Here is a 72,089-nt window from a genome sequence, read left to right as displayed (position 1 = left end):
TTTGTAATCTATGATTTTACAGAAGGAAAACTGTTTTCCTCCTTCCTTCCTTCTTGCTTTCTCTTTCTTTTCCTCTTCTTACTTTCTTTATTTCTTGTAGTTACTAAGCATTGGGTTTATGGGACATTTTCTAAAGTTGTAGGTAACACACTCATTACATACATAGTAACAGGGCTCAAAATAGCTTCTTACAAATTTTATTGTGATATCCTTGACTGGTACTATTCACTGATTTAAGGGAATTTGTCATATATTTAATGTAGAAATGGCATGAAAGTATTCAGGCTGCTTAAATAAAAATTGCCTAAGTGAAACAAGATGTAAATATTTGTGTTAATTTTAAGCTAATTTCTATATATGTTTTGTTAAATAAAAGTGTCACATTGGAGAAAATTTATCTTCCAATAAAAGAAATAATAATATATTTGTTTTAATAGATTCACGAGGATCATTGTGTATGGGGATAATCCAACTGTTATTTAATGGATGCAAGAAATTTTGGCAAGGGGTTGGTTTGCCTTTCTTATTCTATGTGGCTCCCTTGAGGAGTTCCTTCCACATCTTTAACACATCTCCTCTGCCCACCCCCCCATCAAGATTTTATTGAGAATAGCCATAATTGACCATTATCGAGTACAGTATGCCACATACTAAACAAAATGATTCAAATTCGTTGGCACATTTTTTTGATTGAGGGGAAAAATGCCAATAGTTAAAGACACAGTAAAGATTTGAACAATTTAGTGGGTTCTGATAAGTGTATACACATATTTCCACCCAATCAAGTTATTGAACACTTCCACCCTAGAAAGGGGACCTTCCAGACAAAGTTTCATTCTAGCAAAGGCACACCACACTATTTGCAGACACTATTCTGGTTCCCATCACTTTACTTTCTCTGAATTCATATAAACATGATTATATAGTGTGCATCATCTTTTATGAAAAGCGTTTCTTGCACTTCACTTTTGTTATACAATTTGTCACTTGTTTGATTTTTAGTTGATGCAAAATATTTTGTTATGTTATCATCTATTTAACAATTCCTTTTTTTAAAAAAACATGTTTTTACTGTTTTAAGCTAGCATAAACAAACTCGCAGAAGCACAATATGTCAATTCTTTCTGTGAGCATATAGTTTTATATAGTTTTACTTTGTAGGATAAATATTTAGGAGTCCAAATGGAAGGTCTTTTGGTAAAGTGTATTTCACTTTAAAAGAACTGCCTGACTTAAGAAGTCTACTTATTCCATTTCATCAATAATACTTGATACTGTCTTTAATCTTAGCTACTCTGGTAGGTATAAAATTGTATCTCATTGTGATCAATGTTCCCTTGATGAGTAATGATCTGGGTCCTGTTATTTAATCATATGAACCTCATTTTGCTTACCTGTACAATGTGCTTATTGTATCAGGTTTCACAATGCTGTGAAAATTAAGTGAGATCTGTGTATATAAACAACGTGCAATATCAAGCAAGAGCTTAATAAATGTAGGTTAAAGAATACCTCTTCAGACCGTGCCACAACTGTCACTCTTCTTCTATTTCCCTTTCATTTATGTTATTCCTCCAAGCTCAGCCAATCCAACAAACAGTTGATTATTTCTTAGCCATTTTTAGGTTCAAAGCATGGTTTTATGTTCTGTGTCAGATCAGTTTCTCTACTTCATTCTCATTTGACATTTACTTTTGGAATCTTAGTAACATTGGGACAGTTTACTTGGACAGTGGTATCAAGTTTTTGTTACAAGTATTTTTTTTTATCAAGCAATTTGTATTCTAATATTTCTAGAGAAAAGTAATACAGTATCCGTTTGTCCCAAGTGCACTTCAATCTGTTTCTTCTGTTATTAAGCATCTTGAGATATGCTGACTTTTACTGCCCTTGTATTTCATGTAACCATGTATCTTTGAAGCACTATTTCATATTTTGGGGGCTTTGTGTTACACATTCAGAAATGAATAGCTCTCTCCTCCAGTGGCAATGGAAGTACCTGTGAATCTTTCATCAGCAGAAGGTTTTCTTTTATTGCTGTAACTAGAAATTCTCAGCAGATGAAGAGGGGAGTGACTAGAAGAGAGCGGAAGCAAAAGGATGAAGAAAGCCAGAAAGGTGACATTTGTGTAAATGGGCCAAGTACAGATGACTTGGAAGAGCAGAGGAAAAGCTTTCTCATTGCCCAAACAGGTCCAAGAAAAGGGGCAGAGAATTGTTTAGAGAGAATATGCAGAAAGGACTTGAAAAAATTTTAGTGATATTTTGGAATATTCCTCTAATGATATATACACCACCATTTGGAGCAGAATTCAGGCCAGAGCAGGACCATCCTGCATTGATGGGAGATGAGAGAGGGAGACTCTAGTACATGCAACACAATCTAGAACTGCAGTTACAAGTTCACCCTGAAGTCACTGCACCCTCTTCAGTTGTCTTGTATGTGAACGTAAGGAACACCTTCAAAAGATTTCCTCACTGAATATTGAAAAAAAAAATGTTTTTACTGCCATAGGGTTGTTCTTCTAAATAGTGGAGATGTGCATGTGAATCGAATCGCTTAGCACAAGGTTTTGAACATAGTAGAGGTATGATAAATTCTGGCCCCTGAAATTAATAGGGTTAAGGACCTATTCTACTCTCTATATTATGCTAGGATATTTAGGGTATAATTTTATTTATTTCACAAAGTCAGAGAGTAGATATTACTACTCCTATCTTGCAGATGAGGAAACTTTGGTTCAAGGAAATCAAGACATTTGTCTAATTCCAAAGATTGTTCTGTATATTTCTGTTACCATTTTAGGTTACACCAAATATGAAGTAAGTCTCTATGGAAAATTTTGTAACTATAATCCTGCCTATTTTATAGACAGCATCCTCTCATTAGGCTAGTTGAGAAATTTTAAGAAGAATGATGAGGGAAGGTGCTGTGAAGGTTCAATATAATTTAATATCTATTTATTGGTCAATTTGTCTATGTGCCTATTGATCTAGACACCTAAATGGGATAGTCTACAGGTCCATTAAACACCATAGTAATCACAGGAAAAAGGGCTGCAAACTGTCTTATTGATAAAGCATTCAATATCTATTTCTTACTCAATTCTCCTTACCCCTAATATAAATAAGAAATAAAATGGAGAGATGATCTATTTTACCTATTCATTTTGATATATGCTCATTTGAGGCATTCAAAAGGTTGACTTTCTCTGCCTGTGAACATCTCTAGTGATGAAAACATAACAAAACTGTAAATGTAGTTTCCAATTTCTTCACTTGTACAAAGTCACAGAGTTTTAACAATGCAAACATACAACATAAACTTAAAAATGTAGACTTAAAGCAATAAAACTAAATGAAAGAGATTCCAAAACAAGATAAACTCTTTTTAGAAAGAAGAACTATGGCTACTTTCATTCCTGGGGGCATAGTAGAAGCATATCCTGAGGAGAATCTATCCAAATATTTAATGTGATTATATAGTTCCTGGCCTTTAAACTTTGTAATTTTTAAAAATATTGGAAGAATTTTAGATTTGCTTAGTATGTGAAAATATCAGACAAAGTTTTCTTATAAACCTTACCATGTTTCCCTGATTGGTACCATTTTACTTTTTATGATACATGTTTCATTACTAATTCATGAACTTTTAAAATTCTTTTCTATGGTTTTTCTGTTTGATTTTTTTGTCTAGAATACCATATTCTATTTAATTTTTATATATCTTTAGCCTCCTCTTGGCCTCCTTGTTTTCAATGACTTTGTCAGTTTTCTGGAGTACTGGCTGAGTAACGTGGAGCATGCCCCTAAATTTGAGTTTATCTGAATTTTCTTCTTATGTTTGGCTCAGGAGAAGATCACGGAAGCAGAATTGCTATCCTTATCACATCATTTCAAGGACATATGTTATCAACATGACTTATTACTAACGATGCTGGTCTCAATCACCTCGCTGAGGCAGTGTCTGCCAGGTTACTGAAACTCATCCTTCCCCTTTCGATATTCTTTAGAAGCAAATTACCAAGTGTAGTGCTCATTGGAGATAGGAGTTGGGGTGAAGAATTAAGTTCCACATGCAGGAGAGGAAAGAGTCTACATAAACTACTAGAAATTCTTCTGTACAGGATATTTGCCCCCTCTTCTCCATTTATTTCCTTATTTAACCATTTATTTGTGTCCTAATTGTTTTATGGATATTTAATTACTTTGAGCTCTGATTTAGTAATACACAATTTAGTTTAGTTGTTCATATTGTTTCAGCAGTACCCATGTCTTCTGTGTCCGTAGTATGCTATTTCATGTTGTCCCCTGCGGTCTTTGCCATGACCACATTCTGTGTTTCCTGGTCAACTTCATTACTTTCTGGTACTTTATTTTGAAATAGTGTTAGAGTCATGGAAGAGTTGGCAAGACAGGATAAAGTTCCTTTGTACCCTCCACCCGCTTTCCCTTTTGTTAACAATATCATGGCTATGTTAGACGTTATCAAAAATAAGACATTGACTTGGTACAGCACTAAGATGCAAACTCTATTCAGTTTCCTCAGCTTTTCCACTGTTCTCCTGTTTCAGAGTCTAAAATAGTACAACCCTTTGTACGCAGCCCTCATGTCTCCTTAGTCTCCTTTTATTGTCTTTCATGATTTTGACAGTATCAAATACCAGTAGTTTACATATGTGATAATGTCCCTCAAATCTGCTCTGTTTAGCATTTTTTCATCATTAATATGAGGTTATAATTTGGAGAAAAAAAATACCACTTGTCTTTTTAAATTGAGGTATGGTGGAAGTTCTGAATAACCTTAACTTCTGGGGACAATTACTGAATATCTGTGTGCAAATTGGCATTTGGGTATATAATTACAAAGTTTCTTCTGAATGGGAGTGGCTGGGGATGGCCTTTGTGGTAGGGGATGTGCTTAGCATGGGCAAGTACTTGGGTTTAAGCTGCAGCTCCCAAAAAGAAAAGGAAAAACAGACTGAAAAAGAAAAGACAATGCGATGCATGCCATGGGGTGGGCTTTCTCGTATTTGTCAAATCAGTCACCAATGGAGTATTTCACCATCACATACCAACTTCTCTCGCTTTATAAATAAGTTCTGTTTGTGGTCCACATTTTAGAGAAGTTTGTCGTCTGAAGTAAATAATACATGGAGAAAGAATCTACTTAATTGAATCAGACAATTTTCTCCAAAGTTGTACCATAATTGAGTGCCTCCTGCTGGGATTCCCTTTCACATTTCTCCTTGCATTGAAGCTTGCTGATTCTGCTCCTGTGGCCCAGGACTGTTTATAACTTAAATCATAAGCAACTTTATGTGGCAGTGTCTTAGAGAAAATCTCTGGCCACAGATGACTTTCTAATATTTTATGTAAGGTGGTCTGTTAAGGCTTTATTATACTTCTTGCCACCAAAATGAATACCTGATAGAAAAATATAATCACCATAAAGGTTCATGATGAAAAGACTTTGAAAAAAAAGAAGAAAACCATTTGGAATTAATATTAAGGTTTGCATCAGTGTATCAGTACTGTCCTGTATAAAGGTCACATTTTAATTCATTTCAAGTCCGATGTTTGGTGGTAAAATATCGCAGGTTCTACTTTATGATACAATTTTATGCCAAGCAAATAAGAGCTAATAGATTATTGATGTGTTCAACATTTAATGGCTAGTTGCAGATTATTCTTTTTTTTAAAATAAACTCTGCTCTTAAATATTCGCCTGTTTTGGAAACCCAGCCAATGAAAGCTACTTATTTGACACCATCTGATTTTTTTGTGTAGCACTAAAACCTTAGTGGACTGAACTCTGCTTATCAGAGCAGTCGCTAGAGGGTATTGATATCCCTTTCCTTTGTGAATATTCTCTTTTCAGAGGCTTCTTTTTCTCTGTCCCTTCTAAGATTATAAATTCTTTCCAGTGTGAAATGGCCTGGGTTTGCAAGCAAGAAGATAAGGGTGGTATCCAATTGTACCATCACCTGTTAATGCCTGTTATGCTTGGCTAAGCTTCCAATTATGTGCCTCCATTCAATACAGTGATGAGGGACCTGTAATGACATGGTGTTAGTGATCTCGCCTGCTTCAAGGAAAAAGTTCTAATCTTTGAATAAATAACAAAAGGAACCTTTTGATAACATTTAGGCACTGAAGTCTCTGATTTTAAAGGCTAAGATAGTGGACTTTTGAAAAACTCCGGCTCCAAACCTCAATTACATGCACTGAATCGTTAAGAACTTAACTTTCATGTGCGAAAGTGAGTTTTTTTTTTTTTAAATCTTCCAAGCTTTCAAGAAACTGAGGGCATGAATTGGATTTTGATTCATAAAATGAAAGTTCAAAAACTCTTTTAGTAAATGCAATAAAGTGGTATAATGAGATGTTTTAATGGCTTTACATTTTTCTTTTTTCCCCTCAACACCACTATTCTTAGCCAGAAACTGGCTGCTCTTTTCCACAGGCGAGGTACATTTGAGAGGCAGTATGCCACAGAGGGTTATGTATAGATTCCAGAGCCAGTTAGCCCAGGCTCAATTTGGTTATTCTCCCTATACATAAGTCTCTTTATTATCCAAGTAGGGATAATGATGGTTGTATGGAGATTAAATGAGTTAATAGTGGCAAGACTTAGAACAGGACCTGGCACAAATAGCTTTATATGTGTCATATAATATTCACTATCATTCCTTTTTCAGTAATGGACACCTGATATTTTGTTGGCACATTATCATTTCATCTATTGCTAGCAAGTTTTTAGCATTTCCTTTGAGTAACAGCTCTCTGCCACTCCGTGTGTCATGGTTAGACTGTCTTGGAGGCACCACTCCCTCCCTGAACCAAGGGATTTGAACAAATGACCATCAGAGGACTCCTGTCTCTCCCCAAGGAATATAAATTTTGGGCAGGGTGACACAGAAATCGAGTTATGCATACCAACCACAGTGTCTTAAAGTGCCTGTTTTGTTGCCCCTCTTACCTCTGTCTCCATAATTTTCCTGTCTCTCTCCTGTTTTTTCTTTTCCAGACCCCTGATCTCTCCTACAGGGAGAGGTAGTTGGAGGAACATGTCCTGTTACTGGAGAGTGCCTGCTGGGAGCCTCAAGTTCTATTTATCTACGTGGTTCTTCCAGCCACATATAATATCTCCTTTTCTCTTATGATATTTCAAAAGACATTCTAGCATCCCTAGGAAATGTTATATTTAGGCATATTTGGAACCTCCCTGACTTTTTCTTAGTATTCACACATATTTCCATTAATTCCAATTGCATTATTTTTGTTAAAGATTTTTATATCCCTGTTCATAAAAGATAATGGTGTATAGAATCTTCATTCCCTGCATATCTTTATCTGATCTTGGTATCAGAATAATACTCACCTCTTAGAATGAGTTTAAAACTGCTTCTAGTTTTTTTTTTCTTTTTTAATCTGGAAGAATTGAGAAGGATTGGTATAATATGATTTTAATAAAAGATTTAGTAGAATTCACTAGTGCAACTGCAGGGCCTGCCCATTTTATTTTGCAGTCATTTTTTAAATGGTAAAATATTTCTTTATCTATTATAGGTTTGTTCAGATGTTGAATTTCTACTTGATTCTGTTATAATAGTTTAGGTCTGTTGTGGAATTCTCTATTTCATTCAGGTTATCAATTTGTTGGGAAAAAATGTTTCTAGTTTTCTACATATGATATGTGGGCTTATTCCTGGACTTTAATTCCCATCCATTGATCAATATCAGCACTCCACTGTATTTATGCATTTTACCGATTTACTTATTTATTTTGAGGGAGGGTCTCAATAGTTTATAAGACTGTCCTAGAGCTTGTGATTCTCCTGCCTTAGCTTCTCAAGCTGGAATTAGGGTGTGTGCCACCTTGCCCAATTAAACCCAGGTATTTTTTTAAGATCAGTATTGATATCCTGCCTTTCAATTATGATTTTTAGTAATTTGAGTTTTTTAAAATTTCCTGGACAAAGTAGCACAAATAATTTTTATATTTATAATTTCTCCATTGTTTTAGTCTATATATTTTTTTTATTTCTACCATACTCCTTATTACTTTTTTTTCCTGTTTGCTTTGAATTGTTCTTCTTTTTTTATTTTATTTAAGTGGAGACTTAGGTTATTTGTTTGAGACCTATCTTATTTTAAAACATTGGTATTTATAGCTATACATTTTCCTCTTCTGCTTTAGCTACACATGTTCAAAAAATTAATTTAAAAGTATTCTCTACTTTTTCTTTTGTTTATCATTTGACCCATTGTTTATTTAAGAATTTGTTATTTACTTCCTTTACATGTAATCCCAATTTTTTCTGTTACTAATTTCTACTTTTATTCTATCCACGTTGGAGTACATACCTTGTGCCTTTTTGCTCCTTTAAAATTCATTGATTTGTTAATGACTTGGCTCATATTATACTCTGAAGAATGTTTCCTGTGTACTTGAAGATATATACATATATATATTTTCTGTTGCTGGGTGGGATCCTATATAGCTGTCTGTTTGATTTAGTTCATTATTGTATTAGTTTTCTATTGTTTTTGTACCAAAGACCACAAAACTCAATAGATTAAAACAACACAGATATATTACATTTCTATAGGTCAGAGTTCTAATGAGTAAAATCAAAGTCTTGACAGTGCTGCATAGTTTCATGGAGTGTCTAGGGAAGACTGTTTTCTTGCTGTTTTTCAGCTTTTATAGGTTTCCCACTAGTGGTCCTCTTCCTCTATCTCAAATTGGAGTCCTCATTTCACATCACCCTGATCTGTTCTCCTGCCACTCTCTGCCAATTTTAAGATCATTTGTGATTATCTGTGCTCTGTTTGGATAACCTGGATAATTTGTCTATTTTAAGTTCGACTCAACAGCAACATTCCATATTTCACCTTAATTTCCATTTGCTATGAAACATAACAGAAACAGATGCCCTGGTGTTTAGGGTAAACATACTTAATATGTCATTATTCAGTTTGCCAGAGGTAATTTGTTGTTTATATATTCTATTTCCTTATGGATCATGCCTCTACCTTTTTAACTCATTTTTTGAAAGTACGGTAAGAAAGTTTTTATTATTTTCTGATCATTTATTTCTCTCTTCAATTCTGCAGATATTTGATTCGAGTGTGTTGGTGTATTGTTGTTTGGGAAAGTATGATTCTAATACATGTGTGTTCTATATTGTTTGACTCGTCATTATAAGAAGTCTTTCATTTTCTTGATATCATTTTTTGCATCTTAGTATTTTGATGTTAGCATAGACTCTTTGGTACTCTTTAGGTTGCTCTGTGCATGGGATATCTTATTTTAATCTCATTATCAATCTATTTGTGTTTGTAAACAAAAGGTAATTGAAACATGTTTCCAAAAATTGCTATGTTAATATTTCCTTTTAAATGGAGTGCCTAGTCAATTTTAATTCAAATATTACATTTGTCATTTTGCTCTTTGTTTTCTATATGTCTTCTGCTATTTTTCCTGTATTTCTCTATTACTGCTTTCTAAATATTCTCTGTATTAATTTATATGGCTCGTATAAAACATAGTTCTTGAATACTTGAGAATACTTGAGATTGTGTAGTTTATAAACATCAAAAATTTCTTATCTACAGTATATAATGCTTCCCTTTTCTCACAGTCTTACCAATACTTTTTATCTTTTTTTTCTTTTTTGCCGGAAGTCATCCTAAGAGATGTGAGGTGATCATATTGTGGTTTCAATTCTCATGTTTCCTGATGCTTAGTGATACTGGACATTTTCTGATATATTTCTTGGCCTGTGACAATGTCTTCATTTGAAAAAGTCTATTTAGGTTCCTTTGTCCATTTTTAATTGAATTGTTTTCTTGCCGAGTTATATGTATTTTGGAAGTTACTCCTTTATCAAATACATAGTTTCCAAATACTTTCTCCCATTCTGTAGATTGTCTCTTTACTCTGTTGACTGTTTCTTCTGCTCTGCACGAGCTCTTCAATTTAATGCAATCTCTTTTGTCTATTTTTGCCTTTGCTTGTTGTGCCTTTGTTGTCATTTCCAAAAAATACCCTTGTCATGTATAATGATAAGAGCTTTCCCCTATGCTTTTCTCTAGTAGTCCCCCCACTCCCAGTTCTGTTGAAGTTTAGATGAGTAGGGTTTTTTTTGTCATTATTTTCATACACACACAAAAAACCCTTTGCTTCTTTTATTTTACAGCTTTCTGTAGATATTCTAAGAATACTTCCCTAAGTCTTGAAGATGTGATCTCCTTTATTTTTCACTAAAGGTTTTATGTTTTTTTTTTGCTTTATTTGTAGGTCTATGGTCCATCCCAAGTGAATTTTTATATGGTGTAAGTTATGGGTCAAATTGCACTTCTTTTCTCAATGTGACTATCCAGTGATTCAAGCATCTTCATAAAAATAACTTCTTTTCTCAGCTGATGACCTTCATAAACATTTTGATATCAGGTAATGTCAGACCTCCAAAACTGGTCTTATATTTTCCAGTTTACTTTAAAAATAATGCTCATCTAGTTGCTTCTGTGTTTTTATGAACATTTTCGGGTCAGCCTCTCAATTTCTACAAATATATACCTTGTGACTATGATTGAATTTGTTTTTGAAATTTTCATTGAACTCTCAGAAACAAAGACTTCTTAGTATGATTTTGCCTGGCTTTTCTGCACAGAATTATTGTGAAAATTTTTCCGTGGTATTATGTTTTTACTCCTCCATCTCTGACTCCTCATTCTGATTCATTTTCCCCATTCTTGCTTTAAAACGTGTGTGTGTGTGTGTGTGTGTGTATGCCAACTAACTCTTCTTTCCAATGGTGCATTTCTAATTGTATATGAGCCCCTGATTGAAAATGACCCACTAACACTGTAAATTTTCAATCCTGGGGTTCCTGTAGTAAATTTGTATGGATGTTACCTTCACTGTTTCCTCTCTTTTATTTTTGTACTTTCATTCCCAGGTAACTCTTGCAAAATGCACAATCTTGCACGTTTAATTCCTTCCTCCTCTTTGACACTGTGGCCTTGCTGCCTGGCCCATTTCCTTGAAGCAGCACTCTCGCCATCTCACTCCTGAGAGTGACCACCATTGGATGGCTCCCTTTACAGATTTCGAGTTTCAAATTGTAAATACACAAAGCATATATCTTCTCATTTAATCATCATAGTGACTGTAATATTATTCTAAATTTAAAGGTGTAGGACTCAAGATATAGAAAATCTAGGCAATTTCCCACCAGAATTAGTAAGTGGAAGATATTCTCACCCTAATAACGACATCATTATACTCCTGTGTTTTAAGGCAAGAGTCATTTACAGGCTGAGGTTCACAATGGAAAAATACATAAATATATGACTTGAAAAGTTGAGGTTTCTGTCCATAGTTGTACTGTGTATTGTAACAGTAATTAGTAGGTAAAGGCATATTTTTTTCTTATTTATATGGGATTATGAAAAGAATCTTGAAATTCAAATCTATTATCATTTGCTAGTCTCCATTGTTTTAACAAAGACAAAAGTAGCTAGTTCAAACTGACAATGTGAGAATAAGGAGAGGAAAGGTAACATACAGATACATATAGCTCATGAATAATCAATAAGCTCATTGTTCCCATGACTGCTCTTCCTATTACCTTTTTTTAAAAATAATTCATTGCACTTAAAGATATTTACAAAGTGTCGAGCAGTATCTTTTTCCCAAGAATATATATTCTGCAGTCAAAGTGGAAAGATTTAAACTTACCTCCCATAGTTCTTAGTTCATCCTAACTGGGAATATCCAGACCTGGAAGAAGCAGGGAGTCTTTAAAAAATATAACAGGCTGGTATATTTAGATAAACCTACACTGTGTAATAAGATAGCCTTGGAGCTGAGCTCCAAAGATGCAAAACGCACTCCCTCCAGTAGGCCACTTTCAGTAAGTCAGGGGTTCCTTTTGTTATGTATAACAAGAGAAATGAAAATGAATAAAGAAAGCCTAAAGGGAAAAAAAAATGAGACAGTAACAATGTGGCTTTTGAAAATGGATCTATTCTTTGTGAGCAGGAACAATAAAAAAAAATCAGGCAGGAAAAAGAATCAAGAAAAGAAATGAGATGCTGCTTGTTAGAGGATCAAGGAGACCTGTGTTCTCTCAGACTGTGGTATTTTCTTCTTGTAACAAAGAGAAAGGTCATTTTTCAGACATGAAGATGTAGGGATAACTGTGCAATATGTATGCCTGATGAAAATGGGAATCAGCCAGGTGTCAATGCAAGGCATGAGACAGTACTTAATTGTACTTAATTCTGAGCACTGGTCATTGGGTGGGTGGATTTGGAGTGGCTTAGAACTGAGGACCTGAAGAGAAAGGGAAGGAGTTTTTAGCATCACTCACAAATGACTTGGTGTAACCCATAAAGAAGGCTATGAGAATGTATTGTGGCATTAAGGATATTTACAAAGTGTCAAGCAGTATCACCATCACAATGGTGAAATAAGAGGGTTAAAAGGGAGAAAAGATCATCTTAAAGAATAGTTCATAATACATAAGACAATATTGACTTTCTTCCAGAGGTTTCCTTGGATCAGTAATTTACAAATTCCTGGGAGAACAATTTCTTCCCTCCTGTGGTCATGCATCTGGATGGGTCTCCTCTGCTATTTCTGTGAATGACTGTTATAATTTGTTCGTAGGGTTTATAGAAAAAAAAAGTAGTTTGTTGTGGCAACCCAGACTTGAAGATCTAAGCAGTGGCAGAGTTTTCTGTTCTTTTCTCTCTGATGTTATGATGGACATTGTTATATTGCCCAGTGGACAGTTTCTAAAATGGCAATAGTAGTAGAATTTGCTCCAAGCTTAAGTTGCTTTAAAACATCTCTGATAATTCAATGGCTGACTTTGTCTTTGAATGTTTTCACATACAGAAAACTCAATACCTCTTGGAGTTATATATTCATCTTTCATCTTGAGAATTTTCATATCAATCTAAAAATCCGTCTCCCTCTGACTCCTTATCATTGACTTAGCTCTAGCCCATGAATTAAAACTTTGTAAGTCCCTTGACACATTAGTTTATAGGAGCTACTATGTCCTTTCCCTAATTCTTGACTAATTTTCCAATATATAGTCAAAAAATATCAACTTTCTTTAATAACATTCTTAGTTACTCTACCATGTTTGTCTTCATGATCTGAATCTACTCTGAGATGTCTATTTTTCTTATAGCATGGCAGATGTGTCTCATACCTTGTGCCATTTTTAGTTTCATAACTTTCATGTAATTTCTTAAGACTATTCTATTTTTGTTACAAATTTTCTTTCTTCCAAACATATATAATATAGTTCTCGTGATTTATAGATATGAAGACTAATTAATGCTGCTTTCTGTAAACTATAGCTAAAGTAAATATGCTTCAGCAGCTATAGACAATAGTAATTTGATCTTTACTCATTTTCATCCCATGTGGAAGTTACTGGTTGGGTGTTTCTTCTGGGAATTATCTATCCATTCAGTAACTGAAGATCTGAGGTTCCTTCTATGCTGAGTGACTGCTATCCTCACAGCTAAGCTGCTATTGCTATGATAGAAGGGTAACAGAACAAGGAGACATGGGAAAATGTTTACTAGCCAAGTTTGAAAATAGTGTATTTTATTTCTTTCTCCATCCCAATGATCAAAATTAGTCATATTACCTTTTGTAGTGACAAAGGGATAGAAGGCAATATTTGTGTTTATCCAGAAGTTAAAATAGAGGATACGGTGTATATTGAGCATTGTCTATACCCCTCATTGCCCCTTCTTTTCAAATACACATGATTCAGTTTGAAAAGGCAAGAGTTTCCTTAAGGAAGTAGAATTTGAATTGGACATGGAAGGTTTTCATAGATAGTGGGAAATCAGGAGAGGGTCCATGTGGTTGACTCCCAGAGACAGGTATGCACAAAACTGAGCATTTAGGACACTTCTTTGTTGAGTGGTTGAGAATTTCTGGGACTGCTTCTACTTGATACAAAAGATCTGGTCCCAAGGTAATACATGATTATCCTCAGTTGATAGCAATTAGCATATTTATTACTACTTTCTCAGATGCCCATTTAAAATGGAATTCAGTGAATTGATGCTGGATTCTGGGAATTACATTTATTATAACTACTTGACATTTTAACATTCTCTTTTCATAAAAATGTTGGTATCTTCACATGCATTAACTTTAGATGAGATGAATGTTTTTACCCAGCTTAGTAGAATTTCAGTTTCAATGATTTTTGGTACCCTTTTCTGATTTCTGATTACTTCATAGCTTAACACCACCGTCTCATGTATTTTTTTACACGCTGAAAACAGATATCTGGATGCCCTAATACCCTCAGCATGTTGGAAGAAAGTTAATAATTGTTACAACAACTTACTAGTGGTTCAAAGAAGATTATATGGTTCCCTGATTCATTCATTCATTCCTTTCTTTCTTTCTTTCTTTCTTTCTTTCTTTCTTTCTTTTTTTTGTTTTTTACTGAGATTTTATACACAAAGAAGAATGAAACCCCAAATTGGCCTATAAATCTTCTCATATTTTTAATCTTTACTTTTATAAAATGAAGGAACAAATAGTTAAATTGAAAGGATTAGAACTGTGGTTTACCTCTGTTCCCTGTAATTCATCTTTTGAGAAATGGTGCAGAACTAAAGGTCAGGAAATGGTTAACACATCCCATTCTGGCTTTTTCCTACTACATTAGTAACTCACCGCTAAATATTTTACACTCTTATACTTTATTTATACATTGCCCCACCACATTTCTTATCCTCGATTGTCTTCAACTTCTGTAACATTCTTTTAAGACCCAAACATTGACGGAAATGTGACTGCTAACCAGGGATCCACGTGCCATGCCTGGAGCTTCAATAAGCAAAAAGAGGGCAAATGAATACACATCAAAGCCAATCCATGTCCATTTGTGTCCCCTCTGGGAGAATATTTTAATTAAGAATTATAAATCTATTTTAAATTGCAGCTTAAAGAAAACAAGAAGAATGGATAAGTCTAAATTAGGAAATAATGATTTCTACTAGCTCACCTGAAATGTGATCTGTCTGATATTCAGAATGGCTTACTTGTTTCTCTTTGATCTTCATGGAGTTGTATCATTAAGTGTCTTGAGAAAGTAGAAAAAGTAAACCGGGTATGGTGGTACATGCCTGTAATCCCATTGACTTGGGAGGCTGAGACAGGAGGATGGTGAGTTCAAAGCCAGCTTCAGCAAAAAGCATGGTGCCAAGCAATTCAGAGAGACCCTGTCTCTAAATAAATAAAAAACACAGAATAGGGCTGGAGATGTGGCTCAGTGGTCACGTGCCCCTGAGTTTAATTCCTGGTACCCCCACAAAAAAAAAAAAGAAAGTGGAAAAAGTGCCAGAGTGTTTTCTTAGATGGAGTCATAGACATATTGCACTGGGAGATGCTCACTGCATTGACTTTTATGGTCAGACCCTGAGTTGTGTGGAGCTAGGTTGTATCTATCCCTCACTGAATCTAATGAAGAGCAAGGGCAATAGCCCCAAGAAAGAGGTAAATAAAGTGGTCAAAAGGACAGCATTGAAAATCCAAAGAACAACTATTGTTTTAGGCAGATGGAAATACTGAGAAGGCTTTGAAATTGGGAGTCCTTGTGGGAAGTAAAGAGTTCAATAATAAATTAAGCTCTCTTCAGAAAACAAAATTTTGCTGACTGCTAGAAGACTTTTTTGGAAGACTTAACTTGAAACCTTCCCAAAGCTTAACTTGCTGTTATTTATTTATATAATTCACATAGAAAAGATAGAAAAATTCTGGCTAAGACACATAGAATCATATTTTTTTTTTCAGTGCTGCGATCAAACCCAGACCCTTCCACATGCTAAGCAAATGCTCTACCACTGAGCTACTGAAAGCACATCTTGAATTCTCAGCATCATCTTATGTTTCTTTCTTCTCTGGCTTGCATTCGGCAGCTGTGTTATTCAGACAGTCAACTGAAGCTCTTCAGAAGGGTCTGAGCATCATAGCCGTGTTGCAGGCATGAGTCTTGTGTCTCTGTTTCAGGTTGGAAGTCACTCCTGGGAACCGGCAATATGCTTATTAATATTAGGATACAGATAACAGGTGGAATCCATTATTTTCAGAATTAAAGTCTTACTTACCTCTGAAAAGAATTCACCCTTAAGAAGTTAAAATATTCTCCTGTAAGGTCATATTTGGCTTGGCAATGAAATGACTGTCTCCAATGTCAAAGTCAGGAAAAAGAAAATCATCATAAATAGAAGCAGTAGGAAGAAGGAGAAAAACACAAAGATAGTTGGGGAGTGATAAACCAGGTAGAGAAGCACATCATTTTAAGACCTGAAGGAACTATAACATCCTGAAATTCTCAAAAATTAAAGATATCACAACGTCTAATTCATAAAACATTCTATCTAATGCAATGTAAGTGCTAGTGTTCATCCTAATGGTGATGATTATAATAATAATATTGATAAAATGGTTAATCCAAGGAAGACATACATGCATTACATATATGTATTTACATACATGCATTAATTTAATTATCATAATATATTTGTGAAAAGGTTGCTATTAGCATATCTTTTTTACAAATTAGAAAACAGAGTCTCGAGAAGGTACAGTAACTTTCTCAAGATTATCCAAGTGGCAAAGAAGCCATTGGAGCTGAGATTTGAATTCAAGGTGGGATAATTGAATGCAATATATGTAGAAACCAAAGAACCACCCAGTTTAACTTGTAAGGGAAAGTGGGAAACCTTAGAAGTTGAAACAAAACAAAACTAATACAGCTCCTAAGACAAATTATAGAAATACAGTAGGATCTGCATATGTCTTGGTCTGCATCAGTTTTATTTTCTGCCCTTATCTCAGAGATGGAAGTTAGAATACAATTCAGGGAAGAAAAACCATGTATTTTAAATCTGTCTTTGAAGACAGTAACAGCTTGGATCTTGTTATCTGTACATGTTACTTTCACGCGGATATTTCTCATATCTACTTTCTTCCTCTAACTTTTCTTATTTTATTCATATGTGAAACTCATGTAGTCCACAGATTGTTCTATCTCTAATTCAATCTTTCTCATTAGCTGAGTTTTATTTTCTTTCTGCTCATATCTGTAAAAATGATTCTAGATGTGCAATACTGCTTCTTCCTTAGGAAAAATTTTAACCTTTTTTCTCCCTTGATTAATGCTCTCATGTCAGATTCTATTACTTTTAGTTAAAGCATATTCTGACACATATATAACAGAAAAAAATACTTGCATCAAAGTTAGATATGTTGAATATTTTAAAATAAGAACATATGCAAATGTTCACCAAAAAAATTCAAAAGGGAATTAAAACACGAAACATCACATGTTGATTTAAATTTCATGCCTAAAATAAATCTAGCACCTTTTAAGTAATCATTTCCTAAAAAGGAAATACAATATTTTATTCACTTATCTACGTAGGATAATATATAACTCATCTTTTTGAAAAATCAATCTTGCATGAATACCATTTTGAAATATTACACAAATGGTCTGTTATACAGCTGGGAACACAGGGCAGAAAAAGAAATCAAGGGGTAAAGCACTATGTTCGGAAGGCCCATGTTGAGATGAACTGGACTCTCAGGGTTAGATGGACTATTCTGCTTCGTTAATAAAGGAGGACCAAGATGCATCAGTAATCAAGTTAACAGAGACAAAAATTTTAAGGGATCATGGTCATAGTTTTATCAGCTGTCATCTGCTGGATACTATATGAAAATCACCTACATGGTTTTAAAAATCAGAATCCACAGTCCCCTTCCCAGACCAATTCATTTTTATGACTGGATAAGAACAATGAAAAAAAATAATAATCCTTTCCTTCATAAATAAAATAAAGATCCCATCCTTTAGAAATTCCTTGAAAGGGCATTGGAAATCCCAGAATCTCTTTTAGATATACCTCTAACTTAATCATATATCACGAGAGACAGATGACTGTCAACAGTTTGGAGAATGGGCCTGGGGAGGAGGAGAGATGGGAAAACTGCAGTTACTATAACAACCAAACAATGAATGAAGCCAGTCTGGATGAATAAGTGGATGTGAGAAGAGAGAGAACCACCCAGGGAAGAGACATTTCCATGAGAGAGTTTTTGCGTGCTACTGTAGCTGATTAATTGGACTTGGGTATAGCAAGAGATGGTACATTTCTTAATCTGTAGATGGAGGGTTTAAGTTTGGCACAACTTAATTCATTGGTTTAAACTGGCATCAGACTTTTGCACCTGTCTCTAAGCTCTGCTTTGCAGTGGTTGGTTTTCCTTAGACTAATCATTCTGGTGCCATTGTTTATACCCAGTCATACACTAAAATTGTTTGTGTCCATTATGACCATCCTCCAAAAGGATTCTAATGTCTTTTTTTTTTTTTTTTACAGAATTCTGTGTTGAGGGTGGGGGTGGTTAGATTGCCCCCTTCACCAGCCTTGTTCTATCATATGCTCTCATTTATGGTAAAGTAAGGGAGGCCATGTGATTCACACTCCCATCCAAATTACCAGGAATAGGAGAAAGTCTCTTCACTAAAGAGACAGTAAATTCCAAAGCAAATGCATCCTAAACAAACTACTTTTTTTACTTGAATAATTGTCTTCATTTACTTTCACAATTGCCTGCTAGAACTGGAGAACAGGAGGATTAAGAGAATGGAGCTATTTTGCCAAGAAAACAACAAAAGCACAGGGATATAATCAAGGATGCTTAATAAAATTTGGAAGCCCCAAAGGGATATTGAATTTGGTATCATGGCAGTCTTCTAAATGTGTATCTAATTATATTAAAGTGAGGCTTTTCAAGGAAGATGCAAATAAATGAAATTCAATAACGGAGGAGGAGGTATTTAAAAGTAGCTAGAAAAATGGGGTATAAAAGAAAGCCATTTTACCAGGAAAAGTGGGTGTAAGCGCCCTCAAGAATGCATCGCGTCAAAAAGATCATAGAGATCCAGGAAATACTTCACAGTGTCATTGAAAATATAGCTTGCTTGCATGGCCATCCTTCGCATTTTTAAATGAGTTTATTTACTGACAGAGTTTTTGGTTGAGTGTTTGATTGCATTTAAAATTGAATGCTAATGTGACTCAGTTTTCACATCAAGCCATCTTAACTGTGCCTGGCTTCCCCAAAATCCAACCTGTGCATGATGCCCTTCAGTTCATGCTCCTGGCCCTGGTTCAATAGTCAGCAGATAAAAGGTCAGGCTGGGCTTCAGCTGAGGAAATCTGCAGCATGTGTACCACATTCCTTTAACCATTTCCATGTTGAAGAAGGTTTGGGCTTTTCTCTTTCTCTATTTATCCAGCCTTTGGCTATTACCAGTAAAATGGATGTGTTATAAAAACTCACAACTCTAGCTGATGAGTGGAGAATGGATTCCAGGGAAATAGAAGGAAGTAGAGAGAACAGGAGGGAACCATCCCAGATGACTATTGGGCCACTCCCAGCCTCCTCAGTGGGGTTTTCTGCCTCCCATGGCACAGTCTATGTGGGATGGAAATTCCTCCCAGCCTATAGTAATTTGTCACTTCATAATTTTCTTTGTGAAATTATTCCTTTTGAAGAGAAAAACAGAAGCTGAGGCCTTTAATGTTCCCGCTTTTAAGCGGACAAAGACTCGGAAATCAAAACGACTTATGTTTAATGGTCAAAATTAATGGGAATAACAACAAAATTTTTAGTAATAAAAAAAACTGCCCAAATCAAAGGCATGACGATGTCAGCTGGCTCTCATAAATGCATTTTGGGTCATGTATATCATGCTAAAAATGCAAATGGATGGGATCTTTCCCACAGAAGGCTGGAGTAATTATTAGTCAGAGAGAGTTATTTTCTCTCTCTAGCTCTTGGCAACCATCACTATAAACTGTTCTACTCTCTCCTACATTACATGTGAGAAGTGTTAGTCAGGTCAATGTTTTAGTGAAATTAATTTTAGAAAAGGCTATCTCCCCAGTGTGATGCATGTTTTTTGTTGAAATATTATGCTGGAATAGTTTAATAGCAGTTATTATGGAGATAACACTGCGCCTCCTTTTTGGTTGCTAGAAAATTGGTGCCTGATGTGTTTGGAAAATTATTTCCTGAAAGAATTTTTCCTCATCCCTAGTAAACGGGTTTTAAATTGTGTGTGTGTGTGTGTGTGTGTGTGTGTGTATTTTTTTTCTTCAAAAGTAAATTTGCAGCTGCACCCGTCAGGACATATGCAAAATCTAAATTTTAGAGTAATTCGATACTCCTACATTTCTCACATTTTTATATTAAGCTTTCAGTTCAATTTTATATGTGAAATAAACTTCTAAAAAATCTTAAACAGCTTCTAAGATTACATTCAGTATTTTGATGGAGAAAAATATTTCTCCCATATTTTAAGCAGGAACATTAATTAATTAAATATTGAAACTTTACAATACACTGAGCATGGTGCTCTGCTCTAGACAGTGGTGAACAAAACAGACTTCTTTGAAATATATGCACCTTATATTTATTCTATATTGAATATTATTATATTATATATTATTCTATATTCTATATTGAAATGTTTTCTTTTTTTTTCCTTTTATTTATTGGTTGTTCACAACATTACAAAGCTCTTGACATATCATATTTCATACATTAGAATCAAGTGGGATATGAACTCCCATTTTTACCCCAAATACAGATTGCAAAATCACATCGGTTACACATCCACATTTTTACATACTGCCATATTAGTGACTGTTGTATTCTGCTACCTTTCCTCTCCTCTACTATCCCCCCACCCCTCTCCTCCCATCTTCTCTCTCTACCCCATCTACTGTAATTCATTTCCCTCCTTGTTTATTATCCCATTCCCCTCACAACCTCTTATATATAATTTTGTATAACAATGAGGGTCTCCCTCCATTTCCATGCAATTTAACTTTTTTCTCCCTTTCCCTCCCACCTCATGTCTCTGTTTAATGTTAATCTTTTCTTGCTGCTCTTCCTCCCTGCTCTGTTCTTAGTTGCTCTCATTATATCAAAGAAGACATTTGGTATTTGTTTTTTAGGGATTGGCTAGCTTCACTAAGCATAATCTACTCTAGTGCCATCCATTTCCCTGCAAATTCCATGATTTTGTCATTTTTTAGTGCTGCATAATACTCCATGGTGTATAAATGTCACATTTTTTTTTATCCATTCATCTATTGAAGGGCATCTGGGTTGATTCCACAGTCTAGCAAATGGGAATTGTGCTGCTAAGAACATCGATGTGGCAGTATCCCTGTAGCGCACTCTTTTAAAGTCTTCAGGGAATAGTCTGAGAAGGGGAATAGCTGGGTCAAATGGTGGTTCCATTCCCAGCTTTCCCAGGAATCTCCATACTGCTTTCCAAATTGGCCACACCCATTTGCAGTCCCACCAGCAATGTACAAGAGTACCCTTTTCCCCACATCCTCGCCAGCACTTGTTGTTTTTTGACTTCATAATGGCTGCCAATCTTACTGAGGTGAGATGGTATCTTAGGGTGGTTTTGATTTCCATTTCCTTGACTGCTAGAGATGGTGAGCATTTTTTCACATACTTGTTGATTGATTGTATGTCCTCCTCTTGAAGTGTTTGTTCATGTCCTTGGCCCATTTGTTGATTGGGTTATTTATTTTCTTATTGTCTAATTTTTTGAGTTCTTTGTATACTCTGGATATTAGGGCTCTATCTGAAGTGTGAGGAGTAAAAATTTGTTCCCATTATGTAGGCTCCCTATTTACATCTCTTATTGTTTCTCTTGCTGAGAAAAAACTTTTCAGTTTAAGAAAGTCCCATTTGTTTATTCTTGTTATTAACTCTTGTGCTGTGGGTGTCCTATTAAGGAATTCGGAGCCCGACCCCACAATATGTAGATCGGAGCCAACTTTTTCTTCTATCAGGCGCAGAGTCTCTGATTTGGTATCTAGCTCCTTGATCCACTTTGAGTTAATTTTTGTGCATGGCGAGAGGAGGGGATTCAGATTCATTTTGTTGCATATGGATTTCCAGTTTTCCCAGCACCATTTGTTGAAGATGCTATCCTTCCTCCATTGCATGCTTTTAGCCCCTTTATCAAATATAAGATAGTTGTAGCTTTGTGGATTGGTCTCTGTGTCCTCTATTCTGTACCATTGGTCCACCCGCCTGTTTTGGTACCAGTACCATGCTGTTTTTGTTACTATTGCTCTGTAATATAGTTTGAAATCTGGTATCGCTATACCGCCTGATTCACACTTCCTGCTTAGAATTGCTTTTGCTATTCTGGGTTTTTTTTATTTTTCCATATGAATTTCATGATTGCTTTATCTATTTCTACAAGAAATGCCATTAGGATTTTGATTGGCATTGCATTAAACCTATAGAGAACTTTTGGTAATACCGCCATTTTGATGATGTTAGTTCTGCCTATCAATGAACAGTGTATATTTTTCCATCTTCTAAGATCTTCTTCTACTTCTCTCTTTAGGGTTCTGTAGTTTTCATTGTATAAATCTTTCACCTCTTTTGTTAGGTTGATTCCCAAGTATTTTATTTTTTTTGAGGATATTGTGAATGGAGTGTTTTTCCTCATTTCCGTTTCAGAAGTTTTGTCGCTGATATACAGAAATGCCTTTGATTTATGTGTGTTGATTTCATATTCTGCCACTTTACTGAATTCATTTATTAGTTCTAGTAGTTTCTTTGTAGACCCTTTTGGATCTTCTAGGTATAGAATCGTGTCAACTGCAAATAGTGATAATTTAAGTTCTTATTTTCCTATTTTTATGCCTTTAATTTCTTTCGTCTGTCTAATTGCACTGGCCAGTGTTTCGAGAACTATATTGAATAGAAGTGGTGATAGAGGGCATCCCTGTCTTGTTCCAGATTTTAAGGGGATTGCCTTCAATTTTTCTCCATTCAGAATGATGCTAGCCTGAGGCTTAGCATAGATAGCTTTTACAATGTCGAGGTAAGTTCCTGTTATCCCTAGTTTTTGTAGTGTTTTGAACATAAAGGGATGCTGTACTTTGTCGGATGCTTTTTCTGCGTCTATTGAGATGATCATATGGTTCTTATCTTTAAGTCTATTGATGTGGTGAATAACATTTATTGGTTTCCATATATTAAAACATCCTTGCATGCCAGGGATGAATCCTACTTGATCATGGTGCACAATTTTTTTGATGTGCCTTTGTGTTCGATTCGCCAGAATTTTATTGAGGATTTTTGCATCTAGGTTCATCAGAGATATTGGTCTGTAGTTTTCTTTCTTTGAGCTGTCTGTCTGGTTTCAGAATCAGGGTGATGTTGGCCTCATAGAATGAATTTGACAGAGCTCCCTCTTTTTCTATTTCCTGAAATAACTTGAAAAATATTGGTATTAATTCTTCTTTAAAGGTTTTGTAAAACTCTGCTATGTACCCATCCGGTCCTGGGCTTTTCTTGGTTGGAAGTCTTTTGATTGCTTCTTCTATTTCATCTATTGATATTGGTCTGTTTAAGTTGTGAGTATCCTCCTGACTCAGTCTAGGCAAATCATATGACTTAAGGAATTTATCAATGTCTTCACTGTCTTCTATTTTATTGGAATATAGGTTTTCAAAATAATTTCTAATTGTCTTCTGTATTTCTGTAGCATCTGTTGTGATATTGCCTTTTTCATCCCGTATGTTAGTAATTTGAGTTCGCTCTCTTCTTCTCTTCGTTAGCATGGCTAAGGGTCTGTCGATCTTATTTATATTTTCAAAGAACCAACTTTTAGTTTTGTTAATTTTTTCAATAGTTTCTTTTGTTTCAATTTCGTTGATTTCTGCTCTGATTTTAATTACTTCTTGCCTTCTGCTACATTTGCTGTTGTTTTGCTCTTCCTTTTCTAGGGCTTTGAGATGAAGTGTGAGCTCATTTATTTGTTGGTTTTTTCTTTTTTTGAGGAATGACCTCCAGGCGATGAATTTCCCTCTTAAAACTGCTTTCATTGTGTCCCATAGATTCCGATACGCTGCGTCTGTATTTTCATTTATCTCTAAGAATTTTTTGATTTCCTCCTTTATGTCTTCTGTAACCCATTGATCATTCAGTAACATATTGTTCATTTTCCATGTGATGTAAGATTTTTCCTTCCTTCTTTTATCATTGATTTCAAGTTTCATTCCATTATGATCAGATAAAATGCATGGTATTATCACCACCCCTGTATATTTACTGAGGGTTGCCCTATGGCATAATATATGGTCTATTTTTGAGAAGGATCCATGTGCTGCTGAGAAAAAAGTATATCCACTTGATGTTGGTTGATATATTCTATATGTCAGTTAAGTCTAGGTTGTTGATTGTGATATTGAGTTCTATAGTTTCTTTATCCAACTTCTGTTTGGAGGATCTGTCCAATGGTGAGAGAGGTGTGTTGAAGTCACCCATAATTATTGTGTTGTGGTCTATTTGATTCTTGAACTTGAGGAGAATATATTTTATGAATATCGCAGCACCATTATTTGGTTCATAAATATTGATAATTTGCCGCAGTCTGTCTGGGCACAATTCAGGAGCCACTCGTCAAAAGAAACTAACTTTATTTTTAGAACTACAAATGCCAAACAAAACAGCTCCTGAGGAAAAAAACCCTCAGAGCCCAACTGCCACCACCAGCTTCCACAAGGCTCTCACCCACACAAACCTCACCACCTCCCACAATCCTCCTGCTCTTGAGGCCGATTGGCTGGGTCGCGTGAGCGGAGCCAAAGAAGTCCCCCAATGAGCAGCTCCGTGGACTGAAAGGGCAGGGAAATAGCCCAATGAGCAGCTCTGTGGAGGAGTCAATCAGCTAGATGTTGCTGGGGCCGCTGTGAGCCAATCATCAGCTGGCAGTCTGAAGGGCAGGGAAACAGCCCAATGAACATCACCACAGACGAGCCAATCAGCTAGAAGTTGCTGGGGCCACTGTGAGCCAATCATCAGCTGGCAGCTGGAAGTTTGCTGGCAGCTGGAAGTTTGCTGGGGCCCCTGTGGCTGTGTCTCTCAACATCTCCCCCTCTCTGTTTAAACAACAAGCATGTGGCTTAGGGAATGTGCCTGCCTTAGGTTGTCCAATACTACATATGGTCCTTACCCGTCTTCGGATGAGCTGACCTCAGGGCGTCAGCCTCCTGTCTTAGGTTGGTACCATTGTAATTGGATCTTACCCGTCATTGACTACGGGTCCAGTATACAGCCACACCTGTGGAGAGGTACCAGCGGGGTGGTGAGGTTCTTTGCCTCACCTCTGTTGGCCCCCAAATTTTAGCTGAACGATCATGACAAGCAGAAGGGAGGAAGATATACCAAGCCAATTGACGGCTCCTTTTGGGAAAATTGTACCACCGATGACATCATCAACAAAAATATCCCAACACTACCACAAGTCGCTGCATCAACAGATAGTTCAGAATGCATACAAGTGAGTTCACAATGCATACAAGTGACACATAGTTTAGGCAAGTTCTGTAAGCGGTTCAATGATGGCTATTGCAGAAACTGTAGATTAGTTTTATCTTTGTCTTCACCGGCACAGGGATGAAGATAGGAATTCTAGCAATAATGGCTAAAGAAAAAAATTATGTAACATTCCAGAAGGAACTAAAAGAAAACAATTTTCTTAACAATTTACATTGTCTTCACTGGCACTGGGATGAAGATAGGAATTCTGGCAATAATGGTTAATATTAATAATTGTGTAACATTCCAGAAGGCACTAAAAGAAAACAATTTTCTTAACAATTTACATTTTCTTGAAGAGAATTATTAAATATAATGAAAAGGATAGGTGAAAGTAAACAAACAGATATGTTAACGTCCTTTTTTGTTTACATATTAAAACAATTCTTAACAGTTATTTACCCAATTTAAATTAAACCATTTAAATCACGTGAATAAAAAAAATATATTTGGATCCATTTTTTCATGAGCGCTCATCATATATGATATATGGACATACGTACATTCAAACATGTAACACAAAACACAAGTGTGCACGCATAATATAATACATACAACACATAACATAATAATAAAGGCCTTATAACTTTTTACAGGTGAAATCTCCATTGCAATGTTTAAAAACTCTATAGTCAAAAAAAAAAAATAGAACTGATCAGCAAAACATTAACCTAGGTCTGTATGAGCTCAAAAAACAAAATAGAACTTCATGATATGGGAAAGGGCAATAATAAAACAGATATTGAAAAAAGCATCCTGGTTCTGTCGCAGATGTAAGGATAGCCAAATTGGAGTTTTGGATATCAGCTGTTATTGATTTAAGCCAAATCATCTTCTTTTTGGTCTGTAGAATTCGCTTTAGTTAATCTCTCTGGAATCCAAATTGGCTGCTGTTCTCCCTGTGGAAACACACAAACAGACCCCCGACTCCAGACAATCACTTGGTCAGGATTTTAGTTAATCTCTCTGGAATCCAAATTAGCTGCTGTTCTTCCTGTGGAAACATACAAACAGGCCCCCGACTCCAGACAATCACTGGGTCAGGACCTTGGTTAATCTCTCTGGAATCCAAATCGGCTGCTGTTCTTCCTGTGGAAACACACAAACAGACCCCCGACTCCAGACAATTACTGGGTCAGGACCTTTCCATTGTCCTGTTAAAATATCTTTCCAAAGTACCTTGGGCTTATGTACATTTTTTGGACACATATGCCTTTCTGCAGCACTAAGTCCTGATGAACCCAAATTTAAAAAGTTTAGAGTAAAAAGGGTTATTTTAAGTTTATCTTTGGGGAATATATACCCCTTCCCAATTCCATCTTTTTGCTTTAATAAGTACATTTTAATAGTTTGATGAGCTCTTTCAACTATACCTTGTCCCTGTGGATTGTATGGGATTCCTGTTATATGAGTAATGCCAAATGATGAGCAAAATTGTTTAAAAGACGTAGACATATAACCAGGGGCATTATCTGTTTTTAACTGTTTTGGAATGTCCACAGTGGCAAAATTTTGTAAGCAATGAGCTATAACATCTTTAGTTTTTTCTCCGGCATGAAGGGAGCCCATCAAAAATCCAGAAGAAGTATCAACTGTAACATGCAAATATTTTAATTTTCCAAATTCTGGCAAGTGTGTGACGTCCATCTGCCAAATATGGTTAGGTATGAATCCTCTAGGATTGACTCCAAGATTAACTTGTGGTAAAAAGGTCACACAATTTTGACATTGTTTTATTATTTGTCTAGCTTGTTCCTTAGTTATTTTAAAACGCTTTTGTAAAGTATTAGCATTGACATGGAACCTTTTATGAAAATTTATAGCTTCTTCTAGTATAGAGAAAATATGTATGTCATGTGTAGTTTTATCTGCTAAATCATTGCCCAAACTAAGGGCTACAGGCAATCCTGTATGTGCCCTGATATGTCCTATAAAGAATGGATCTTTTCTGTCCCAGATTAAACTTTGTATAGTGGAAAACAAAGAGAAAACAGTAGAAGAAGGGGAAATCCTACCAGCATCTTCAAGGGGTACTATAGCATTAACTATATACTGACTATCAGAAAATAAATTAAATACAGAATCTTTAAACATCACAAAAGTTTGTAATACTGCATTAAGCTCTACCTTTTGAGCTGATTGTTTGGGTACTAAAAATGTAAAAGTTCGATCGGGTGTAACTATTGCTATTGTACCATTATTTGACCCATCAGTGAATATATTTGGAGAATTCATGATAGGTGTTTTTCTTGTCATTTTTGGAACAATTACAGGATGCAATGACCAAAAAGACAATAAAGGATTAGATGGTAAGTGGTTATCAAATGAAACATTAGATTTGCACATGATTATTGCCCAAGTATTTAACTCATTAGCTAATTCATCAATTTGATTCATAGTATATGGAGTAATAATCTTATTAGGAGAAATTCCAAACACTGCCTTTGCTGTTTTTATTCCTTTGAGTATTAATTGTCCTACAGCCTCAGGATACCTAGTAAGAATAGTGTTAGGAGAATAAGATAAATGTATCCATAATAATGGACCTTCTTGCCAAAATACTCCTGTAGGAATATTTTTTGTTGGTAGTACAATAAATAATAAAGGCAAACTTATATCAATTCTATCCAAATGCATATTTTCCATATATGTTTCAATGATTTTTAATGCCTTTCTTGCTTCAGGCGTTAACATTCGGGGTGAATTTGGATCTGATGCACCTTTTAGGATATCAAATAAAGGTCCCAATTCTCCTGTTGGAATACCTAGATAAGGCCTTCTCCAATTTATGTCTCCTAATAACTTTTGAAAGTCATTAAGTGACTTGAATTGATCTACTCGTATTTGAATTTTTGGTGGACGGACCATGGTTGAGGATAATAGAACTCCCAAATAATTAATTGGAAAATTTAATTGTACTTTATCTATTGCTATCTCTAGGTTATAATTTTTTAATAAGTTTGTAAGTGTGGCATAACATTCTAGCAATGTGTTTTTAGCTTTGTGTGCTAATAATATATCATCCATATAGTGAAATATTTGTAGCTCAGGATTTTGATTTCTAAGTGGCTGGATTACTTTGTTAACATAAATTTGACACATAGTTGGGCTGTTAGCCATCCCTTGAGGGAGTACTTTCCATTCATATCTCTGATCAGGACCTTCATGATTTAGTGCAGGGATAGTAAATGCAAAACGTGGACTATCCTCAGGATGAATTGGAATTGAAAAAAAAAATCTTTAATATCTATAACTAAAACATACCAAGTTTTTGGCAAAGCAGACAATTGAGGAATCCCCGATTGAGCAGGTCCCATAATGACCATTTCATTATTAATGGCTCTTAAATCTTGCAATAATCTCCATTTACCAGATTTCTTTTTGATGACAAAAATGGGAGTATTATGGGGAGATACAGAAGGTTGTATATGTCCTTCCGCTAATTGTTGTTTGACCAGATCATGGGCTACTTGTATCTTTTCTTTAGTCAAGGGCCACTGAGTAACCCATACTGGTCTTTCTGATTTCCATGTAATTTTTATTGTCTCAGTGGCCCTTTGTGAAAATCCAACCCATGTCTGTCTGTTCCTTGATTTATTTGTATTGGTGCTGCTATACCTTGTTCTTGTTTTTCTAATCTTTTTCCTTTCCTAAAACCTTGTCTAGCCATAATAGTGGGTACATTTTGATTGATATTATTTGTTAATGTCAAACCTAATTGATCTAGGACATCTTGTCCCCATAAATTTACGGGAAGATGATCCAATACATATGGCTGTATAGTTCCTTCACATCCTTCAGGATCCTTCCAATCTAATACATTGCACTTCTATCGGGATTAGTCGGCACTCCTAGGCCTCGAAGCGTTTGAGTGGCTTGTTGTAATGGCCAATGTTTTGGCCATTCTTGACGAGAGATGATGCTAAGCTCTGCACCTGTATCCAGTAGCCCATTAAATTCATGTCCTTGAATATTTAGTGTTAGCATGGGGCGAGAATCTAAATTTAAAGAAAGCATAGCCCAATCTACACCTGTGGAGCCTAATCCCTTGGAACCTCTTTCTACAGCATGACTGGAAAATTTATCATGTAGGCTTGGTATTAGTAACTGTGCTATTCTATCTCCTGGTGAAATGACTGATATACCCTTTGGAGAACTGGCTATAATTTTTATTTCACCTTCATAATCGGGATCAATAACCCCAGGACTTATCAAAAGTCCTTTTAGAGTAGAAGAGTTGTGTCCCAATAATAAGCCTACTGTTCCTTTCGGAAGAGGTCCTCTTACCCCTGTGGGAATGATTTGAACTCCCATCTCTGGAGTTAGTACTGATCTGGCAGAGGTGCAGATGTCCAACCCTGCGCTCTCGCTGGTTTGTCTGATGAGGGATCTGATGTCCTGGGCACTACCCTGATGGGGTTTCTGGGGTTGCTGGGTTCCTCCAGTGCTCTGTATATTTGTGGTTTGGGGCCCCGGAGCATTGGGGCCCCCTGTCCATTTTTTGGCAACGGAGCCCGATGCCTTTGTCCACGATATTGTGGATAAAAACCTTATCCTTGTTCGTTTTTTTATAATGGAGTACCCTCTATGGTGGTTTGAGAATGGCATTCATTAGCCCAATGTAATGGAGTACCCTCTATGGTGGTTTGAGAACGGCATTCATTAGCCCAGTGTCTCCTTCTATGGCATCGTGGGCAAATACCCGGTATTCTACTCCTTTGATACCTAGTTTTGTTAAACCCTCCTCCTATGGGGCAGTTCCTTTTAAAATGTCCTGCTTGTTGACAATTGTAGCATGTTCTTGGCCTGGAATCTAAAGCCTGTTTTACTGCAGCTGCCACAATTTGCCCTTGTTCATTAATGTCTCTGGCATCTAAAGCCTATTTTACTGCAGCTGCCATGACTTGCTCTTGTTCATTAATGTCTCTACATAATTTAATATATGTGTTTAAATCTTCCTGTTTCCATGGTCTAATGATATCTCTGCACCAACGATTCGCTTGGTCATAAGCCAGTTGTTTTATTAATGGCATTGCTTGTTCTGTATTCCCCAAAACTCTGGTAGCTGTTTGAATAAGCCTATCTACAAATTCATTAGCTCCTTGTATTATCTTAGATAATTGACCTTGTAAACCTCCATGTCCTTGTAAAGTCTTTCATGCCTTAACTGCATCTACAGCAATTTGTAAATATACACCAGGATCATATGCAATTTGTTGCTGCCGATCCTCATAAGGTCCCTTTCCTAACAACATATCTAGATTTCTCTGAGGATAACCAGCTGCTGCATTTCGCCTAGCCGTCTCCTTGCAAAATTCCTCATTGGCAACCTTCCATAACAGGTATTGTCCTCCAGTTAGCACAGCTTTACACATATTAGCCCAATCTGCTGGCGTCATGTTTAAGTTGGTAATGGATTTGACCAAGCTTACAGTGAAGGGTGCTTGAGGACCATAGGTTGTTACAGCCTCTTTTAGCTCCTTCACTGATTTGAAATTTAAACCCTGGTAAATTCGCTGCCCTCCTACCTCAAATACAGGGCATACTTGAGATCCTGTCTCAGGATCCCAACTATCAACTGCGGGGGTTGGGAGTCTCCTAGCATATGGAGGTGGTGCTGTTGATTGGACACTTTTGCCCTCTAGTGATAGCATGCTGTTAGTAGCAGTCTCCTGTAGAGGTGGTGCTGTTGGTTGGACACTTTCTCTCTCTGATATAAAGGTGTAATTAGCAGTCTCCTGTTGTAACTTTTCCCCTGATGGCTTTTTCTGCTCTAAACTTCCTTCCTCTGTCTCACTAGCTCGAAAGACCTTCTCTTGTACTTGAATCTTTTCCTCTTTCTGACTAATTTGAGAGACCTTCTCTTTTACTTGAATCAATATGTCTTCTCCTTCCACTACCTTTGTCTGAACTGAAGGCTTTGGACTAAGCAAACCAGATACATTCGTCCACAATGCAATGTGCCAACTGGCAGAGTCCCTGGGTTGTTCTTTTCTACTCTTTTTAAATCTTCACCATGATGGTTCCATTGTGATATATCTAACAGCTCCTCCTTAAAAAGCCATGGGCTACATTTTTGTATTATATCAACGTATGCCCTGACTGCTCTTGATTTTACTGGGAAGCCTCCTTGCTCTAACAATTTACTTAACACTCTTTCGGTTTGTTTTTTACTAATTGCTGATCCCGTATTTCTACTATAATACAACCCAGCAAGATAACACGAAACCAAACTGAGACAGAATCCAATAAAAATGGAACAACAAAAATTCATTATAGCCTTTCTATCCTCCTGACATGTGCATCCATCCTTTCTCCCAATCTGTTCCTCAGACGCAAATAGTTTTTCCTCAGATGTGAGCGGTTTTTCTTCCCTCTCACTCATCTCCAGGGACAGGCAAGTTAAAACAAAAATGAAGCAAAACAAAAGAGTAAACTTAGAATGGCTACCCATCCTCTCGCCCTGCCCTCAGGGGCGAGCAGTTTACTTACCCTCAGTCGCTCCCCGTGCGAGCTACCAAATGCCCCAGTCTGGCTGGGCACAATTCAGGAGCCACTTGTCAAAAGAAACTAACTTTATTTTTAGAATTACAAACGCCAAACAAAACAGCTCCTCAGGAAAAAAACCCTCAGAGCCCAACTGCCCCACCGGCTTCCACAAGCCTCTCACCCACACAAACCTCACCACCTCCCACAATCCTCCTGCTCTTGAGGGCGATTGACTGCGTTGCGTGGGCGGAGCCAAAGAAGTCCCCGAATGAGCAGCTCCGTGGTCTGAAAGGGCAGGGAAACAGCCCAATGAGCAGCTCCGTGGAGGAGCCAATCAGCTAGATGTTGCTGGGGCCGCTGTGAGCCAATCATCAGCCAGCAGCTGGAAGTTTGCTGGGGCCCCTTTGGCTGTGGCTCTCAACAATAATTGTTATTCTTGTTGGTGAATGGTTCCTTTGAACAGTATATAATGTCCTTCCTTATCCCTTTTGATTAACTTAGTCTTGAAGTCGATTTTATTCGGTATGAGGATGGCCACCCCTGCTTGCATACAAGGACCGTGTGTGTGGTATATTTTTTCCCAACCTTTCACCTTCAGCCTGTGTAGTCTTTTCCAATCAGATGTGTCTCCTGGAGGCAGCATATTGTTGGATTTGTTTTTTTTTAATCCATGTTACCAACCTATGTCGCTTTATTGGAGAGTTTAAGCCATTAACATTTAGAGTTACTATTAATGTATGATTTGCACTTCCAGCCATGTTTGATTATTTATCTTCTTTTAGTTTGTTTCTCCAAGGTTAGCTTTCCCCCTGCCCTCTGTCTTTATAGAGACACTTCCCACTGATGGTTTTGGTTATTGTTTTTCATTTTTGCAAGAGATGGTTTGTGTCATAATTGGAGATCAGGGTGGGATCTTGGTTCAGCTTGGTTTGTGCCCTTTTAAGGAAATCTGGGTGGGGCCCTGGATCACCTTGACTTCTGCCCTTATAAGGAGATCATGGAGGGGCCCTGGTTTAGAATGGCATGTGTCCTTATAAGGAGATCAGGGCAAGGCCTTTGGTTTGCTGTGGCTTTTGTCCTTATAAGGACAAAAGGATGGACCCTTGGGTCAGCATGTCTTATGTCCCTATAAGAAGAACATCACAAACTTTTATTTAATATGCCTTGCTTCTTTATTTGATTATCTTTCCTCCTATTTAGTTCATGATAGTGGTGAAACATTTCAATTCCCTAACCTCTCATGTTGGGTATGCTCTACAAGGACTTCCTTGTGTTTCCCATGGGGGTTCCATTTAACATAAGAGATGCCACTCTGGTGTGAATCTTTAGCAACATGAGTTCAGTAGTATACACATGAGGTTTCTGTACCTCTTCTACACCTCTCCCTCATTCATTCATGTTACAGTGTTATTTATGCTATTTATTTCATACTATAGAAGAAAACTGGGGTGCTTTCATATTCTCTTATGTCTTGTAGAAAACAAAAATAGCACTAGCTTTTTTTTTAATAATTGTCACAATTTTATTTTACTAGGTTTCTTTCTGTCTCCATCAAGATGTGAGTTCCTATCTAATATTAGTCCTTCAGTGCAACATGAAGGACTCCCCTCACACAGGACACATCTAGTGAGGACCAATTTCCTGGGTTGTGATTTATCATGTGCTCTGGTTTGAATGTAGGTATCCCTCCAAAATTCCTGTATTCAGTTCAGCCTAAATGTAACAGGATTGAGAGCTGGTTAGGCCAGAAAGCCCCAACCCCAAGGATGGGACGTGCACATTACAAGAGCTTCTCCAGTATGTGCAAGAACCTGGTTCACTTCCCAGAACTGCACACACACACACACACACACACACACACAATTTCATTATTAAGATATGCAGTGATGTATGGTTGTATTTTAATTATCTGTCTTGTCTCTTTGACCAAAATATCCAACAAGAACAACTTGGAGGAGAAGATTCTGTGGGGCTAACAGTTCCAGAGGTCTCAGTTTCTAGATGGCTGACTCCATTGCTCTGCCCAAGGACAGGTAGTCCATCATGGAGTAAGGGCCCAGTGGAGGAAAGATGCTCAGTCCAGAGCAATAAAAAGCAGGAATCTTGAGCATAGATAGAATGAGGCCATTCAAAGCCACAAAGTGAATACAGATTTTCAGACTCAAAATGAAAAGACCACTGAATATCGTACAAAATTTAAATTCTAAACCAGTAAATATCAGTCTCCCAAACCCACTGAAGCAAAAGACCTTCCAGGGTCCTTTCTTGTTCTATTATGAAAGTTGGAAAGTTAATATGAAAGTTGGAAAGGTCCTGGAGGCCCAAAAGTGAGATGACCCCTGGGGATTATGCCTGGGTGTGCCCGACTCATTTCTGGCTCTGACCTCACAGGAGCCACTGTGAGGGGATCTCAAACTGCGGGTATATAAGAGAGTGGCCGTGGCTGGGTTTTTTGTCCATAAGTACAGGAAGCTCTTGGTGGTGACCTGTCGGACTCCCAGATAGTTAGAGCGTTTGGTGGCGGTTGGTGGTTGGTGATTGGTGGCTGGTTGTGGTCTTTGGATATTGGGTTTTTTGATTTGGGTTTCTTTTTCTCCCTTTTATTTTCTTTGCTTTCATTTTCTGGTTTTTTGTTTTGGTTTTTTGTTTTGGTTTATTATATTTTTTTTAGTTTATCTAGCATCCTTGTTCCTGTTTAGGATGAGAGATCAGTGTAGTCAGAGCAGTGTAGCGCTGCAGGAGCAGAGCTCTTGCTCTGAGCCTGCCTTCACGGACCATTATATGGTCCTGCAGGACATTGGGGAAGGGGGCTTCGCCCAGTTGAAACTTGCCCGCCATCTTCTTACTGGGACACAGGTTGCAGTGAAGGTCTTGGCCAAAGGAGCCACGAAATTCACCTTGCAATCTGAACCAGAGATGATGGCGGAATTGGACCACCCAAATGTGATCCATCTCTTTCAGGTCATGGAGACCCAGAAATACCTCTACCTCATCATGGAGCACGCAGGTGGGGGAGAGCTTTGGGATTTCATCCCAACAACTGGCATGGAGGAGGAGGAGGCCCGCAGAATGTTTAGGCAGATCGGGCAGGCTGTGCAGTACTGCCACCAGAAGGGCATCGTGCACCTGGACCTGAAGCCGGAGAACGTGATGGTGGATGACGAACGCAATGTGAAGCTCATTGACTTTGGCCTGAGCACCAGAGTCACAGCTGGAAAGAAGCTGAATAAATTCTTTGGCACTCTCCTCTATGTTCCCCCAGAAATTATCTGTCATCAAGAATATGAGGGCCCCCCGGCAGACATCTGGAGCTTGGGTGTGGTCCTCTATGCAATGCTCACAGGGATATTGCCATTTGAGGCAAGCACCGATAGCAAGCTGAAGAAACTCATCAGGTTGGGCAGGTACATCATTCCTTCACATGTCTCCAAGGAAGCCAAGAGCCTCATCTGTGAGATACTCAAAGTGGACCCCAAGCAGAGGCCCACCATAGACCAGGTATTGGGGCACCCGTGGCTGACCCAGGGGGAGGAAGCTTCACCCAGTTCTCCTTGTGAGGTACTCCCCAAACTCCCGGACCTCACAATCTTGAAAACTATGATCAACATGGGTTATGACCACTATAACACCTGGGTGTCCGTAGTGAGAAGGAAATTCAATGATGCAATGGCCACTTACCGCATCCTCCAGCACCAGAGCACCCAAGGGGAGGCCTCCACAGCCCAGGTGAAGCCCAAGCATTACCCAGGCCCTAAGGATCCTCCCTGGGTCTGCCACAAGAAGTTTCCCAGTGAGCCTGCCCTTCCCTTGCCCTGTGAGCAGCAGCAGCAGCCTGCTAGAAGTGCCAGCATGCCCACCATCACTCTCCGCTGCTTCCTCAAGGACACACTGCCTCCCAGCCTAGCCTCCCAGCCTGACCCAGTGCCCAGCCCCTCACCCTCCCAAGAGACCTCCACAAGGCAACCCCCAGACAGAATCCCGGGTTGGAAGAGGGTGAGGAGGAGGATTGCCAAATGCCTCAGGCAGCTATGCTGCATACCCTGCTTTTGTGGGCCACTCTCCAGAAAGAGAGTGGTTCCCGTGGAAACGCCCAGCCCAGAAAGACAGAACTGAGGGACAGCAGGAAGATGCTAAGCTGTGCAGCTGCTGACATCATGGTGTGTAAATGAGGTGTGCTGAGGGGCTCAGGCTTCTCCACCCAAATCCAGGCAGGAGCGCATCTGCATCCACCAGAAGACTCCTCTGCCCCCACCTGCGAAGACACATCCTAAGAGACTTTTTTCTGTGGAACACATCATAGAGACTTTTCCCTGGGACACTTCCTTCCCCCTGTCCTGCTCTTTGTCCTTTCTTCCATGCTTTGGGAGAAATTTATTTTCATTTTTTTTAACATTGTATAATAAATTGTTTCAAAGATTTAAAAAATTGTGGGTTTTGTTTTTTTTAGAGAAAGACCTAAGGACTAGAGCCAGAGCCCAGTAGCTATCCTCTCCAAGGCCTGGACCACAGTGCCTCCCTCTACTACTCATTATATAGTCGCTCAACTTGAGCCAGGGTAGATGGGGAGTCACTTGCCTCAAGCCAATGTAAATTGTTGTTGGAGTATAGTTGGAGATGCTCCCCTTGAGACAGTGTAGACTTGATTCGCTTTGAGCTGGTCATCTTCATTCTTCCTCATCTTCAGGCCTGAAGTGTGTGGGGCCAGTGGGTTGCACAGGAGGCTTCCTAAACCTTCCAGCCCTGCCATCTCTAGCATCTGGCAGCTTTTAGAGCTTCTTCCTGCCCTTACCTTTAGTGGTCATAAGGTGGTCAGAAATTGAAAAGTTTTTTTCATCAAAGAATTACTTATCGTATTATATATCATAACATTTTTCTCCAACCAAGTTTGTCCAGAAAATTGCTTTCAAGATGCCAAATATAGCTGTGACAATTTTATTTTGTTAAAGCTTCGTCCCAGGGCTTCATACACTGACTTACAGACCACTCATGTATAATTGAATCAAGCCTTTATTGAAGCACACCGGTGGTGACTGACCAGAACAATTGCAAGGGCAGTACTTATAAGCCTGAAAACTGCAAAAGGGATGTTCAGGGGGTCTAGCCAATGCAAGCAAGCCAGGTCACAGAAGCAGGATAGTGCAGTCAAAGGAGGGAAGCCTAACCAATCACAGCCCAGTCACCCCTAGTTACAGAAAGAAAAAGAACATCTTGCCCCAGTCATGACTCTTCTACTTTAGCATGGTTGTTTTACAGGATGAAGTCATAAACCAAAATGGAGTGACATTTGCTTCTACTATCACAATTTTGAGGGATGGGAGCATTTAAAATAACTCCATAGTTCAATTTTTTAAAACTTTAGTCTTATAATAGTCTTATAATAACCTGGTTCCGTTAACAAATTTTGCCCTAGCATGGACCAATTACTATTTCAGTTGAGAATGTTGTTTGCTTATGAAGACCATGGTCATACAAATGACAATTTTACTAGTAAAATGTTTGTTGAGAATTTCTTGTTAACACTGAAGACTCTGGAAGCCAGGCTGTGTGAGCTATAATTCCTGATTTAACCTCCAGTGCTTCACTTTCACAAATGTGAATATGAGCTGTAGTAAGTCCCTCAGAGAGGGCTAAAGGTTCAACTTAAGATGTAAGTTGGATAATGCTCAGACCCAGGCTTGCCACCATCCCATACATGTTTATGAATATATAATTTAATGAATACATAATAATTTATAGCATGATTACACCATTTTCAAAATAAGGCCCAGCTTTAGGATAGTGTTGTATTCAACTAAGGCAACCTTTACACTATGATAAGAAAGTTCCCTCCTGATCTGTCCCAAGTCCTAAACATATGGTCAATTTTAATCTGATCAGAATCACTAGAGAGTTAAGAAGATGTGAAATATTTTAATCATAAATGGAAGTTCTTCAAAGCCAATGGGTGAAATGAATATGAAGTTGTATAAAAGATGTGTAAATACGAAGGAAATATTTTGATGATATAAGGAGGAGAAAAGGAAAGAAGGGTGTCTTTAGGATGCAAATTTAGAAAAACAGAACAAGGTTTGGGTTGCAGCTTGTATGGATTCTGGAGTATCAATATGCCTAGTGGCTTTGGTCCTTGGCCCCATGCAGTGTTGCACTCTGGAAAGAGCCTTTCAAATTCTTGGAGAATGTGGACACAGCAGAGGGGCAGCCTGGGAACCTCCCAGTGGTTTGGCATCTTTCTACTTTGCACATGTGACTTGGAGTGAGAAGCAGATGAAGCTCCTTGCTCATATTATATCATCACAGCCTTCTTTGGAGAGTTTTCAAGTAGATGCCACTCTTATGAGAATAAACAGAGCTACCTTAAGAAATCATTGGCCATCCCTGTATATCATGAGTTTCCATTTTCAAAGATAGTGGCATGAGTTCCACCATGACATATTGTCTGTTGACTCACTTAAATACCATCTCCTCAAGCTTTAATTTTGTGTTCCATAAAATACCCAGTTACTCCAAGTTGCCCTAGGACTAAGGTTGGAAAATTTTACATGGATTCCATTTTTGGAGAATTACCATTTATATCACTGAATTGATGATCAGCATTTTTCAAACTTAGTTGTCACTGTATAAAACCAATGAATAATATTTAGCAGTACTAATGTTTGGGATACTTGATACTTAAGTTTGGGATTGTTATGTTGTTTCAAATAGAGAATGCATATCCTTTCTAGTGTGTAAGACATAATAAGGGCTCAAAAAAGTGATTATTACAAACCTTAGTTGAAGGTCCTGCTGCATCCTGAGAAATGAACAGTTAAAGAAGACTACAGCTGGATCTCCCAGCGGCTGCTGGGTGACACTATGGGAGGGAAGATGCTTGTTTCATCCTTTTCTTCTTACATGGTAGGACATTTGGGGCCAGTGGATGAGGTGATGTGAATCCAGATGTTGACTGGCTACAACTGACAGCCAGAGGATACTCAGGCTCACCAGTTTCTGGCAGGGCAGGCAGGATGCACCATCTCTGGTACTCAGTCCCAGGTGTGTGTACACCAGCTGAACCAGGACACAACTCTGGTTTACTCTGAGTTGCTTTGATGTCCTGCTGGACAGGATATAGGGTGCCATTAGAATCCTGTCATCCTACACTGTGACTTCTTCAACTCCCAAGTGCCATCTCATGTCCCAAGATCTCTGAGTCCTGACTCATGGTCTTGGCACCCACACACCTATTTTCTAAAGAAGCCTGGTCAGGCTAAGAAAGAGACTCTCACAGAAGTTTCATTTAACATGAGAAATAGATGCTACTCTGGCCTGAATCCATAGCAATGTACAGACATGGCTCTCCAACCCTTCTTCCTCAGTTACTAATGTTACAGTGTTACATATGGCATTTATATGGCATTTATACCATGAAATAAAATTGGGGTGTTCTGATACGCTATTCTCACCCTTGTAGAAAAGAAAAGTAGCGCTAACTTTACCAGGGATCTTTCTGCCTTTATCAAGATCTTAGTCCCTATCTAATGTTCTTCAATGCAACATGGACCACTCCCCTCACACAGGGCACATCTAGTGGGGGCCAACTCACTGGGCTCTTATTTATTATGTGCTGTGGTTCCTAGATGGCTGACTCCATTGCTCTTCCCAAGGACAGGTAGTCCATCATGGGGTAAGGGTCCAGGGGAGGAAAGCTGCTCAGTTCAGAGCAGTAAAGAAGCAGAAACTTGAGTGTAGACGTGATGAGATTTTTCAAAGCCACAAAGTGATTACAGATTTTCAGAGTCTAAATGAAAAGACCACTGAAGTATCCTACAGATTTTAAATTCTAAACAAGAAAATATCAGTCTCCAAAACTCACTGAAACAAAAGCCCTTTCAGAGTTCTTTCTTATTCACATTATGAAAGTGAGAAGAGCCCTGGAGGCCCATAATAAGATAACCACTGGGTGGTTGTCTGGCTCTGACCTCACAAAGAGCCATTGTGACATTGTGAGGTTTTTTTTTTTTTTTTTTTTTTTTTGTATCAGGGATTGAATTCAGCTGCACTCAACCCCTGAGCCACATCCCCAGCCCTTCATTGTATTTAGGGACAGAGTCTCACTGTACTGAGGCTGGATTTGAACTCATGATCCTCCTGTCTCAGCCTCCCGAATGGCTGGGATGACAGGCTTGTGAGGGAATTTCAAACTGCAGGTATATAAGAGCATGACCGCATCTGGTGTTTTGTCAATAAGTACAGGAAGCTCTTGGTTGTAACCTATCAGACTCCCAGATAGTTAGCATGTTTGTTGGTGGCTAGTTACTGGTGGTTATGGTCTTTGAATATTGTAGTTTTTTTTTTTATTTCTATTCATTTATTTTTTGCTTTTTTTTTTTTTTTGGCTTTAGTTTAGTAGAAACTTAGGACAATGTGCTTTCTTAGTGCCATAGTAAGCTCCTAGCATTGCAATAGTGAAATAGCTACAAGAATGTTTCTATCCCTGTAAGTTTCCAGGACACAAACAACAATGCCTCTATAGTCATTAACTTCCTGATTATGAGGCCCTATATAATAAACTTCCTGTTCCATCTCTGGGTCATCCTTTTCTCCATCAGAATGCAGTGTTCCACCTGATGCCAGCTTTCTCTCAATATCTATGTGTTTGTCTTTTTTTTTTTTAATTCCACCATTGCCCCTCACTAGTTTCTCAGGTTTAGCAATGCAGGTCTTTGTATTCATGTACATGGAAACTTTTCCACTGATACAATGTTAGTAATGTAATATAAATCTATTTTCAAATACCTTAGTACTATGGAGGACATTTCTTTTTTTTTTTTTTTTTAAAGAGAGAGTGAGAGAGGGGAGAGAGAGAGAGAGAGGGAATTTTTAATATTTATTTGTTAGTTCTCGGCGGACACAACATCTTTGTTGGTATGTGGTGCTGAGGATCGAACCCGGGTCGCACGCATACAAGGCGAGCGCGCTACCGCTTGAGCCACATCCCCAGCCCCCTATGGAGGACATTTCAAGCAGTTCCCATGCACTGCAGGGAGCAGTGTAGCATTTCCTGTTATTTGATGGTGGTTTTGTTAGGGACCTGGAAAACATCGGAGCAAGAGACCACAAGAGACTGCCTCATGCAACAGCAAAAGGGTTTATTTGGGGACCAGCATGCTGGGGCTCAGAGCTCACTAGAGCAAAGAGAGAGAGCCCTGAGAACAGCTTAAGCAGAGCTTATATACTTTCCTTGGAGAGGGCAGGGAGGGAAGTTCATTGATGGGTCAGGGCGAGTGGGCAGTTTGCCTGCAACTGAGTGAGGGAGTGCATCCTGCAGTTTGGCAGTTGGGGACAGCACTTTCTGGGAACAAGATTAGCAAACAGTTCACAGTTGGGGACAGCACATCCTGGGAACAAGATTTCAACAGTGTTTTGTTAAGCATATAGAAAAACAGAGTGACAAGTACCTATTTTATTAACCTTTCAGTTTTATGTAGTACATGAAAGACACTCTGTGCTTTCTACCTGTGAATAAACATAGTTTTACAAGCTTGATGAAATTACAGGACACACATTTTCCCACATCTTAATTTAAGAGGATTTAATAATAAATAGTAATTAAGAGTTTGGTCCAGTACAGTGGAAGGCTAAGGAGAAAATCTACTCTCAAAAATGGAAGGTCAGGGCAATTCACAAGCCCTCAGAAATGTAATGGAGAGTTAGAATCTATAAATTGGGGAGTTTTGCTGTCTTTAGAGTATTCTAAGAACAAAAAGCTTTTAGATTTCTAGGTTAGGTTGTGAGAATAGAGAGGCAGTTCCCATATTATTAGTGCTAAGTTTCAATCAACTGCCTTCGTAGCCCAACTTTCTTAACAAATTACCCTGTTACATAGTACACTGTAGAACTGGGCAGTTTTTAAAGGCTGAACATATCCTCTGAAAAACTCCTCTGAAGAGTCAGATGCGACTATAAATCTCTCTACTGAAGGAACGAACATGTTGAACTCCTACTATGTACTGTGAGTGCTCTGTATGAATAACTGAGTTTTACAGAGTTGAAGTAGTTTGTCAAGGTCACACATCAACCCAGGTTCTTATCAATCATCTGCTCAGGTAGATACTTGATAATATATACCTTAAGCAAAGCACAGTTTTATTACTCTCAGGAGATAGAGAATTTCAGTGTCAGAAGTTGAGAGGTTCCTGTTGCTAGCTATAGCATATACATTCACTCTTGCATTCATTAATATGCTATCAGATATTATGGAGAGATGCCTATGTACCAAGCACTGTGCTAATGATGATTATGAGCTCAAATCTGCTAGCTTTTGTCTTTGTAACATGTCATTGGGAAGAGGAGGCTCTGGGTTTCTCTGGAGGGGTCTTTCTGTCTCTAGAGATCAGGATGGGGCTCTTGGTTCAGTGTGGTTTGTGTCATAAATGGAGATCAGGGTGGGGTCTTGGTTCAGCTTGGTTTGTGCCCTTTTAAGGAGATCTGGGTGGGGCCCTGGATCACCTTGACTTCTGCCCTTATAAGGAGATCATGGAGGGGCCCTGGTTTAGAATGGCATGTGTCCTTATAAGGAGATCAGGACAAGGCCTTTGGTTTGCTGTGGCTTTTGTCCTTATAAGGACAAAGAGGATGGACCCTTGGGTCAGCATGTCTTGTGTCCTTATGAGAAGAACATAACAAGCTTTTATTTAATATGCCTTGCTTCTTTGATTACCTTTCCTCCTATTTAGTTCATGATAGTGGTGAAACATTTCAATTCCCTAACCTCTCATGTTGGGTATGCTCTAGAAGGACTTCCTTGTGTTTCCCATGGGGGTTCCATTTAACATGAGAAAGAGATGCCACTCTGGTGTGAATCTTTAGCAACATGACTTCAGTAGAACACAGATGAGGCTTCTGTACCTCTTCTACACCTCTCCCTCATTCATTCATGTTACAGTGTTATATATGCTATTTATTTGATACTATAGAAGAAAACTGGGGTGCTTTCATATTATTCTCTTATGTCTTGTAGAAAACAAAAATAGCACTAGCTTTTTTTAATAATTGTCACTAATTTATTTTACCAGGTTTCTTTCTGTCTCCATCAAGATGTGAGTTCCTATCTAATATTAATCCTTCAGTGCAACATGAAGGACTTCCCTCACACAGGACACATCTAATGGGGACCAATTCCATGGGTTCTGGTTTATCATGTGCTCTGGTTTGAATGTAGGTATCCCTTCAAAATTCCTGTATTCAGTTCAGCCTCAATGTAACAGGATTGAGAGCTGGTTAGGCCAGAAAGCCCCAACCCCAGGGATGGGATGTGCACATTACAAGAGTTTCTCCAGTATGTGCAAGAACCTGGTTCACTTCCCAGAACTGCACAAGTGTGGGCGCGCACACACACACACACACACACCCACACCCACAATTTCATTCATCAAGATATGCAGTGATGTATGGGTATATTTTAATTATCTGTCTTGTCTCTTTGACCAAAATATCCAACAAGAACAACTTGGAGGAGAAGATTCTGTGGGGCTAACAGTTCCAGAGGTCTCAGTTTCTAGATGGCTGACTCCATTGCTCTGCCCAAGGACAGGTAGTCCATCATGGAGTAAGGGCCGAGTGGAGGAAAGATGCTCAGTCCAGAGCAATAAAAAGCAGGAATCTTGAGCATAGATAGAATGAGGCCATTCAAAGCCACAAAGTGAATACAGATTTTTAGACTCAAAATGAATATCGTACAAATTTTAAATTCTAAACAAGTAAATATCAGTCTCCCAAACCCACTGAAGCAAAAGACCTTCCAGGGTCCTTTCTTGTTCTATTATGAAAGTTGGAAAGTTATTATGAAAGTTGGAAAAGTCCTGGAGGCCCAAAAGTGAGATGACCCCTGGGGGTTATGCCTGGGTGTGCCCGACTCATTTCTGGCTCTGACCTCACAGGAGCCACTGTGAGGGGATCTCAAACTGCGGGTATATAAGAGAGTGGCCGTGGCTGGGTTTTTTGTCCATAAGTACAGGAAGCTCTTGGTGGTGACCTGTCGGACTCCCAGATAGTTAGAGCGTTTGGTGGCGGTTGGTGGTTGGTGATTGGTGGCTGGTTGTGGTCTTTGGATATTGGGTTTTTTGATTTGGGTTTCTTTTTCTCCCTTTTATTTTCTTTGCTTTCATTTTCTGGTTTTTTGTTTTAGTTTTTTGTTTTGGTTTATTATATTTTTTTTTAGTTTATCTAGCATCCTTGTTCCTATTTAGGATGACAGATCAGTGTAGTCAGAGCAGAGTAGAGCTGCAGGAGCAGAGCTCTTGCTCTGAGCCTGCCTTCACGGACCATTATATGGTCCTGCAGGACATTGGGGAAGGGGGCTTCGCCCAGTTGAAACTTGCCCGCCATCTTCTTACTGGGACACAGGTTGCAGTGAAGGTCTTGGCCAAAGGAGCCACGAAATTCACCTTGCAATCTGAACCAGAGATGATGGCGGAATTGGACCACCCAAATGTGATCCACCTCTTTCAGGTCATGGAGACCCAGAAATACCTCTACCTCATCATGGAGCACGCAGGTGGGGGAGAGCTTTGGGATTTCATCCCAACAACTGGCATGGAGGAGGAGGAGGCCCGCAGAATGTTTAGGCAGATCGGGCAGGCTGTGCAGTACTGCCACCAGAAGGGCATCGTGCACCTGGACCTGAAGCCGGAGAACGTGATGGTGGATGACGAACGCAATGTGAAGCTCATTGACTTTGGCCTGAGCACCAGAGTCACAGCTGGAAAGAAGCTGAATAAATTCTTTGGCACTCTCCTCTATGTTCCCCCAGAAATTATCTGTCATCAAGAATATGAGGGCCCACCGGCAGACATCTGGAGCTTGGGTGTGGTCCTCTATTCAATGCTCACAGGGATATGGCCGTTTGAGGCAAGCACCGATAGCAAGCTGAAGAAACTCATCAGGTTGGGCAGGTACATCATTCCTTCACATGTCTCCAAGGAAGCCAAGAGCCTCATCCGAGAGATACTCAAAGTGGACCCCAAGCAGAGGCCCACCATAGAACAGGTAATGGGGCACCCGTGGCTGACCCAGGGGGAGGAAGCTTCACCCAGTTCTCCTTGTGAGGTACTCCCCAAACTCCCGGACCTCACAATCTTGAAAACTATGATCAACATGGGTTATGACCACTATAACACCTGGGTGTCGGTGGTGAGAAGGAAATTCAATGATGCAATGGCCACTTACCGCATCCTCCAGCACCAGAGCACCCAAGGGGAGGCCTCCACAGCCCAGGTGAAGCCCAAGCATTACCCAGGCCCTAAGGATCCTCCCTGGGTCTGCCACAAGAAGTTTCCCAGTGAGCCTGCCCTTCCCTTGCCCTGTGAGCAGCAGCAGCAGCCTGCTAGAAGTGCCAGCATGTCCACCATCACACGCCGCTTCCTCAAGGACACACTGCCTCCCAGCCTAGCCTCCCAGCCTGACCCAGTGCCCAGCCCCTCACCCTCCCAAGAGACCTCCACAAGGCAACCCCCAGACAGAATCCCGGGTTGGAAGAGGGTGAGGAGGAGGATTGCCAAATGCCTCCGGCAGCTATGCTGCATACCCTGCTTCCGAGGGCCACTCTCCAGAAAGAGAGTGGTTCCCGTGGAAACGCCCAACCCAGACAGACAGAACTGATGGACAGCAGGAAGATGCTAAGCTGTGCGGCTGCTGACATCATGGTGTGTAAGTGAGGTGAGCTGACGGGCTCAGGCTTCTCCACCCAGAGCCAGGCAGGAGCGCATCTGCATCCACCAGAAGACTCCTCTGCCCCCACCTGCGAAGACACATCCTAAGAGACTTTTCTGTGGAACACATCATAGAGACTTTTCCTGGGACACTTCCTTCCCCCTGTCCTGCTCTTTGTCCTTTCTTCCAGGCTTTGGGAGAAATTTATTTTCATTTTCTTTTTTTTTAACATTGTATAATAAATTGTTTTTTAACATTGTATAATAAATTGTTTCAAAGATTTAAAAAATTGCGGGTTTTTTTTTTTTTTTTTAGAGAAAGGCCTAAGGACTAGAGCCAGAGCCCAGTAGCTATCCTCTCCAAGGTTTCTAGATGGCTGACTCCATTGCCACAGTGCCTCCCTCTACTACTCAGTATATAGTCGCTCAACTTGAGCCAGGGTAGATGGTGTCACTTGCCTTAAGCCAATGTAAATGGGGACTTGCTCCCCTTGATGGAGTATAGATGGAGATGCTCCCCTTGAGACAGTGTAGACTTGATTCACTTTGAGCTGGTCACTCTGGCCATAAGGAAAACTTTTCCTGGTCTTCTGCCCCCTACTGTAATGTACATAGCAAGAAACAAAGGTTGAAACTGAGATTCTCACCTGTGAATCTCAAAGGTTTCTCCCCTCTCTTAACAGCTCTCATAGGATATCTTCAGGTTGATTTTCGATCAAGCAGTGCTGGCCAAATACCCCAGTGACATATACCTTGTATGAGCTGAATTGCACTCTCCTGGGCTCACTCCTCCCAAACACTCCCCTCCCCATCCCATCAGATTCTAGCCAATCAGACTGTAGCCATTGAAAGAAGGACATTTTACATGGAATGCCTAGTTCCCCTTGTTCACATATTAAGCCCTTACAAGTCTGGAGGCATTCTCCCCATTGTTGTTTTTGTGCTCCCTGAAAAAATCCAGTACTGCCACTCATCTCAATTCTCACAGGAGTCCTGAAGTTGTGCTACCCCGGTGCATCATTTATTGGGATCTTGCAAACCAGCAGCCTCTGCTTTGCTGAGATCAGGGAATCAGGAGCCATGAAAGGAAGTAGTATATTGAGGCAGAAGATGTAAATTTACACACCCACTTCTTTGTTACCACATTCCTCATGGCACCCCTTGGTTCTATAATACCCTTCACTCTCAGAGGTATAGGGTTGAGGGAGGAATTAATTGTAATATGTGACTATTTCTGTCCACTGATATAATACTTCTCATAAACTTCAGAATACAGATATATATCTCTATTGAACAGAAGATACTGCATTCCCATGTTTGTCACAACCCTTTTTACAATAGCTCAGATATGGAGTCAGTCCATGTGGTCATCAACAGATACATGATAAGAAAAATATGCCATATATATGTAACAGAGTATTATCCAGCCATGAAAAATGAAATACTGTCTTCTGAATCAAGGAAGGCAATCGGAGAACATTATGTTAAATGAAATAAGTCAGGCACAGGCAACTACTACGTGTTATCTCCAATATATGGAATATAAATGGCAAACAAAAATCTACCTGAAAATGGAATAGAGATTATGAGGGACGATTATGAGGGACTGGAAAGTGTGCTGGGGAAAAGGAAGAGGGTAGAGAGAGATGATAGACACAGGCTGTATGCATTTATGAAAATATCACCACAAATCCCATTAATACATAAAATTAATGTTAATAAATTATTTTTGTTATTTAAAAAATTGAAACGAGGTCATTCTTTCCCTGGAGACAATGAAGGACAAGTCACCATTTCAAGGAAGTTTCATTTCCTCATCAGAAGCTGAAATGCCTGGAATGAGATCTTTATTCTAAGATACCCATGCATAGCACACATGGGCATGGACTTACGCGCGTGCGTGCACACACACACACACACACACACACACGCTCACTAAACATTACTTTGGAAATGGGATATATTTACAGGTTGATGGTGCCACCTCCCAAAAGTCAAATGGAAAGGAACCAACTTTTATAGCATGGTAGGCTCTGTATAAAAGAAATTGAATTTAAATATAGTTATACCTTGAGCAAATTACCTTCCACTTCAAGTCTCAGTTTCTAATTTGGAAAACAGAAGATGAAAGTCTCTTCCCATGCAGTAGTTGTATAAGTTCAATTCAGTGTGATAATGCATATAAAAACACTTAGTCCATTGACTTGTACATAGTAGGCACTCAGTGGATATTTTACAAAGTATGCAAATTTCTAGAACTCACTCTTGCAAACACACAACTGGCACATGGTCCTTCAGTCAATGAGGTTTTCCAAATACAGCAACAATAGCATGAAAACATGTGACACATGATATTTCTTTTTCACTGGCTTCCAGGGTCCAAATCACTATAAATCTAGTTTTTGGTTATGTCACCTGTGAGCAAGTTTGACATTCAAGATTTTCTATCTGCATTTCTAAGTCTTTTTGTTCCCCTAGGTTTTCTTTTCAGCATGTCATTCAAAGGAAGCCTTCTTTTCTCTACTTCCTCACAGCAAGATTGCCATTCTTAAATGCACCTAGCAAGTGCTGTAGCTATCAGTCATTCATCCTGCATGTAAGCAAAAAAAGAGTCAGCAGCATCAAGCGCAACTGAGAACTTAGAAGTGCAAACATTCAAGTTCCAACCCAGATCTATTGAATCAGAAATTGTTAGAATGGGGCTCAGACCTCCTCTTGATTCTGATGCTTGCTCAAGTTGAGATCTACAACTGCGAGAAAAGCAATTGGATTAAACTGATTTACCTGCAAGGGTTAACACTTAGATTAAGTACTCCTTCAAAGAGAAGCTTCAAAGTATGTTCCTTGGCTTCCACTTCTGACTAGATGGTTGCTTTTTCTCTCTAGAGTCAGGGCAGAGAATTTTTCTATCCAAGAGTATGTAAGTTACCAGAGCAGTTAACCAGAAGGAGATATGCCTATACTGGTCCAGAACTGCAGTTTTCAGCCAGCCTCAGGGGAGAATAAAAAACTAAACTGCTAGGCTAACTACTTCATAGTTATATACAAAAAGCCAATTTAGGTCCACCCAGAAAAATAGCTTGAATGTCATTATAAACTGGTAAAACCTTCAAGGCTTCAGTCAAGGCTTAGTTTGCTCAGGCTCTGATTACAGCAAGAATTGGTTTCCCCAGTTTTGTTGTTTTGAAACTAAAGATGGAACAGGGGAAAGAAGAGGATACAAATGGCCAAACAAAATCAAGTTACAGAGAACAGCCTACCACATCTTTCACGGAATCATAAAGGACATTACTTAAATGTGCATTACAATATCAGAAGCCCTGAAGATGGCCGCTGCGTACGGGGGTTGCTGAAGCGCTGAGTGTCGTGCTCAGATCAGAGGCTTTAATCGAGATTTCGCGCAGCTTGTTAGAGCTCCTTTCACCATTAATCTGTAGCGGAACACTTTACCAAGCAGCAGGAAGTACAAAGAGACTGAAAAAGTGACGCTTGGCTCCTGGACGCTTTGCTGCTCAGAGCTACGGGCGGTTTGCTCCCATCTGCTTCCTCTTTCACTTTGCTCTGGGCAGAGAACCTGAATATGTAATCAGCAGAGGATTGTAAGTACCTGAGGCAAAGAAAGCTCAGTGCGCCCCGCCAATTTTTTTTTAAATATTTTCTATACAGGGAGAGTTTGTGGATTGGGATTGTTGGCTGTGCTGTGGTTTCAGTGCCGAAAATCCACTCCGTGGGAGCCGCCATTTGCTTTCTGCTTGGTGTCTTGATGGCTCTGTCTACATTGTCCAGCAGCCTCATCTAGAGGTTGAAACTGCCGAGCCCTGTCCTCCGAAGGCTGGACCACGGCCTCAAGCGCCTCGGTCACCTGTACACCGCTGCACCTTTGGACAGAGCCTCTTCTGGGGTCATTCTGCATCCCCCTGTGAGGGGACCCGTGCTCCCGAGAAGGGGGCTGGAGAGCCGTGGCGGCAGCCACTTGGGCCCCAGGGGCCGGGCACCTGGCCGAGGAGTGGTTGAGGCCGCGGTGGCGCCGCTAAGGTCGCGGACGAGCGCCGTTGGCCACGGCGGCGCCCGTGAGTGTGGCCCAGAGGCGGAGGCAATGGCGGCAGGGTTTCATTTCTAGAAATCTGGACTGGAAACGGAAGCAGTAGTTTGTATAATCCCAAGATCTCGCTTATGCCAGGAAGCTGTAAGGGTAACATGAATATCATTGAGGAGATCTAACATGGCGGCAGGTGCGGAGAGATCAAGTCTCTGACCTCTTCAACTGCTTGAGCATGGGGAGCCGTAAATTATCTAAAGGGTGTTTGCTCAGGATCACTATGCAATGCTGAGCTGACAGTCTGGGCCCCTCAGAAAACACACACTGAGCCCAGATCGGCTGCATTCAAGCTCCGGTTCGCCTGCTTCTCATGACTCAGCACTAACGATCCCGCTGAAATAACTGGTCGACCCTTCTGAACTTAGAGGTAAAAGCCAACTGAGCCTTCATAGGCAGTGGCCACATGACTGAAACAGGGATTGGGAGAGACAGTCATGACCCACCTGTTGCATTGGTCACCCGGCAAAGGGAACGAAGGGTCACATTTGCATGGGATACCACCTTGGCAGAGAACTGATGTCACTGGCGGAGGAGATAACTGCATTGAAACCAGGAGACAGGTGTGTAATCCCCTAGCCACCTCTCGCCACACAGTGGGGGAAACCTTAAGGGCCCCTCCCAGCTCTCCTGTGAGAGCGATAGCCAGACCAAGGGAATCAGGAGTGGTGCGCGACTCGCGGCACGAAACTCCCGGCTACCGCTCCCACCAGTGCTGACAACTGAGGTCTCTTGCACCAGCTACCGGGGGCGTGGCTACTCGAGGGCAAGCAAATTCCTGGGGGTTCTCAGCCTCAGGCTCTACAATCTTGGGGTCTGAGGGAGGCAAATAGGGAGAGTGAGCCCAGGCGTTCATGAAAACAGGGCTCCCAGGAATAGCAGACCTGGCGTGTAGCCAGTATTGTGTTGGGCGTCACAGGTGAGCATGGCCTGGCTTTGGGAACCAAAAGAGAAGGCCCTAGGCACTCAGGTTTGGAGACCCTCCCAGTCTGGGAGGAAGAGCTGCTGCACAGTGATTGGTTTCCACCTATTGAGAGGAGAAGGTTGACCCAGTGGCCACAGCTCCACCTAATTGGAAGAGAAGTTAATCAAACTCTAGGACTACACTTATTATTATTATTATCATTTTTTTTCTTTTTCTTTTTTTTTCCTTTTTCTTTCATTTTCAATTTTTTTTGTCGTTGTTCTTTAACTTTTTTTAATGTTTTTAACTTTTAAAAATTTTTTTATTTTATTATTATTTTTTTAATTTTCATTTTCAATTTTTTATTATCATTACTTTTGTAAAAAATTTTTTTCTTTCTTTATTTTCTAATTTTTGTTAGTTTGTTTTTGTTTCTTTTGTCTTTTCATTTCTTTTGAATTTTCTTATTCCCCCTTCCTTGAATTCTACCTGCCTACTCTTATTCTCTTTAGTGACATCTTCCCTGCCCTTCTAATATCTTTCCTCTCAACCTTCAAATAAATTTACAAGAGTAAACAGTAACTCAGCAGTCAAACAGAACAAGAAGTAACATGAGCAGCATAAAAAAGCAAGGAAGAAAAGGACAACAAACAATGAAGGACAGCCTAAATATTCAGGAGGACCTAGAGTCAACAGAAAAATGGTCACATAAAGAACTCAAGGAATACCTTAGACAGATGGAATGGAACCTTAAAGAGGATACGAGACAGCAAATCCAAACAGTGAAAGACACATTGAAAATGAATTACATAAACAGATAAAAGAAGAAGTTAAGCATCTTTATCAGGAGATAGAGATTATTAAAAAATCAAACAATAATTCTAGAAATGAAGGAAACGATAAACCACATTAAAAGCTCAATTGAGAGTATCACTAACAGAGTGTAGCAAGTAGAAGCCAGAATGTCAGATAATGAAGACAAAATATATCATCTTCAAAAGAGCCTAGCCAACTCAGAAAGGCTGGTTAAAAATCACAAGAAAAACATCCAAGAGATATGGGATAAAATAAAAAAACCAAACCTACGAGTCATCGGGATAGAGGAAGGTACAGAGCTTCAAACCAAGGGAATGAGTAATCTGCTGAATGAAATGATTATAGAAAACTTTCCAGAAATAAAAAAAAGGAAAGGGATATACAAATTATAGATGCATACAGGACACCGAGCACACAAAATCACAGTAGACCAATGCCAAGACACATTGTTACGAAGATATCCAATATACAGAACAAAGAGAAAATATTAAAAGCTACAAGAGAAAGGAGGCAGATCACATTCAGGGGTAAACCAATAAGGTTAACAACAGATTTTTCATCACAGACGCTGAAAGCAAGAAGATCCTGGAACAATGTATTTCAAACACTGAAAGACAATAGAAGCCAACCAAGAATTCTGTATCCAGCAAAATTAAGCTTCAGGTATGACAACGAAATAAAAATCTTTCATGATAAACAAAAGCTAAAAGAATTTGCAGCCAGAACACCAGCATTGCAAAGCATCTTGAGCAAAACACTACACCAGGAAGAATTGAAAAACAATAACCAAACCATCAGTGGGAAGTGCCTCTATAAAGACAGAGGGCGGCGGGAAAGCTAACCTTGGAGAAACAAACTAAAAGAAGATAAATAATCAAACATGGTTGGAAGTACAAACCATACATCAATAGTAACTCTAAACATTAATGGCTTAAACTCTCCAATAAAGCAAAATAGGCTGGTAACATGGATTAAAAAAAAAATCCAACAATATGCTGCCTCCAGGAGACACATCTGATTGGAAAAGACATACACAGGCTGCAGGTGAAAGGTTGGGAAAAAATATACCACGCACACGGTCCTCGAAAGCAAGCAGGGGTGGCCATCCTCATATCGAAAAAAAAATCGACTTCAAGACTAAGTTAATCAAAAGGGATAAGGAAGGACATTATATACTGTTAAAAGGAACCATTCACCAACAAGACATAACAATTAGCAATATTTATGCACCAAATAATGGTGCTGCGATATTCATAAAACAAATTCTCCTCAAGTTCAAGAAACAAATAGACCACAACACAATAATTATGGGTGACTTCAACACACCTCTCTCACCATTGGACAGATCCTCCAAACAAAAGTTGAATAAAGAAACTATAGAACTCAATATCACAATCAACAACCTAGACTTAACTGACATATATAGAATATATCAACCATCATCAAATGGATATACTTTTTTCTCAGCAGCACATGGATCCTTCTCAAAAATAGACCATATATTATGCCATAGGGCAACCCTAAGTAAATATACAGGGGTGGAGATAATACCAAGCATTTTATCTGATCATAATGGAATGAAACTGGAAATCAATGATAAGAAAAGGAAGGAAAAATCCTACATCACATGGAAAATGAACAATATGTTACTGAATGATCAATTGGTTACAGAAGACATAAAGGAGGAAATCAAAAATTCTTATAGATAAATGAAAATACAGACACAGCATATCGGAATCTATGGGACACAATGAAAGCAGTTTTAAGAGGGAATTTCATCGCCTGGAGGTCATTCCTCAAAAAAAGGAAAAACCAACAAATAAATGAGCTCACACTTCATCTCAAAGCCCTAGAAAAGGAAGAGCAAAACAACAGCAAATGTAGCAGAAGGCAAGAGGTAATTAAAATCAGAACAGAAATCAACAAAATTGAAACAAATAAACTATTGATAAAATTAACAAAACTAAAAGTTGGTTCCTTGAAAAAATAAATAAGATCGACAGACCCTTAGCCATGCTAACGAAGAGAAGAGAGAACTCAAATTACTAACATACGAGATGAAAAAGGCAATATCACAACAGATGCTACAGAAATACAGAAGACAATTAGAAATTATTTTGAAAACCTATATTCCAATAAAATAGAAGATATTGAAGACATTGATCAATTTCTTAGGGCATATGATTTGCCCAGACTGAGTCAGGAGGATACACACAATTTAAACAGACCAATATCAATAGATGAAATAGAAGAAGCAATCAAAAGACTACCAACCAAGAAAAGCCCAGGACCGGATGGGTACACAGCGGAGTTTTACAAAACATTTAAAGAAGAATTAATACCAATACTTTTCAAGTTATTTCAGGAAATAGAAAAAGAAGGAGCTCTACCAAATTCATTCTATGAGGCCAACATCACCCTGATTCCGAAACCAGACAGAGACACCTCAAAGAAAGAAAACTACAGACCAATATCCCTGATGAACCTAGATGCAAAAATCCTCAATAAAATTCTGGCGAATCGGATACAAAGGCACATCAAAAAAATTGTGCACCATGATCAAGTAGGATTCATCCCTGGGATGAAGGATGGTTCAATATACGGAAATCAATAAATGTTATTCACCACATCAATAGACTTAAAGATAAGAACCACATGATCATCTCGATAGACGCAGAAAAAGCATTTGACAAAGTACAGCATCCCTTTATGCTCAAAACATTAGAAAATCTAGGGATAACAGGAACTTACCTCCACATTGTAAAAGCTATCTATGCTAAGCCTCAGGCTAGCATCATTCTGAATGGAGAAAAATTGAAGGCATTCCCTCTAAAATCTGGAACAAGACAGGCATGCCCTCTATCACCACTTCTATTCAATATAGTTCTCGAAACACTGGCCAGTGCAATTAGACAGACGAAAGAAATTAAAGGCATAAAAATAGGAAAAGAAGAACTTAAATTATCACTATTTGTGGATGACATGACTCTATACCTAGAAGACCCAAAAGGGTCTACAAAAAAACTACTAGAACTAATAAATGAATTCAGCAAAGTGGCAGGATATAAAATCAACTCACATAAATCAAAGCAATTCTGTATATCAGCGACAAAACTTCTGAAATGGAAATGAGGGAAAACACTCCATTCACAATATCCTCAAAAAAATAAAATACTTGGGAATTAACCTAACAAAAGAGGTGAAAGACTTATACAATGAAAACTATAGAACCCTAAAGAGAGAAATAGAAGAGGATCTTAGAAGATGGAAAAATATACCCTGTTCATGGATAGGCAGAACTAACATTATCAAAATGGTGATATTACAAAAAGTTCTCCATAGGTTTAATTCAATGCCAATCAAAATCCCAACGGCATTTCTTGTAGAAATAGATAAAGCAATCATGAAATTCATATGGAAAAATAAAAGACCCAGAATAGCAAAATCAATTCTAAGCAGGAAGTATATTGAAATGTTTTTAATCTCAGAGGAAGTTTTTGATATTTTGCCACTGAATATGGTGCTTGTTTTATGCCCTTCATACTTACCCTTTATCATACGAAGGAAGTTTCCTATATTCATAGTATGTTAAGAATTTTTAAAATTTTTCTTTAATTGGCGCATTATTGTTAAGCATTTTTATTTGAGGGCATGTTGAATTTAACCAAGTAATTGTTTCATATTTTAATGATTAATCTGTCCTTAATTTTGTTAATGTAGTCATTTAAACTAATTTATTTTTCAAATGTGAAAAATAAAATAATCTCCAAGTCCTGGAATAAAACCTACTGATCATGATAAGTATGACTTATTAGCATTATTTAATTTAGCATTTTAACATGTACATTTTGGAAAGAGACTGAATTATTCATTTCCATTTTTATAACATTATCAAATTTTTAAAGTAATACTAAATCACTAGCCAGGCATGGTGGTACATTTCTGTAATCCCAACAACTCAGAAGGCTATGAGAGGAGGCTCGCAAGTTTGAGGTTAGCGTGGACATCTTGGTGTGAGACCTATCTTAAAATGAAATAAAAAGGACTGGGGATGTAGGTAAGTGTAAATTACCTCTAGGTTTAATCTCCAGTACCACAAAAAAGAATAAAACAAAGTGTATTGCCTTTATAAGATCAGTTGGTAAGTACTTATGCATTCTAGCATAAAGTATAGAAACGTAATATGACTACTTTAAATACTGGTAAATATTGCCCTGTAGATCCATCCTGGCTGGGAGCTATTGTTTTCATTGCTTTTGCCATAAGTTTTACACTTATGAATTTCATCTCTTTAAGGGGCAGGGAGCCATTCCATTTTTTAAAAATTCTTAATTTGCCAATATTGACAAGTTGTATACTTTAAGTGATTTGACCAATTTATCTAGAGTATCAATTTATTGACACAACACTCACAGTGTTCATGATAGCCTCTCAGGATTTTTTTTTTTTTTTTTGTACTGAGGATTCAACCCAGGAGCGCTTAACCACAGAGCCACATCACCAGTCCTCTTATAATCTTATTAATGCCAGCAGAATTTATTTTATATAGCCTTTTTATTCAGTCATGTCTATGTCTCTTACACTATGTCATGTTTTTACAAGTTTTTCTTTGTTTCAGTTTGGAAATTTCTATTGATCTGACTTTTTTAAAGTTTACTAATTTTATCTTCTGTTTATTTTTCTATCAAAATTAGCCAATGAATTTTGTTTTTCTAATACTCTATTTTTTCAGATTTAAAATGTCCAATTTTTATTTATGAACAGTGATCCTGTATTGAAATTTTACATTTTTGTGCTTTTGATCTAAATACCCTACTTTCTTTAAATATTGGTCATTGTAATTTTAAATTCCTCATATTCTAACTCCAATATTTGAGCCATTTTTATGTCTATTTATGTTACATGTTTTTCCTTCATATTTATAATTGGTCACATTTTGGTCTCTCTGCACATTGAATTGTTTTGAAGCCAGATATTGTTTATATAAAGTAGAGCATCTAAATGATCTTCCTCCAGAGATAGCTCACTTCTCCTCTATTAAATAATATGAGTATCTGCCCTCCCAACAGATATGGTATGTACTGCAATTGTAGTATGATTTAAGATACCTCTCCTTTGTTATCATACCCCTTTTCTCCTTTTATCTGCCAAATATTGGTCTTTTCATGCTTAAAAGACTGAAAAAAATTTTAATTTTCTTCTCTAATATTTTGTTATTAGCCTTTATTTTCATACCCCCTGTGGATTCAACTCTGATAAATATCCCAATGGCAATATTGGACACATTATTGAGGCAGAAACCAAAATGAGAATTTGTATTTAAAACGTGGAAAGATTCCAGGAGATTTTATTATTCTTTTTGGGGAGAGGGGAGTCATTATAACACAATGATATGTGCATGGGATATGCACCCATAGTGATATGTGCCCCTTTTCAGTTCCCAGTACTTCCTCTTCCATCCCCTTCTTTATCCTCCTCTTTTCCTTCCTCTCCTCTACTGGTCTTTCTTCTATTTATTTATTGTTTTTTAATCAGTGCTTTACAGATATACATAATAGTGAAATCACCATGGTATATTCATATATGTACTGAGCATTTATTCTACTTTTAATGTGATCTTGCAGTATTGTATGTAGAGACCTGAGAGAGCAATGGGAAAGCTAGTGGCTTCTTCTGATTCCCCAAGATTCTAGGTCATTACTTCAGGCACATGTGATAACCAGAGATTTGCTGATTTTTCATATCCCTAATATACAATGTCCTTCATATGGATCCTCAGCCAGTGTGCGAGATCAGTCAATACCTTTAAGGAAGGAGTCAGCCAGTAACTTTCAGTAACTTAAATCATACTACAATGGCAGTCCTTCTGGAAATGAAATTAAGTTGTGTCAGGAGCCATCTATAGGATGCATGGGGGTCACCATGCATGAAAGCCTCCTGGATAGAAACATCTGGTATCTGGGAATGGCCAGTGGACATTGCCCAGAGATAATGTGAATCTCTTTCCTGTTCTGGCATGGCCCACACTGCACCTGAGATGAGTGTGAGCTGCTGAGATGTCAATCAACCTCCTGGCAGCAAGACACCAGGAAGAAAGACTCCACCCTTGAAACTTTATACCTGCCTTTGATGTCCCCAGTATAAATAAAGCAAACATGGGATCCATTTTGCCAGAATATAGAAGCTCAAACCATATGATCAGCTAGCCCACCCTGCCCCTGCTTTTTGAAATTATTTTCTGTGTCCTGTGGTTTTTTTGTCATTCTATTTTTCCTAGCTTTTATTTCTCAGCCAACCCAATCCACAGAGGGGAACCACATTTCTGTCACCTGCGTGGGATGCAGGCAAGAGAGTTGATCCCTGTATCTGCCATCATTCTCTAATTTTTTTAAAATGTGACTTTAATAAGTTATCCAGTGCTTGTACATTGCACAGTGACTGCTCAGTGAAGTCAGTAAACTTCTCTTTACACTTTACCTAAAAGTAAGTTACCTCCACCTAGACCTTAAGCATGTTGTTTAAGGCTGAAGCCAGGGTCTTCTTTGTAGTCATTTGCTTTTCTGAGTTATCTCATCTTCCTGAACTTTTAAACTTACACTTCCCGCACTGATCCTTCTTCTAACCTATAGAATATGATACAGACCTCTACTTAGCCTCTCAGTTAGAATTTTACCAAAGTCCTTCAAATGTCCAGAACTGATGCCGTGGGCTTCACCCCTAAAACAGGTCCACTTCTACCTCCTGGTAAATGATAGCAACATTCAGTTTGTGGATTTGAATCATAGGAGTTGTATTTTTCATCTCTTTCTGAGAAATCTTGAATGCCTAGTGCACTGCCAATCACTGTTGATGTTGTCACCTAACTGTCTCTTGACTCTATTGATTTTGCTAAATTTATATTGGTATCACTATTATCACTCACCTGAAATATTTCAGTAGTGTCTTCATTCTTGTCCTTCTCCAATTCATTCTTATCAAAGGGACTGAATGTTCTTTCAAAAATTAAATCAATTTTTTACTTCCCTACCTAAAATTTTTTGACAAATTTCTATTTATTTAAGAGTATGTTCACCAGGCATTGTGGTGCATGTAATCACAGTGGCTCGGGAGGCTGAGGCAAAAGGATCAGCAGCCTCAGCAACAGCTAGGCACTAAGGAACTCAGTGAGAACCTGTCTCTTAATAAAATACAAAATGTGGCTGGGGATGTGGCTCAGTGATCGAGTGCCCCTGAGTTTAATCTCCAGTATATGCTCCCTTTCCCCCCAAAAGACTATATCCAAATTTCTGAACAAGTTTTTAAGTTCCATCTATGTATGTACACTATTCTTGCAAATCACTCTATCCTACTCCATTTTCTATCTTTAGTGAAACTAAGCTTCTTAGTTCTTAAAACAGATTAGCATGTGAGCCTACAGATACCTAACCCTCAGCATCAGTAATTCAAAATTATGAATTCTTATTCCACTCCTAATCACATGTAATCCTAGACCCCAGACTATTTTAACATAAATCCCTGACATCATATTATTTCATTGGTAAAAATTCCTATATAACTCTAATTTACAATTATCCTCAGAATTGTTTAATCAGTTATTAACAATATTTTATTGATAGAATCAATTATGTAGAAGTGTGTAACTTCTCTCTCTTTTGTTTGAATTGAGATAAACATGCCAACTATACATTATATTTCCTTAATATATGTTTGTAGATTCTTTATGTATCTATTCTCTGAACTATTTGGGAATTAATGTTTATAACTCATTTACCCAATAAAAACTCCTTCAGTCTGAATGTTGCAGAATGCTTTCCAATGATATTGTTTAAAACATGTTCCCCTCTCCCCCTAGATTATCTTTAAAGTGATGATTAGTTTCATGGACTTTTGGATTCACCTGATTTTTTTGAGCACTAAATATATCATAGCTGGTCTTGCATACTTCCATTAGTAAATGCATAATTTCTAGTTTACTCTACTTTTGGAAGCATAATATTTATTGATTATATTTTCCATTAATGCTTAAGTACTAGTTTTATCCATTTGACAAAAATTTAGCATGTGCATGAAACAGTCCTGTGTGATTTACTACTATAGCCCATGTGACTAGCACAGTATTTGGCACACACCCTATTTTCTATACCTATTTAGTTAAATGGGTAAAGATGTGTATATCCTGTAGCTTTTTTGTTATGTATTTAGGATTCCACATTCTTGGTCTGCTACCTTAAAAGCCCCCTTCCTCAGCTGGACTAAAGTTTATGATACACTCTTTGTCAATGAGGTTCTCATATGGTTCTAAATCGATGTTATTAACAATATCATTATACCTGTTATAGAGATCTATGAGTCAAAGAATAGTAAGCTTAAACTTATAACCTCTGCAATTTTATTTTACTAAGGCTGATACTGAGAGTCTACTTAGTATTATTCTTAGCTATAAAATTTTCTGCTCATTCAACTCTCACCAAAGTTCGTTAATGGTCTTTAATGCTTAATACTAACTGAATATAAGCACACAGTGGCCCCTTGGAAAAAAGTTTCTCATATGAGCTGCCACATTTTGATTTAATCCTGTATATGATTATTTAATTCTAATCATATTTTCTCTTATTCATCAGAAACATATGACTTAAATAAATTTAGAGGTAAGATTTTTGCCCTTACTGCTTTGGTTTCATTTTGTTGTTGTTTGAGTCATATGTCATCAACTTACACGAAACTAATTCTTTCCTAACCTCTAGTTGGAAATAACTCATACTTTTGCCTTCATTTTCTCAGCCAGCAATAGAAAGTTCAATTCGAACTAAACCTAGTGCTGTACAATTGTAGGGCAATTCCACTTTAAGTTGATAAATCATTCAGGAAGAACTCATTTATCAATAATATAATTTACTTAAATCAAAGTTGCTTTATGTGCAGTGGTACTACTTTGGTTATCCAGCACTTACTAAATAATTTATCAAACTCATATTTGTTTGAAATCTACCAAAAATAGCCCACAATAAAATGAAATAAAACCCCCAATTTCTGGGAATAGTACATTAGAGGAATATGATTATAACTTATCATCATCTCTTAAGTACTGAGTCCAAAAGTCACATATTTCCTGGTATATTTCAAAATAGATATAACAAACAGAGTTTAATGCAAATATACTTATAACCCTTCATTTTAAAATGGTTAGTTTTGTCTATCTCGCTCACACTGCCTCACCCAAGTCTTTCTGCTGTTCATGCATAGATAATAATAACAACCTCATGAAGAATTGGAGCTTTTGGTTTTGACCTGAGATGCTGACTGGACTCTGGTAGGTGAAAGAACCCCAGTTTTTCCCTTTCTCCAAGATATTCCAGTATTCAAAGGAAAATACAGTTCTTAGAATTTCTTGTAGTCAGGTTCACCCTACACATAGTGATCAAAAGACTTGACAATAAAAATTTTAAAGGAAGAAAAGCTGATTTGGCATTCATGGTAGAGGTCTCTGTCCATAGATGGTTGACTCCATTGCTCTGGGCTTAAGGTGAAGAACAACAAGGCAGAAGGGTATGATGGAGGAAATAGGTCGGGACATGGTACCAGGAAGTGCAGAGAGACTTTTTTCACCAAGGACAAAATATATATTTGAACCAAATCTAAATCCCAATGACCCACCTACTCCAGCCACATTCTACCAGCCCACAGATATCAACCAATAAGTCCCTATCAGGTGTTTAATGCACTGAATAGTTTTAAACTTTCATAACCCAATCATTTCACCTCTAAACCTTCAACTAGTAGAGGTGAGCGTTAGTTTGATACAGTGTCTAGGCAAGCAGGCTCCACAATTGGGATGCTCCACTTTATATACTGATCTGTTTGCTTCCTGTGTGGGCAAATATGAACCAGTAATCTTTCTGTCTCCACTCCCTCATTTTAAAACAGAGACTGTGTATAATCTTTGCACGTAACCTAAGAGCTTTCAAAACGTGCAAGTTAGGTGTTAGGAAAGATACACTGATTTGGTTCCACAATGGGAAGTATTATTCATCCTATGGCAGCCATTAGAATGTCCTCTTCAGTCTTCTCACATAGGAAGCACAAATAAACGAGGATCCTGGCGACTGCTGTCAGAAATCCATCCGTGTGTTTGTGCTGAGGCACACTTTTCAGAGACTCTGAGGATTAAACCCAGGGGGGCTTAACCACTGAGCCACACCTCCATCGCTTTTTATATTTTTTATTTGAAAAGTTTCTTAGGGCCTCACTGAGGCCCTGTGAATTCACCTCTGTTCTGAGACTGGCTTTGAACTTATGATCCTCCTGCCTTGGCCTCCTAAGCTGCTGGGATTATAGTCATGAGCCACCATGCTTCACAGAGAGCTTTTGTAAACCATTGTGGATCTCTTTAGGCCACTTCCATCCCACCTTCACTCTGTTCTTCAATCAGTAGCTGAGTGATCTGAGAGCTCCTCTAGTCTTCCCTAGCTCCTTCTCATCTTATTATTTTGTACTTTTTAATTCAGTTGTCTTTCTAAAACCTTTATATACTTATTCTGGTCTTAGTCTGCTTTATGGAGGAGTAGCATTTATGGAGGAGTAGAATAGTTTCTAATTCTAATTTATCCTCTTCACTGGGATAATTGGGGATTACTACTTTTAGGCCATACCCTATCTACTTCCTGAGATATTTCTGCCTGGGACTGGGAATTCACCAGTAGTTTCTCAATACACCAAATCAAGTAGCCTGGAATGAATCTTGGTGCTATAAACCTGGCGTCCATTGTAGCTGTTGTGTGATCTAGACTCTGAACTGTTGTTCTAATCAAATCCAACTTCCTGCTATATTAGTGTGGTCAATATAACTGGTCCTCTTTCATAGTTCCTTTCCTTGGAACTTGTTTTCTTTAGAAAACAAGGAACATAATCTGACTCTGAATCCTTGTCGATATGGTTGATCTTTAAATGCTATGTAGACCTTGCCATCACCCTCTCCGGCAAAGGTGAATTCTGTTCCCACATTACAACCACAGGATGATGCCTTGTTGATTATCCAGAATCCATGATTCTTCTCCTAGACTTATGAGAAGATCCTGTCTTCTTAGTGTTAAATCTCTGTGAATATCTGAACTAGACAACAGCTTGTCCAGGTGGGCCCCATATACTGGGTTAAAAATGCTAGGTATCGGCAGACAGCATACAGGCTGGTCAGTTTTTCTGGGTCAACAAGGCTTCCTATTTATCACACTGTGTCAATTTGATGGAGCCTCCAACATACACTGGACATGAGCCCAAATGTGGAGATGAAGGCAATATGGAATGCTGAATTCTCTTTTTATTATCATTAGGTCTTTGAGTAGAGAAACAGAGGAAAGACAAGGGCAGCTGGTATCTATATAACTTACTTCTGGAACTAAAAGTAACTGATCAAACTATGCTTATGTCTTTTACCTTTGCTCCATTTTTGTTTTCAAGAATCTCCTTAGCAATGAGAATATAATTGGAAAATCATACTTGAATTTTATTTTTTATAAAAACTGCCACATTAACAAGAACATAGCAGGATGGTGTGTTTTCCTTATGTTCTATTTCTAAATAAAGGTACGTAACTTGGTTGAAAATTATTTGATACAAAATAAAATACTGCACATATTTGATAGAAAATTATAACAACTCAGTTATGTTTTATTTTTGTACCTTTAAGAACAATCTCTTTTATTGCTTAGGTAATCTTAAGTAAGCAGTTGCCTCAGGATTTATGTGCTGCAAAGTTGGAATCTCCCTCTTCTTCTGCCACACTCTGCTTAGTTGAGGGTCAGTCAGGATACAGCAACAGTTTAAAAGGAACAGATGGGTTCTACAGGAAGCCTGGGGCAAAGGAGAGTTTGATGTGCTGACATCAGAGCCAAAGACAGTTCTAAGTAGAATTACACTATATATTCCTGGAAAAGCAACTAGAATCTCCTGTTCGAAAACTATCATAAGATTAAGAATCACTAAGCTACTAGAAATTAAAGGAGAGGGAAAAAAAAAAGTGCTTTAAAAATAATGTTTGAGTTGAGGGGTTTGTTATCAAACCTTCCAATGAACACAGTTTTATGTATTGTAGTGATAGTGATGTTTACTAAAATTCATAGAAGGGTTTTCTTTCAGCTTCCACTATGAGAACTGATTGCTTTCCTCTTTATTGTTTCTTTTTCTTTTAATTTTTAAAATCATATAAGTTGTGTAACAATTTTATTTTGGTCTTTGCTATATCTTCTAAACAGCAATAGGACCAATTTGTAACACATAAATTTTGACTGTCTCTTTGACTTTATTTTTTTCATTTAATGGTCTATATTGACTAATTTTTTCATTTCTTACTTATTTTCATAAATATGTTATTTAATATATCATTTTTATTTAATAACATAAACCAGTATCTTATATTTACTAATAATATTGATTTGTTAGTATAATGTCTGACCACTTATTATCTTTGGTCTATTTCTTTGGGAATTATTTTGTTTTCTTATTTTGTTTTCTGTTCGTTAAGTTCTTCTTTTCATTCATGATACCATCCCAAGCATCTGAAGATTCTTGGTCATTGAGTCACATCCAGTTCTTTTAAACAGTTTCTTTTCTGATATTTTCTATTGTTTATCTTATAGCTAGGCATGTCTTATCTTGTCTAGAAATGTATTGTGTTTTCAATATTTTTATTTTCAACATTCCAGTGCCATCACCATCAGCATTTTTGTCTCTGTGACCAAAAGATCTGAGGATAAAAATTAAGAGAAGGAAAAGGTTGTTTTAGCTAAGGTTTCAGAGGTCCTACAGATGGCTCACTCCATTGCTCTGGGCCCAAGGTGAGGCAAAAGCATCATGGCAGAAGGGTATAGTGGAGGGAAGCAGCTCTGGACATGGCAACCAGAAAGTAGAGAGAAGGAGGAGAGGGGAGAACTCTGTTCACCAGGGGCAAAGTATAAACCTCAAAGTCATACTCCCAGTGACTTACTTCCTTAGCCACACTCTAGCTCCCTACATTTACCCCCCCCCCCCAGTTAATCCACATCACTGGATTAATCCACTGATTAGATTATTACTCTCATAATCGAATCTCTTCATCTCTGAACATTCTCGCCTTGTCTCATATGAGCTTTTGAAGAATATCTCATATCTAAACCATGACACCTCTCCTCTTTCCAGATTCTGTAGTAGTTGGTCTTATTAGATATGCTCCACAGAACTGATCTTAGTATGGCCTCCTCTAGGGAGCAGTAAGGCGTTTAAAGACTGGATCTCTTCTGGGAAATTTGAATTTCAATATTTGTCTTCTCCATACTAGGGAGAACAATGAAGAGTTTCTATTATTTCTAGAAATTAACCAGGGGGTAGCTAGTGAAGACATATAGGAGAGGCCATGGATTTCTAGGTTATGAGGGTATTTTGATTGGGATGTGAGTCATCCCCACAAAAGCTCATATGTTAAATAATGCAGGAAGGTTCTGAGGGGTAATGAATAGGTTATGAGGGTTGTAACCTAATTAGTAGATTAATCCAATGGATGGATTAATAATTTGAATTGATTACTGAATGGAAACTGTAGGCAGGTAGAACATGGCTGGAGGAAGTAGGTCACTGGGGGCATGCACTTGGGGAAAAATATTTTATTTCTGGCTCCTTACTCTCTGTGCTTCCTAGCTGCCATGAACCAAGCAGTTCCCCTCCTTTGCCCTTTCACACAATGTTCGCCTCATCTTAGGCCCCGAGAAATGGAGTCAGCCAACCATGGACAGATTTCTAAAACTGTAAGTCCAAAAGAAATTTTTTCCTCCCTTAAGTTGTTCTTGTCAGGTATTCTGGTCACAGTGATGAAAAGCTGACTAACACATAGGGTGATCATATGAGAATCTTCTTTGCTATGAAATAATTTCATAAATGGGATAATTCATAAAATAATTTATGTGAACCCAATATTCCGTTCACAATGAGTTCTCAACCATTTTTTCCTATATTTATTTTAAACATTAAATATTTTGTTTGCTAGCTTCAATATTCAAGTCAATTCCTGTCTCCTTTGTATAATAAATGTCATTGAGAGGACAATTATTTAAACCCCTCCATATGGTAAAGTGGCTGTGATTTTGGATGAGTGAAAGTAACAGCATCACATTTCGCTTTAAGAATGTTAAGGTGGAGATAAAAATTATTCCTTTAAAATGACTCTCTGGCTTTAATCCCAGTTGGGAGTAGTTAAGTAGAGTGAATTTGAAATCATATTCTTAGTCATTAAAATAATTAATTCAATCTTGATATAACCTTTTGCAACTATTAGGACTTGAAGAAATTAGAAACATCTCTTACATACAAGAAATAAATTATTGCCTGGTAAATTAAAATTAAAGAGTTTAAGAAATCTCCCAGAAAAACTAAAAGCAGGAGACAACCACGGAAGTTTTCTGAGAGATCTGAAATGCTGTCAATTTCAGCATAATTAAATCAGACCAATGTATTGTTTCCTTTTTTTAAGTCCTGACCCAACACTCTGTCTTTGCATTATTTTTAAATCTTTGCACACCTTCATTTCTCTTCTCTTGTACTGACAAATATCAAGGCATAAAGAAAAAAAAGCCTTAAAATCTTTATTAATGGAAGGATATTGATATAAAAAGCCTCAATGCTGACACGCATGCTCAGTAGCTTATTTACTGGCTGTTCTTATATAAGGAAAAAATGTGTGGAAGAATTTTAAAAAGAGCCTTCTCCTCTTTGTAACTCACAGTTTAAACTATTTTTTTTGATGCTGCCTTTTTCTTCATTAGTTCTTATTTGAAGCAGTTGTCAAGATTAAAAGGGGGTGTGGCTATAGAATAATCTCCTGAAACCTTGGTATGTGAGGAAGAGGCTCCCTGCTGTGCACACCAAGAACAGGCCTTTTGTCTTCTTGGTTTTCTTCCCTCCTGTGGACTGGCTGTGAATCCCACTGCATCTTCTGCCCTTGCACTTCACTCCTAGGGTGGGACTTGCTAAAACTTCCTCCTAGAGTCCACGATGCCGCAAGAGGAGTATTGTTCAAGAATGGGAATCCAAGGAAATAATGATTCATATTAAACTCAATTTTGATATTATATTTAATTAAATCTTGTCATATTTACTTTTTGAATAGATAATGCATTTTATTGTTCAAGATTCAATAGATACAAGAATTATAAAGCAAAAATTCTGCCTCTTGCTGCCTACCTCATTTTTTTACGCAGTTTTCTTCCCTAGAAGAAATCAATGTTATTAGATTCTTTTGTATTCTTCAACTAAAGCCATTTCCCCTCCCTTTTAGAGACTTTCATATTGGCTGTAGGCTTTTTCAATATCTCTTAAGAGATATTGTTAAATATCTCTTAAGAGATAATTCCATAGCAATATATAAAACAATTATTTATTTAAGAAAAAGTTTAAAAAAGAAGAAACACTGCATGGAAATCTATTACTGACTGAACATATAATAATTAATCTGGCCTTGCTGTTGAGCATTTATCTTATTTCTAAATTTTTGATTATAAAAGATAAGAAAGAAAGATTAAACTGAAAAAGTAACATGGCATCAAATGCTAAGGAGACTTGATTAAGGGGTTTGGATTTAACCTTGTTTTCAAAGGTGGTGAAATAATGTGATTGGAGCTTTCCATTGTGGAAATCAGTTTAGAAGCAAATTGAGAAAATCATGTAACTGCACATGGTTTGCTCAGTAATCTGTTATTATTTTCCCAACTATGATAGAATGGTATTCTTCTGTCTTAAATAGGGCATTGAAGACCTACATGCATGCATGCATGCATTCGTGTGTATGTGTGTGTGTGTGTGTGAGAGAGAGAGAGAGAGAGAGAGAGAGAGAGAGTGAAATAGAGACAAAAAACATATTTGTTGAGGGAAATGTTTGCTAGTGAAACTGAATCCCTTCTTTAGAACCTTATAGAAATATCATTCCGCTACTATTATAATATTGAAAATACCAGTAAGCAATTAGTGATGTTATGCTTTTAAAATTTGATTTCATATATCATATAATTCCTGTAGGCTTAAATATATAATTATGCACACACAAATACACAAAAAAATTCAAAAGCACATATAAAAACATATTAAACCTTTGCACAACGTGTTTGATGATATTCACAGTATGTATAATGTGGTACAAAATTAGTGCACATGTGAAGAAAGAGAAAAATGTTGTCCATTTTTAGGACAGGCAATTGGCTCATAAGAATCCTGAGAAGACTACACTGTTGGAATTAGCGAATGAGGAGTGGCAACTGTTTAGGGTCCACTTCTCGGTCACTTCTGTGTGGAAAGTACCTCTAGGCTAAAAGTCAAGGAAAGCACTGAGCTCACCCCATGTGTTTCCTTTCTCAGGATTCAAGTCCTGTGCTTTTTGTTATCTAATATCTGAAAATAAATGCTGCATATTTTTTCTGATTCTATAGTTATTTAAAGAAAAATATTAGATTTGATAACTATTGCTCCACCATGACCGAGTCTAGAAATCCAGATAGTTTTTCACTCATCTTATAGAGAGTAAAAAAAGTGTTAAAACAAAATCTCGAGTCAGTGAGTTTCAACTTTCCACTGGTTAAGGAAGAAAACTATGAACTATCAGAATAATGAAATACAAGGGCAAACAATCATCTCCTTCCTGTCCTTGTCCATGCCAGAGGTCTGAGGTATAGGTTCTAGCTATATGTAATGAGTTATCAAACTAAGGATCAAGCTGATGAGAGCTAACTGACCTACTAAAATAATAAATTTATAAATAAATAGAAAGCTATGATATGGGGAAAATTCTTCTTTTTTTCTTTTTTTGGTATAATGTATCATGGAACTTAATTGGCCATACATGGATTGTTTTATGATTAAGGGCCAGGAAATCTATAGGGAAAAAAAAAAAAAAAAACAGAAAAATAACCCTTCACCAAAAAGACATAAGTGGAGGATAGGGGAGGAACAGTCGTAAGTTAACTGTTATTGTGACAAAAATTCTAATCTCTGAAGATGTTAATCCTTAATTTGGTTTCCTGAAACGCACAAAAATACATCAGGCTGTGTATTCAAGGTTAAAAAGAAAAAAAAAAAAAAAGAAACTCGTTTTAATGACTTTATGGGTCAACTTCATGATAGCATTGTTATTTTTAAAAGTTTATATATAGAGAGACTATAGAACTAGTTTTTGGTACCTATCTCAAGTCAGTGTATACAGAAGTCTGACTCATTCTTTAAAATTTTATTTATTTACTTATTCTAATTAGGTATACATGATACCAGAATGCATTCATTTTTGATCATCATAAGACCCTCCAGAAAAAAGGTAACTACTCATCAATTATTGGACTATGTAAAAAAATTGAATCTGAGCACCATAATAGTACCTGTAGTCACAGCTACTTGGGAGACTTAAGGTAGGAAGATCACCTTGGTCCAGAAGTACAGGGTTAGTCTGGCTAATACAGTGAAACCCTAACTCAACATAAAAAAATAAAATAGAAACAACAAAAAACTTTGTTGAAGAAATGAGAAGGTAAAAAGAGAATGAATGGTATTAGGGGCCGGGCTAATGTTTACCATCTAGGACTTTAGAACGATCATTTTATATCAGAACTTCAATACATGACATTGATGTGATTCGGGATGGGGGTCACATTTGGCCAACAGTATCACTAAACCTCAGAATTATCTCATAAAGGAATGATAGAATCTAACCCCATATTTTTCATGGAGCATACATTTGTACAAAAGAGTGGTACAAATGTTCACTCTTTTGTAAATGCTCTTGAATTCTAGATGTATCCATTTCTAGGGGAAGAACCTTGGGGGAAATTTTTTATTTTGCTGTAAATAGGGAGAATATCTCTGCTAGCCAGTGGACCTCATCTAGGTGACCTTTTGTAGATATATTGTCAAAATTTTTTCAAATTGTAAATGATCTATTTTTTAACTCAGTAAATCTACATATAATGTTTCTTCCTATCTAAATCATATGCTTGAAGATTGACTCACTGTACTGCTGTTTTATATGACCAAAAAACTGGAAATAATTCAGATTTTTAGCAATAGGTTCCAGCTAAATAGATTATTGTTCATTCAAATGTTGTAATACACATTTTTAAAAAGATACCATGATTCCCCCTGTGCTGAAAAAAAAATTCTGCAAGATAGACAGTAAAATGAAAGAATAAAATGCAGAATGTTATGTAGGATGCTACCTTTTATGAGAAAGGAAAAGAAAGATTTTTATTGGTATGTTTGCATGTATATAAAATGTTGCACAAAAGTACAAAGAAGGTAACAGCAATAGTTAAACTAGGGGAGAAAAACATAAACTGGGTTGATAAAAGATATAGGATCGAAATCTTTTTGCTATCAAAATCCACAAATATTGTATGTTTAAAAAAGGCAGTGAACAGGACACATCAAGCATCGAGCTGAACGTGAGGTCTGACTCTGATCCATAGATCAGCACAAGCCTCAGGAGGAGGAGGCTGCAGAGCAGACACAGCTATGCATACGGTGGCCTGCTTAAAGGCTTAATCCTTTCAGCTTCCTTCAGAAGAATCTGTCTAATTTCTATTCCTCACCCTCAAGGAAAGGCAGTTGTTCTCCCATGACTGAGTTTAAGCCTCCTGTGAGTTTTGACAGTGATGAAGTAGGCTGTGCTTCTTGACGAAGACGTCATCATCATGGTGTATTCTCCCCGCCTGCCCAGGCGTCCTGTGCCAAGGCAGCTAATGCCTGGCAGTGCCCAGAGCCAAGGGGGCACCTGAATTCACCCTCAAAGAACATCCTTTTTTTTTTTTTTTTGCTCTAGTAGGAGTGGGAGCAGGAAGACATCATCTTTCAGCACTGACGTTAATAATTCAGGTGTCACCTTTTTACTTTTCTTTATAGACACCACCTAATATCTGTTTGCCATTTTCCCCCCAACTACCTCACTTTGAAGGTATGTGTGTTTGTGCTCATGTATGTGCTGTAGGTATGTAATGATGGCTATCAAAGTTTGGAAAGTATGGAATTTTGAGCTAATAAACAATTGTCAAATTCCGGTTTGACACTTCCCAACAAATGACAATGGGGGATTTATTTCATCTATCTAAACTTCATTTTGTGACCTATAAAAATGGGTTCTGTTGTCTACCTAATTGAAACTGTTGATATAAATTAAATAAATTAGTGTCAAGCAAACATCTTCTTTTTTATTTTTTCTGGATTAGTCCACCTTAATACAGAGATTAATGCAAATTTCATGCTCTGTATATGTAGGCTTTGGGTCATTTATTTGATGACTGATCACATTAGAGGAACTTGTCAGGTCAGTAAATACAGCTTATTGGATACATGTTTACATATATATATATATATATATATATATATTCAAAATATATATGTATATTTTGAAAAGGAAAATATATGTCTTTAATCAGATAAGGGAACCATCTATCACTGATTTAAGGCTTTGTCTTAAACCACTAACACTGTAGAAAAGAGGCTTATACTTCTATGAAATTCTCAGTGTCACTATCACCCTTTATTGCAACTAAACCCAAAATATTTGTTAGGGTTGCCCAGCACTTTTCCTAACAAAATCATCCAAATTATGTTATAATCTGTAAGTATGCTTATCAAGCATTTGATGTTACTTTCTCTATTTTGCAGAGGAGGAAACTGTGGCTCCTTTGCCTATGGTCACTCAACACTAGCTAATATAGTTGACCAAGCTGGAATTCAGTCCCAACAAGCCTGACTGCAGAGTCCTTGTTCTTAATCCCGTATTTCCCCTATTGCTACTAGATAACGAATGTACTGGAAACTACAGTAACTTTGATCACAAACCAAGTGGTTGTTTCTCATCTCCTGGGAAAGTCCTGATTCTGCAGATATTTTACCAAGTTATGTGTTAAGACTCCCTGATTAACTTTGTCTCCTGTTCCAGTGCATGGAAGTATTGCTCTTCCCAAGTCTACCTTTAGTTAAGCTCAAAGAATGCTGGGAAAAGGCTTGGAAACCTCTACCAGATTTATTCAGATTATCCTTTGCCTTTTGAAGCTGGGAGTGGAAGGGGACATTTCATTTGTTAGAGATCAGTGTGGACATGGACAGAAGAACTGAAACAACTTGAGGTGGCTCTTTTCAAATTGTGTTTTTTACTTATTTAATTTAATTAGTGATTTTAGATTGTCATTCTCAAATAAAGTAATATCTTCATTCTTGATGAAAGCCAGGGGGAAAAAAGAACAATACAAATTCGAGATTATTTCCCTATTCCTCACTCAATCTCTCCACCCAAACTGTCAAGGAATTACATGCGCACCAATTGCTTGTGATAAACCTGTATCCTAATACAAGGGCAGTATCTTTTTACCCTGTTAATGTCAGATTTCAGAGTTTCCCTAAGGATTCTGATTAAGTACCAACAGCAATGATACTAACTTATCTGAGGATTTCAATATACAGAATTGAAAATATTGTAGTTTCTTACAATATGGTTTAGAGACCCACCAATCACATGAGAATGAGTTGAAAAAGTGGTTTCCTGTGAACTCTGCACCATTAACTTTTTATTATAATTCAGTAAGTCTGAGG

At 37.9% G+C, this 72,089-nt stretch overlaps 2 protein-coding genes across 2 annotated transcripts; both read left to right on the top strand.

Moving 5' to 3' along the window:
- Positions 1-34,696: 34,696 nt before the first annotated feature.
- Positions 34,697-36,109, top strand: LOC144255098 (sperm motility kinase-like). Its single transcript, XM_077799119.1, has one exon. The coding sequence runs from the start codon at positions 34,697-34,699 to the stop codon at positions 36,107-36,109; it is 1,413 nt and encodes a 470-aa protein (XP_077655245.1).
- An 8,115-nt stretch (positions 36,110-44,224) lies between these two features.
- LOC144255097 (sperm motility kinase-like) lies at positions 44,225-45,634 on the top strand. Its single transcript, XM_077799118.1, has one exon. The coding sequence runs from the start codon at positions 44,225-44,227 to the stop codon at positions 45,632-45,634; it is 1,410 nt and encodes a 469-aa protein (XP_077655244.1).
- Positions 45,635-72,089: the final 26,455 nt, after the last annotated feature.

The sequence above is a fragment of the Urocitellus parryii genome, chromosome 5 (genome assembly GCF_045843805.1).
Source record: "Urocitellus parryii isolate mUroPar1 chromosome 5, mUroPar1.hap1, whole genome shotgun sequence".
NCBI classification, from domain to species: domain Eukaryota; kingdom Metazoa; phylum Chordata; class Mammalia; order Rodentia; family Sciuridae; genus Urocitellus; species Urocitellus parryii.
This window is presented reverse-complemented; position numbering and strand designations above follow the sequence as displayed.

Coding starts and splice junctions, on each gene's coding strand:
- LOC144255098 (XM_077799119.1), top strand. CDS start 34,697: ATGAGAGATCAGTGTAGTCAGAGCAGTGTAGCGCTGCAGGAGCAGAGC.
- LOC144255097 (XM_077799118.1), top strand. CDS start 44,225: ATGACAGATCAGTGTAGTCAGAGCAGAGTAGAGCTGCAGGAGCAGAGC.